Genomic DNA, 71845 nt, shown 5'->3' with positions numbered 1-71845 from the left:
AGCAATTGGCCACACCCGACCAACCTTGAACTAGCCTTCTAGCCTCCTCCATCAGCCTTGCGTCTCTCGGATATCTCTCATCCTTCACGCCTTGCCTTCAGGAGCTTCCTTCGGCCTCATCCTAGTTGTCGGATTATACCACCACACTCGACCAACCTCGAACTTGTTGGTTGCTACTCGGAAGACCTAGAGGTTTCACTGTACAAAAATTTTGTACAAAGGTCTGAACCTTTTCCTAACTACCATGTGTTCTTTTAAATTAAATTTTGGATCGCCTGCGGAACTTAACACTTTTGATCCAAAACTTAATCTATTTGTTCTTTTAGGTTTTGACTTGGATCTCCTGCGGAACTTAACACGTTTGATCCAAATCACCTAAGTTATTAATTCCATTAAATATTAATTTCCAAAATTGGTTCCCAGTACTGACGTGGCGAGGCACATGGCCTTCTTGGATATGGGAGCAACCACCACCGACTAGACAAAGCCTTTTAAAGAAAGTTAATATTTAATTTCCTAAAATAACTTTAGGTCAACGAAAAGAGTAATCAAATCACAAGGAAAAGAAAAACAAAAGAACACTATATCGAAAACAAATTCGAAACACTAGAATCGTATGCCTCTTGTATTTAGTATTATTTCCAAAAATAACTAGTATGATGCGGAAAGAAAAATTACTAGTTATACCTTTTAGAAAGACCTCTTGATCTTCTACCGTATTCCTCTTCTAACCTCGGACGTTGTGTGGGCAACGATCTTCCGAGATGAGAACCACGTTTCCACCTTCCTTCTTTCTTCTAGATTTCGGCCACAATAAACTCCTCCAAGGATGAAGAATTTCGGCCACCATCAATGCTCCAAGGGATGCTAGAGACGAAGCTTGCTTTCTCTCCTTCTTCTCCTTCCTTGATCCGGCCACAAACAAAAGCTCGACCAAGAGATGAGTTTCGGCCAACAAGAGGAGAGGAGAGAAATAGGGCCGGCCACCAAAACCAAAGAGGAGAGGAAGGAAAAGAATAGAGGTTGTTAACATGAAGGCTCCTCTACCTCCTCTTTCAATTGGTTTTGGCAAATAAGGAAACTTTAATAAAAAAACTTCCTTAATTCCTTTGTCATGAAAAAGAAAATTTAATTAATTAAAATCAAATTCCTCTTCTTAATCATCATGGCCGGCCACACAACAAATCTCCAATCAAAGGAAATTTAATTCAATCAAGAATTAAAACCTTCCTAATTTATTTCCGGAAATTTATAAAAATTTCTCCAATAATTTAATCCCTTCATGATTGGTTTATAAAAAGGAAATTTAATAAATTAAAATCTTTCTTTTAAACATGTGGATAAAAAGAAAATTATCTCTAAAAATTAAAATCTCTTTTAATCTACAAATAAGGAAAGATATCAAATCTTTTCTTAATCTTTTGTAGAAACTAATAAAAGAGAATTATTAATTTTTTAAACTTTCTTTTAAATCATGAACATGGTTAAAAAGGAAAGTTTTTACCAAAATTAAAATCAACCTTTTAATCTACAAATAAGGAAAGAGATTTCGCTCTTCTCTTAATCTTTTGTAGAATCTTATAAAAGGAAAGATTTAAATTTTTAAACTCTCTTTTAAAACATGTTATCCACATAAGAAAAATTTTAAAATAAAAATCCTTTTATTTTAATTTGGGTCGGTCACACCAAGCTTGAACCCAAGCTAGGGCCGGCCACCTTGAAGCACCCATAAACCATACCATACTTTGGCCGGCCCTAGCTTGGTCTCCAAGCTAGCTTGGCCGGCCCCTATGGGATGGGTAAGAAGGTGGGTATAGTACTCTATAATTAAGAGACTACGATAGGGACCGAGAGGAGGAATTGGTTTTGGTCTCCCGATAAAATTAAGCATCCCATGTTCGTCCCGAACACACAACTTAATTTTATCAATAATAATTCATTCCACTAGAGAACTATTATTGAACTACCGCACCAATCCCAAATTATATTTTGGGCTCCTTCTTATTATGAGTGTGTTAGTCTCCCTGTGTTTAAGATAACAAATGTCCACTAATTAAGTTATTGACAACTCACTTAATTAATATCTAGCTCCAAGAGTAGTACCACTCAACTTCATCGTCATGTCGGACTAAGTCCACCTGCAGGGTTTAACATGACAATCCTTATGAGCTCCTCTTGGGGGCATTCTCAACTAAGATCACTAGGACACAGTTTCCTTCTATAATCAACAACACACACTATAAGTGATATCATTTCCCAACTTATCGGGCTTATTGATTCATCGAACTAAATCTCACCCATTGATAAATTAAAGAAATAAATATCAAATATATGTGCTTGTTATTATATTAGGATTAAGAGCACACACTTCCATAATAACTGAGGTATTTGTTCCTTCATAAAGTCAGTATAAAAAGAACGACCTCAAATGGTCCTACTCAATACACTCTAAGTGTACTAGTGTAATTATATAGTTAAGATAAACTAATACCTAATTACACTACGACCTTCCAATGGTTTGTTCCTTTCCATCTTGGCCATGAGCTACTGTTTATAATTTATAAGGAACCGATAACATGATTTTCTGTGTGTGACACCACACACCATGTTATCTACAATATAAATTAATTGAGCAACTACATTTATCATAAATGTAGACATTTGACCAATGTGATTCTTATTTCTAGATAAATGTTTATACCAAAAGCTAGGCTTTTAGTATACATCCTAACAGAACTAGCCTTCTAGCCTCCTTCATCAGCCTTGCGTCCCTCAGATATCTTCCATCATTCATGTCTTGCCTTCAAGAGCTTCCTTCGGCCTCATCCTAGTTATTGAGTTCTCCTTGTCAAGTCACACTAGGATTTATCTTGCCAAGACCACATGCTTGGACTTAAAACCTTTGCCAAGATCACACTTGGACTTTCCAATTGCCTAGCTCCTCACCAGAACTTTCTCCTTTGCCTAACCTCCAGTTAGAACTTCCACCACTGCCTAAACTCTAGTTAGGATTTCACCACTGCCTAACCTCCAGTTAGGACTTCCAGATGCATAACCTCTAGTTAGGACTTCCAAACGCCTAACCTCTAGTTAGGACTTACCCAGTTAAATCTCCTATCATCCCTGACCTACTTGACTTGTCTTCTTATCAACCTGGTCAACCTTTTGACCATCTCCATAACCGGACGATTGCTCCAACAATCTCCTTATATTGTCAATCTCCTTATATTGTCAAACATCAAAACTCAAATTCCGACTCAAGCTTGACTTAACTCAAGCTTAATCAAACTGGTCAAACTTGATCAAAGGAAATTGTCCCAACAGAAATCAATCATGCTCTTATATGACTTTATTGGAATGAGAAGCTTATATGGAAGAGAAATTGCACTTAAATGGAAGAGGAAGCAATGAAACTTGAACTTTTCTTGAAACTTTTGCTTTACCTGAAATCTTGGCTTAGTTACAAAATGAGAGTTCACCCCCTATTTATACTAATTGCACCTCCTAACCAATGGTTAAGATTGTGCCAATAGATATTCCATCTAATGGCTATTAAAGTCAATCTAGAACTCTCTAAACTATTCCATTATAATCTACTAGTATAAATAACTCTCCAGACCATTCTAAATAATTCTACTAGTATGGTCATAGTTATTATAAATCATGGGCTTACTTATTTAATCTAATTTATTTTAACTCAATCATAATATCCCAAAATCAAGTTTAATTTTCAACATAGTGAAGGTCTCCTTTATGAGATAAAAAATATTATGAGATAGCGAGATAAAAAATAACCCATCAATTTTGAGTCTTACAAATGTTTATATTTTATATTTTATATTTTATATTTGATATTTTTATTAAATATCATTTTGTGTTTTATTTAATTTTATATTGTATATAGAGGTAAGTTAATTTATCCCTTAACTTCTTTATATGTTTGATAAATAAATAAAAATGAATTATATATGTTTGTATAATTATTTTTAAAAGGGATTTAAAATGATATTTAAAAATAGTGTAATGAGTTTTGAACTAATTATCTGAGAATTAAGATGGGAAAGGTTGTTTTAAAACTTTAAAATGAATATTTTGACCTTTCATACAGTTAATACATATAGTTTTATGTTATATAACTTTTACCATCCTATGATATCTAAATAAATTTACATGATTTATATTAAGAGTTGACTTGGAATCTTGGATTGATCATTCACACTAATCAATAGATGTGAATTTAAAATTTAGTAATTGTGGAAAAAGACTTAAACATAATAAGAATATTAAATAAAGAAAATCTGAATCTAACCTTATACAAGGGTGCCTTCATAAGTTGTCGTAGCGTGTTATGGCCTCTGATAAATATTTATTCGTGCGATGGTGTTTTATTATTATATTTCACCGGTGAGAGGACTTTTAACCTATACATTATATAATATTATTTTTACACTGAGGGCACTAGCACTAGTAATTTATTTTTTAGTTGATTTATTATACTTAGATCATTAATGATACTTATACGTGTTGATATTATATGATTTGTATGATTTGTAATATTTATCTTAATATTATACCGTTAATTAGTTATATACATCCTAATTAAATAGTAAGAATTGGAGTTTTATCGTAATTGAAGATAACAAATAATAACAATTTATAATTCTAAATTCCAACATAAAAATACTTGTAAATATAGATATTTATGTATAAATTGGGGACATAAAGAAGAATTTAAAATTATTGTAATAAGATATTGTCACATGATGCGGTGATAAAAAGATGTCCATTAAGTACGGATTAAAAGATGGAGATAGCAGTCAACGTAGAGGTCAAAGTCAAGGAGGTCAACGTCAGGGAACCAACAAGCTCACCAAAGGAAGGCCAATCGGAGCTCTATTGCAGTGGTCGATCAAGCGTGAAATGTTCGGCCGACAAAGGGTTGATTCTAGCAGAACGCCCATATATCCAAGATCATCAGGCGTCATCACGGAACAGAGGAACGTTAGGACGATCAGAGCGTTAGTCCGGTCGGGTAGAAATAATTTATTGAACAGAGTCATTGCAAGGAAGCATTAGAGGTTGACCAAGCCCGGCCAAGCGGCTCTCCTGCTCTGCCAAATAGCGAGACCCCTCTCATATCTTTTGATATCCCTTTGGGAGATAATGCTGATGACAATGTGGCATAGTCAACAGGCGGATCGTAGGACGGAAGCTTCTACTATCTTGTCAAATATTTGTATGCCCTGTTAAGGTATGGTGTTAGAGACACTTTCTTGACATGTCCTTTCATAGGATAATTTGGAGAACGTGTCCATGCCTCGAGGAGCGTGCACGTCGCCCATCGGGGCGCTATATAAAGGGAGGCCCATGCACCGGCGGAGATACGTGTTATTCACTATTCATGCTTGCGCTTACTATTTCTCTGCTTTCTTCTATTATTCTGGTGACTGACTTGAGCTTCAGAGGGCCAACGCCAGAGACTCCTTCCTTGTCCTGGCACTGACGTTTCTTGTGTTGCAGAGCGGAACATAGTCTATATCCAGTCAATACAGAAGTCACATCCTCGGCTAGCCATCTTCACAATTTTGGAACAGGATCATATTAATGTCATCTGTGGGAATGTAGCCTACATTCGATATATGAAGATGGAGGATGCTGGACGACTAACTACAGTGACTTTAACAAAAGAGGAGCTGGACATGTTGATACAAACCTGAGTAGCAAAAATAGTGGATCAACAACAGTAGTAGGCACTAGCCGAGTGTTAAGTACATGAGCCTGCAACATTAGTAGCAGGTCAGTAGGCCGGATACAAGGACTGATCAGTTCATGTGTCCGTTTGAGGATAGAATAAAAAGCCGACCGACACATATGGCGATGTGCCCAATGTGTTGATCCCCTTTTATCACGCGTTGTTCCAGACTCCCTTAGAGGAACAGTGCCAAGCGGAGAGAGGACCAGGATCCTCTTCTAACGACACGCTCGTTCGAGATGCGAGGAAAGGGAAAGCACCTAGAAATGATGATTTACCTGAGCAGATCAACCGATAGTTCTCTCAAGGGATTCTAGACGACCCCCTGCCTCGACATTACACCCTATTAACGATCGGGAAATACAATGGAATGACCGATCCAGACAACCACCTGGCGAAGTTCAATAATGTGGCAGCGCTCCATTAGTACACAGATTGAGTGAAGTGTCGGGTCTTCCTCACCACCCTTTCCTGATCAGTCAACGTTGGTTCAGACGCCTACCGATCGAATCAATTCATAGTTTTAAAGATTTTTGAGAGGCGTTCTTGGACCACTTCATCAGTAGTAGCCGCTAGCAGAAGACAAGTGTTAATTTGTTCGCGCTGAAGCAAGAGCCTAAGGAGGTACTGAGAATTTACATTAAGCAATTTAACTAGGTAGTCATAGATATTCCATCGGTCTTCCCATAGATATTGGTAAATACCTTTGCTCAGGAGCTTACCGAAGCGGAATTCTTCCGATCCCTCATCTGGAGGCCACCAAAAGACTTTGACCTCCTACTCTTGAGAGCCACCGAATACATAAATGTGGAGGAATCCTATGAGACATGGAGGAAGTAAGCACCTGCCAAGCATACTACTCCCACAAAATGGTGATCGACCACCAACCATTAACCACCGAAAGGCCCCCGATCGGGAGCAGCATAGTCACATTAGGAGCTAAGGACACATGTTGTGCAGCATGTAGCAACAAGCCGTCCGAAAGTTGCAAAAGGCAAGGCATGGACGTCATTGTTTTGCTCTTTCCATCAGTCAGCGACGCACAACATGTGCGACTGCTACGACCTGACACCAATTTCAAGTATACCGACTCCACAAGGATATCGCCGTTGGTCACCATCTCCCGATCGGCATCATAGGCGTCGATCAGTCGGGCGAAGGGATGAAGAGAGAACGGTGGCAGAATAGCGCCATCATCAGCTTCAACGGAAAAATAACAGAAGTCCAACCCGAGCTTCTGCTGAGCGAAATAGACCCTTGGCTCGAAAGGAGGAAAACCGGAGCAATGTCGTTCAAGATGAAATTGGAATAATCACCAGTGGGTCGACCGATGGTGATTCCAACCGAGCAAGAAAGTCTCACGCCCGGTGGCTGAAGATACATGTTATTGGATATAGCAACGAGAAGACCGAGGGACCTGAGATTATCTTTTGCCCCCAAGACTTTGAGGAAGTGGAGATCCCTCACGACGATGCCTTGATCATCTGGATGGTAATCGCTAACTATTGTCACGCCCCGAAGGAGTCCCTGTCCGAAGAAATTTCGGTAGCATCTCCCATGTACGGCGGACAATCTGAAACTTTCTACAAACACTATATACCTCAGCCACATGCGGTTGGAATAATAACAATAATAAAACCATCACCACGCAGTTAATATCAATTTCAGCCTCTGGCTGACACAACCACGCAGTTTATATGACAAGTAAATGGAAGAATAATACTCTGACTCGAAATCAACCATACTCCACTACACTCGTAAAGCTCAAATCTGATTTACTCACCTCTTCTACCGTCCAGGCATGTAGTAAAACATATCGAAATAAAATCCATCAACACATAAAATTCACACCAGATCCATAGTATCAAAAATCCATAGTATCAAAAACAGAATAAGTCTGAACATAGACTAAATAAGAAGAAAACCAAAATATTTCTAAGCCCTCGTGGTCAGCAGGGGACTAGCAACTGGAACTCTCTCCTGACAGTATCAACCTGAAAAATAACAACAATGGAGGCGGGGTGAGTCCATCACTCAGCAGGTACAACTGATATACAAAGTAAGGAAATAACACCTAGCACTAATCATGCGTACAGTCTCCTGATGTAATAAAGGTAAATGCACACTGAAGTAAACAGGAGAATACTGTACTAACCAGGACCGGGGTATAAGGACAAACAGTCCGAGTGATATGGAAATCCTGTATGCATGTCAAACATAGGTATCCAAACAATATGCAACATATAAATGCAGCAAACACAAACACAAGCAATAAATGCATCATGCATATGATGCCAATGATGCGTCCTGGCCACCCCTGACGCCAGTCGATCATCTCACACAATAGTGAGACCAAGTGGGTAGGGCTGTGACAACCGTGCACTCTGTCGTCACTACTCCTGATGAGTGACCGAGTGGACGGGATGCTGTCGGAGTACACCTATCCTCCTACCCCAAATCATAAATGGGGGAGTGCAATGCTCTCATCTCCCGGTACACGATGACGGAGAGGAATCCCTGTCGGATAACACGTTGTGTCACACTACCCATGAGCGGACCAACGGTGCCTAACAGAGTCCCTACTACAACACACGCTGCCTGAATCGACCACTAACCCATGAGTGGTGGTGTGTGCAGATCCATGTAACTGGCGATGTACTCAACAATAATGGAGCGGACTATCGCACAGCATGCAATCATGCAAATGCTGCATGACACTAACCACAAAATATCCTGAGCTAAATCATGTATATATAAAAATGCATCATAGGTCAACGAATCAAATCAAAGGTACACAAAAGGTATAAAACCTAGGTCCTGAACAGGGTGAAGCATGGTATATCACTACCCCTATAAGCATGTATCAACAGGTAAGGAATACATGAGATGCAAAACAATCAATCAATCAAGCATGTATCAAGTTTTGGGTAGTGATTAACCGAAACAGAATGAGAAACATAATTAATGCAATTTGTTAAATTCACTACTATGTATATCAAATGACATAAGTCAAAAGCACCCGCCTCCAATAGAAAAGGTCCAATCCGAAATAGATCCCTCGTCGAGACACCGTCTCGAATCAAAGTCCTGTACCAATCAATATATATATTTTTATTTAGCTAAAATTCATAAGAATTTAAATATCTAAATAAAATCCACGAGACTAAATTAGGGAAAACCCTAATCCACATAACCATTTGCCTACCTAAATTAAATCTAACAATTGACTAGGGTTAATTGTCTTAACCCTAATCGTTCCATTAGATTAATTTTAAACCAACCCAATCTACAACAAGGATCCATGACCCTACACCATACCTAATTCATCAACAACATGAAACAATTACCCTAATTCAAATCTACACATGATCATGTAATCAAATCCCTATACAATACCTCAATTCCTAGCTATCATTGATGCTGGAAGGAGTTGCTGCAGGAATAGGAACGCTGCTGGAAACCAAGATCACCTTCACAGAACAACAATCTGTTGAATTCCAGTATACTGTTCGGCTCAAGATAGGATCAAATAGTGGAGAACACAATATCAAGCAACAACCTAACTAACATCCTGATCTTACCTCAACTGGAATAGTTGCTGCTGAAACCTAGCAAACCACCAAACAATCAAAACCGTGGCACTTTCCTGATACCATCATTGTTGTTTTGTTCGAATCCGGTAGCAAGAGGGAACCTAGGGCAAAGGAAGGAGTCGCGGCGGCGCTGGGAATCTCCACGGCAAAGGGACAATGGCACAGTGAGGTCCTTCGGTGATGTCGGCTCTAGCAGCACAGAGGGCAAAAGGGAGAGCGTCGGCGCTGTGCCGAGACGCGGCAGAGAGGGCTCGCGGGAAGGAGCGGCGGTGGTGGCTCACGGCTCGCTAGGGCACAAGAGAAGAGAAGTATCGGGAGGCAGAGGAGGCGTCGGCTTCTCCGCTTAAGCACGAGGGAGGGAGGAAAAACCGCCACGGCCGGCGGTTAGGGCTCCGACGGTTAGGGCTCGGAGGAGTCGGGCGCGCGGCGAGGGCTCGGGCACGCGGGTGAGAGCACAGCACGAGTAAGGAGAGAAAATAAAGAAAAAGAAAAAGAAAAGAAAAAGGAAAAGAAAATAAAACTTTTCCTCATTAAAACATGATAACCTAAACAGGCTTTTCCGGGCCCCGTTTTTATCCCCGTTAACTCATCTGTACGAGCTCCGGAAAATTTCCGAAAAATATCCAAAAATTCTGAAAAATTTCCTTATTAATATTCGCCTATTTCTGGTATTTTACAACTATACCATTCACCAAACTTTTGTTGATATAGGCAGCTCGATGAATATAATCTTCAAGAAGGCGTTTGATCAACTACAAATTGAATGGAGTGAACTGCAGCCTATGATGACCCCGCTCTATGGGTTTACAAGCAACAAAGTATTACCGATCGGCCAGGCTCAGCTGGTCATATCGCTTGGAGAGGAGCTGCTCAAGAGGATAAGGACCATAAACTTCATTGTGGTGGATGCGTCGTCCGCATACAATGTCATATTGGATCGACTGGCCCTTAATGAGTTCCAAGCGGTAGCGTCCACTTTCTGCTAGAAGATCAAGTTTCTAGTGGACAACGAGGTGGCGAAGTTAAAGGCTACCGGTTGGCCGCTCGACGGTGCTACGTTGAGATGATCAAATCCGAAGTAAGGGCCGCACGGAAGATCCTGCCCTTGGAAGTAAATGTCATCATGGAAGAACCTCTTGCGCTGATCTCTGAGGAAAAGGAGGAGGTTCAGATCCATCTGAATCGGTCGGAAGCCACTACATTTGTCGTCGCCAACCTGATAGAGAGCAAGAAGGCAGAGTTGTCACCTGCCTTAGGCGAAACCATGATGTGTTCGCCTGGTTGACACACGAGTTCCCGGGCATCTCGCCAAGCGTAGCTCAACACAAGCTTCACATCCGACCGGACACTCGACCGGTGAACCAGCGAAAAAGGGACTTCAGCTCAGAGCAGAATCAGATTATCCTAGCGGAGATAGAGAAGTTACTGAGAAAGATTGCCGAAGAAGATGAGGAGGAGAAGAAGCTTCACATAATGTGCTCGAGACGGAAAACGCGAGGACAGATGAAGGCGACGGCGAGTAAATCACGACTTATAAATCCTAGCGAGTGATTGCTCCAAGCCATTCGATCAAGGGTTACAAAAAATGAGGATGAGATCTAGCCGTGGAATTTGAAAAGACGTGTATCACATCAGCGGCAAATATCCGCCTATCACGTCGAGCGTGCGGCGGTAGAGCGTGGGGAACGTGGCAACCAGCAATTGGAAGCATTAATAGGGCTTAATTAAAAGACATGAGGGTGTGCTCAGTCATAATGATCAAAGATTTACATAGTCTTCTAGAAATTTAGATGACGTCAATCGCTAGCAAAGGGAGCTCAGTTGAGAAAGTGAAGAAGAAATGGAAAATTCGCTAAGTGTTGTCATCAACCATTCTGATCGGCACAGATATCTGACTATGTGATAATCGAGCGGTCGATCCACCCACAGGCTTATGAAGTAGGATTCGAGTGGTAGCTACACACCCAGGTCAGCAAAATGAAGCAAAACAGCGAAGATTATGTAATTTAATCAGGAGCTCAAGAACAGAAAAGGTTTGATTGGGCGTGAAGGTCACAAAGATGCTACTTGTCCAGTCGGTTGGACTTGCAGCCTCCTTCGACTAAACTTGAGGAAAAGGCTTGTGATGCGGTGATAAAGCGGGGACCACCAAGTGCGGGTCAAATGACGGAGATAGCCGCCAACGTGGATGTCAAAGTCAAGGAGGTCAATGTTAGGGAACCAACGAGCTCACCAAAAGGGGGTTGATCAGAGCTCTACTGCAGTGGTCGATCAAGCGTGAAACGGCTGACCAGCAAAGGGCCGGTCCTAGCAGAACGCCTGTATATCCAAGATCATCAAGCGCTCATCATGGAGCAAAGAAACGTTGGGACGACCGAAGCGTTAGTCCAGTCAGGTAGAAACAATCTACCGAACCGAGTCATTACAGGAAAACATTAGAGGTCGACTGGCTGGGGATCCATGGCCGAGCGAGTCCCTCGCTCGGTCAAATAGCGAGACCCCTCTCATATCTTTTGAAATCCTTTTGGGAGATAATGCCACTGACAACGAGACATGGTCAACAGGCGAATCATACGACGAAAACTTTTACTGTCTTGTCAGAGATTTGCATGCCCTGTTAAAGTATGGTATCAGAGATACTTTCTTGACAAGTCCTTTTATGAGACAATTTGAAGAATGTGTCCATGCCTCGAATAGCGTGCGCGTCCCAAGTTGGGGCACTATATAAAGGGAAGTCCATGCATCGACGGTGATATGCGTTATTCACTATTCACACTTGCGCTTATTGTTCCTCCACTTTATTCACTATTCACCTTGGTCCGATATTGATGTTTTTTATGTTGAGCGGAGCGAAGTCTAGATGTAGTTAACACTAAAACCACTTTCCCAATTAATCATCTCCATGATTTTAGGACAGGATCAATATTGTAATCTACTTTTTTTACCCTGTTCTCTTAAATATGATTACTTATCTTTTTTTGATTATCTACTTAGCAATTTGTGACTATTGTCTGCTTTCTTTGATCTCAATTTTTGTAACCATAGACTCTTTTAATATTATAGTTGCAGTTTTTACATAAGTTATTCACAAAGATCTCGACTTACTAATTATTAATTTAGCTTGATTTTTCTTTCATTGTATTTCTATTATGTTTCATCTGTTATTTTATATGTACAACTTTCGTTGTATAAAAAAATATATATAAATAAATGAATTTGATAAATTTATCAGTTATCATATTTATATGATTTTTAGGTCTCTTTTATTATATTATCACTGAATATATTACATCTAATGCAAGAATTATCCTACGGGAGTGACGGTCTAATTCTCTATTCATGTTTAAATGTTCTACAAAGTTATTAACAATCTATAGTATACTTTTGCGCTACCCAAAAATTATCTCCATACTATTAAGCATGATTGTGTAAATTATGTCAAACATTTCACCGAGGAGGAGCGCACCAAAATTTTTTGCATTATTTTTTACAATTTCCATGGAAACTCAAATTCAAGCAATGAACAAGCCCAAGGATCTTCTTAGGGTAAGTAACCTTCAGGAGGAATTTTTTGATTTTCTTTGTAGGAATTCATGATTGTGTAAACTACTTGTTTAATTAGCTTACGTCTTGTCTTCCCTAAAAAACCTATTTAAACCTAACATTTATATATAGCTACTTTTCTCACAGAAATAAGGAATATAAAGGAATGAAATAAACTTTACTCACAGAACCAATAAAAAGCCAGCTATTACTCTCAATGCTTCTACACTTTACCTCATTATCTCAACAATATTTTTTGTATAATTAACTATCCTGATATGCATCACCTTTTAGAGTACTTCCTCCTGTCTTACGGATGCATATCCTTCGTTAGAACGCTGCTGCATGTGCCATGAGAGGATATGTTGATTTGCGGTGAGACATGTATAGCTTTCAACAGCCTCTGCCTCTTTAGAAGTTCTCACAAGATGATGCACTTTGTGTTCCACATCTGAAGACTGAAGCTGGATCTATGCCGTCCAAAAACATAATGGTTTGAACTCAATACTTATTGCATCAAGTAGGAACTGTAGTAGTAAGTAGATTCCACATGAGATGCAAAAGTTTTGCTCGAAGTCTCTGATACCAGTTTGAGTTTTAATGAGATATGGAAGTATTCACTGTATATGCCATGTCCAAGAAATTCAATGATTATTTATCATTGTGAGCTGTAAGTGATAGTGATCTTATTTTAAATGGGACATGATCTTGTCTGAGACTTTCGAAGATGATGGGTTGGATATGGTGATGATTAATTGATTAATAGAAGATCTTTTTCTCTTCACAGAAGCTTCTTTACCAATTCTGCGCATAGTCCCAAGAAATCAAAGGGAGTCCCTGGTGAAAGCCCTTCGACGCTCAAGTCAGTTACCGTCCAAACAAGTGGATGAAGAACAATTAGAATGTATGCGTGAGAGTAGAGTTACAGATGTTAGTAAGTATACCTTCGTCACAAAGAAAAAACTCCCTTTTTATATATCACCTTACATAACCTCCATAATCATGAGGTGACAAAAATATATCAAAATTTGTTAAGCAGTTCATCATAATCGTTTGAGGAATCGTTTTATTTTACCCATATGTATACCCCCTTTGTCGTTTATAGCTTCTGTTATTACCGAGGTTGTCGAAGAAATATACTGTTATTATTAATCTGCTAATGGGAGACATGATGGTCCCTGGAGAAGTTTCCAGAAGAATATTCTCTGACACAAAGTTGTTATTATGACAAGTTATCAGGATATTGTTTGGTAAGCATAATTCAACCAATCATTAAGTCTACCACCCTGTTGAGATGATGTTGTCAACTGAATACAATCCGGCCGGTCCTTAAATCAGTCGCCTTATTAGGATGATGCTATTGGCTGAATATAATCTGGTCAGTTCTTAAGTCGACCGTCCTGTTAAGATGATATTGTTGGCTGAATATAATCTGATCGGTCTTTAAGTCGGTCGCCCTATTAAGATGATATTGTTGGTTGAATATAATATGGCCAGTCTTTAAGTCAGTCGACCTATTAAGATGATATTGTTGGTTGAATATAATCTGACCAGTCTTTAAGCCAGTCGCTTTTATTGAGTTGTTCAGTTGCATTCTGTATATTCCACTACTATACATCATATTAAGCTGCTCAACCACGTTCTTGCACAACATTAAGATACTCGTTAGAGAATAGTAGAGTGCATCATGCTCCCGAAAAATCCCTTTAATAATAATATATGTTATGCTAGAATTCCATTCAGGCGATAATAATATGTGTCATATGCTCGTTCGCCCCTTTATTTGACCGAGTGTATGATAAGTTATCTAGAGAAGGTTTGCTCCGTTTTGAGAGACTTGATCAATATATCAGGCTAGGCTGTATTTGTCCTGCCCGAGTTTTTATACGGCCGGAACATATAAGTCTGTCTAACTTTATAACTGGATGAGTTTACCTACCTACTATCCCCCAGTAATTGGTTTGATGTGGAGTGATTCAATCGTTCCGGTCGACCCTTAAGGTCGGCCGACCTCGCTCATGGTCGCCTTAAAATCTGGCCGACCTTGAGACGCCAAATTCTCTGATTCGCTCGGCTTAAGGATTGACCGTCTCTCCTTGGCCGGATTAAAACTCAGTCTGGTTAAACCTAAGAACCTTAACACTAGACGACTAATCCAGACTAGATGAGGGGATATTACTCTTTTTCCAATAAGACTACCACATCATCTTGACTTTGATCGCTCCATCATCTTGACTTCTACTATCATGTTTTTTTTCGAGTCCACTCATCATAACTTGTATTAGGATAGATCGACTTGATTTGTTATTATTATTATTATTATTATTGATCTATGTCGGCAGAAGTTTTTATATTGAAATTGTACAGGAGTCCCTAGCTCTAACGGGTTCTAGTTTAGTCAACTATGGGGCTTTTTATAAGCCTATTTGATTCTTCAATGTTGAATCTTCAACTAAGTGTGGATGATTATTTATGGAATAATTTCAATGTCATGTCCCCTCTCTGTTGATAGGGAGATGTGCTTTGGTCTATCGTGGTCCTCAAGTGTATGAGCTGAAAGTCTGGTCAAATTAAGCACACTCACAGGAAGGCCTCTTTGCTTATCGCAAACGTCGTCCCCAAGTTTCCAATTATCTCTTCATTTATTATATTTCTGTCATGAAAGAAAGAATCATTGATCTTTCCTTGATTTCTTTTCTTGTCAATTAAGAGAGAATGGAGAAGTACCATGAACATGAGGTGGTTATCGTCGGCGCCGGCATCGCCGGGCTGGCGACGGCGGTGGCCCTGAAGATTGTAGGATTGCCGAGTTTGGTGCTTGAGCGATCACCCGAGCTCCGAGCCGCCGGTGCCGCCTTGACTTTGTTCCCCAACGCTTGGCGCGCTCTCGAAGCCCTCCGTGTTGCTCACAAGCTCATTCCCCTCTACCCCGCCGTCAACACGTATCGATACTTTCTTTCTCCCCATCATTCCTCAATTTTGATTAATTTTCTAATGGATTCCTGTTTGCGTTTTTAGAGCACGAGTTACAGATCTTTCAAGTGGATCGACTAAAGTGGTACCCTTTAACAAGACAGAGAGGTAATTCATATATATAAATCATGATTTTTTGAGATCGTTAAAGTATCATTTCATAACATTTTTTGCTGTTTCTTGCGACAGAGGTGACACAGGAACAAGGTCAGTACACAGGAAGGCCCTGTTACAGGCACTGGCCGAGGAACTGCCACCGGACAACATAAGGTTCTCTTCCAGGATAGTCTCCATCGACCAAGAACAGGGTTCGTCGCCGACCACTACCGTGCACTTGGACGACGGTTCCGTTATCAAAGCCAAAGTGCTCATTGGATGCGATGGCGTTCACTCGGTCGTGGCGCGGTGGTTGGGCCTCTCGCCGGCTGTTGACTCCGGTCGCTCCGCCATTCGGGGACTCGCGGTGTTCCCCGAGGGCCACGGGCTCAAGAATGAAGTCTTGCAGTTCCTCGGTGATGGAAAAAGAGGAGGGGTGGTTCCTCTTAACAACAAGGAGCTTTACTGGTTCATCACCCGCGCCTCCGATGACACAGGCAAGTCTCTGTTTTCTCTAGTTTTATTTCCCAATTTTCCGCAATTAGTCTCCGGTTTCAAAGTTGATAGCGTCTTTACATTGCTAATTAAATGCAGATAAAGAGATGGCCAGAGCAACGCCGGAGCTCATCATGGAAGAAGTGCAACGGCACTTGACCGAAGACTTCCCGCCGGAGTTGCGATGTGCCCTTGAACACGCGGACGCGAGCACCGTGAGCTGGGCGCCGCTGCTGCTCCGGGTCCCGTGGGACCTCCTCCTGCAGCGGACACAGAAGGGGTGTGTGACGGTCGCAGGCGATGCTATGCATCCCATGACACCCGAGATCGGGCAGGGTGGGTGCGCCGCGCTGGAGGACGCCGTCGTGCTGGGGCGGTGCCTCGCGCGGGCGCCGTTGCTGGAGGCTGGATTGGAGAACTACGCCCGGGAGCGTCGATGGCGAGTCGCTGGAATCGTGGCGGCGGCGTATCTGTCCGGGTGGGTGCAGCAAGGCGGCTCCAACGGATTGTGGCGGCCGGTGGCCAAGTGGTTTAGGCAAACGGTATACTATCAGTACGTTCATCCAAGGATCGTGGCGGCCATCCGAGGCTATGACTGCGGGGATCTGCCGCCGGCGGAATAGTTAAGTGCTAGCCCCTACTTGATCGAGACTTACTTTGAGTCATTTGGTCACTAGACTTAAGTATTGCATGCATACTAGATGAAGAATGCCAATTTTACATATCTATTAATGAAACAAACATGATTGATTTTGATATTGCATTCTATATCTAACGGTCCTGTCCGACAATTTCACCACAATGGCGTAGTGGTAGCAATCCACCCAACTAGCGCAAAGGGTGATGATATTAAAGCCTTCTCGTGGATTTCTTCTCCTATTGTGGTAATTCTTCCGAAGAGTAACAAGCTAAATCAACATGGTGTTTTAATAAAAAGAGACAAAGCAAATAAGAGAGGTAAAGTGACAGAGAGAGCCCCCTTGGCGGAGCTTGTACATGGCCTTTTATAAGTGTGAGATATCCTAGAGATCATGGAGAAGTCGGGAGGAAATCATGAGAGAAGTGGGCAAGAGATCATGGGCGAGTGGGGATCATGACCCTCATCTACCTCGGCATATAGTAGGTCGACAGATCGGGAAGTCAGGAGATTGACGGCTCAACTGATCGAGTCGACTTGGAAGATCAGACTACTCAGAAAGTTCAGAGGGACTTCTACTGATTGAGCTCAGCATGTCAGATCACTCAGGAAGTCAAGAGGTCAACTCAATAAGTCAGTGAGTCTGATTGGTTCGGTAAGTCAGTGAGTCCGATCGATTAGTCACGCGGAGTCTATGTTAATCAAGTTCAATTCTGACCACGTAACCTGACCTCTTTATTAACTGGTCCTGCACATGAGCACTATCGTCACCTTGCACCGCATCACTAATTGTAATGAGAAATATAACATGATGGCTATGCTAAACCTAAATATTAGCAATTATATAACGTGTCTTTAGTACTTATGTTGACGTAGATTGTGTCTTTAGTACTTATGTTGACGTAGATTGTGCTTTATTTATTCTTCCAAGAGGAACAATGTTAGGAAGCATGCGAGTTAGATGAGAGGTGAATAGCTTTGATTTCTTCTCGTCGTTGTCGTCATTTGAATGCGCATGCAGTGGATATCTTGATTCAAACTCGACTTCATATATACTTGCAATATACCTTGATTTTACTTGGTATCTATCTATTTGAGGTGACTAATCCAAAGATCTACTCCTCATTCATAGCTTCCATTAAGAACTTCCTCCTCGGAAACCTTCCGGAGGCGGAGAAATCTCTTACAAGGTTGAGACACAAGCAAATGAAAGTAAATTAAACAAACTTTATATATGAGATCTTTACTTTGGATGTTTACTTGTTGCTTTGGTTAACCTCTTGATAGTTGGCAATGAAGTAACACTTTATCTGTAACTCCTCAAGAATCGGCATCGAGAATCCTCCTTGAAATCCTCTTTATAAGGCTATAATTTGGGTTGATTTTTTCCTACCAAACAATTGATAGACTTCACTAATTGATTGTCATTGAATCCAACCGTTTAAACCTACAAAATGACTATTTTTGACTCACCAATCGATTGGTTGATTCCAATTGATAATGCCAATCGATTCTATAATATTTTGTTTGCTACTATGGTGTACCAATTGATTGCTTTAATCAATTGGTAAGCAATAAAAGTATAGATATCTTAACGAGCTTAGTTTTGCATCAAAAATCATGCCCTCCTTTTAATATCTGAGTATTAAGTTATGGTCTTCGGAAGTTTGCTATGTCAGAACTTCCTCATTGCCTAGTAATACGGTCATAAAGATGTCCCCCTAAAAAAAAGTAGGTCAAAGTAGGGAGGACCAACTGATGTGGAGGTCAAAGTCAAGCGGTCAAAGTCACATGGTCAAATGGACCTTGAACTACTAACTAGGATGTGTAGTCGAACGGGCCTCACATCGTCAGTCAAACATGAAGGGCCAATCGGATCTCTGAAGTGGTCGTCCTTCGCAACTTACAGACGAGGTTTGAAGCTAAGTACTAATTTACTCGGCCCAGCGCCCTATCTAATCGGACCTAAGGGTAGATCGGGCATATTACGTCTTCTCGGCAAAATTAAGGTCGAGTGATGAACGAGTTGTTGACTGCATTCTGTAAGGCCGAGTTGGCGATCTCTTGGCTGAGTGATGATCGGTCAACCTATAGCAGAACTCATATACCTGTCATGTTGTACTCTTTTAGAAATTTGTACTATAAAAGACAAAGAATATCACACCCGCAATTTATGCTCCAGAAGCTTCCAACCTATCAAATCACAGAGATTTACGCGTTCGTTTAAGGAAATGTGTCAGGAGCACTTTATGGCATGCCCTTTCTTAGAAAAGCTTTGGAAAATATACTAATACTTTGATATGCATGCATAACTCAATAGTGGCACTATAAAAGAAGTCTCCATTTATAGGCGGAGATATACGATGCTTCATATTTACACACGCTCTTTGCTATAGTTTGTTTCCACTATTTTTCTCCCGAATCGATCATTGACTTGAGCGTCGAAAGACCAACGTCGGGGACCCCTTCCCTGGCCTAGCACTAATGCTACCTATGTTGCAGGACAGCGTGGAGTCTTCATCCAGTCAACGACAGAGCCACGCCCCCAGCTCATCGCCTTCACCAATTTCGAACAAGATCACCTAGCATCCGATTAACATTGACCTGTCGGAACTTCTCATCACTAAGTGTTTAGTTATTCATGACCCACTTAAACCTTCCGTTTGCCAACCTTCTTGTTGAACTTTCGGTCACCAAGTGTTCGATCCTCCTTGACTTGACCCACTTAAACTTTTCTCTTGCCAACTTTTTCGTTGAACTTCTGATCACCAGGTGTACAGTCAATCTTTAATCCACTTGGACTTTCCTCTTATCAATCTTCCCATTGGACTTTCGATCACTAAGTGTCCAATCCTTATTAATCCACTTGGACTTTTCTCTTGCCAACCTTCTTGTTAGACTTTCAATCACCAAGTATTTAGTCAACCTTTGACCTACTTAGACTTTTCTCTTGTGCTAAGTGTTCGGTCCTCCACGACCCACTTAATCTTCTCATACGTGTCAAGTATCCGGTCCTCCATGACTCACTTGAACTTCTTTCTCATATATTAATCAAATATTAAAACTCAAGCTCGATTCAATCTGAACTTAGTCAACTTTGATCCAAGGTCAATTGCACCAACAAACACATACCCAAGAAATACAAAACAGGTTTGAACCTAGTATGCATCTTTGGAATCTACTAGTTTGTGTTGATACAGTCTGACCTGGCTGTTGTTTTGGTGTTGACACGGATTTAAGTTTGTATCAGATGTTAATTAAACTCGGTTTGATTAATGATCAAGGTTGATCAAGTGGAAGGGAAAAGTCCAAGTTGGAAACTTGGCACGCGAAGTCGGAGAGGGCTCGGTAGCTCGTTCTCTGAACCTGACGAAGTCGGAGAGGGCTCGGTAGCTCGTTCTCCGGACTAGGTCAGAGAAGGCTCGGTAGCTCATTCTTTGGACCGGACGAAGTCGGAGAGGGCTCGGTAGCTCGTTCTCCGGACTAGGTCAGAGAGGGCTCGGTAGCTCGTTCTCTGGACCGGACGAAGTCGGAGAGGGCTCGGTAGCTCGTTCTCCGGACTAGGTCAGAGAGGGCTCGGTAGCTCATTCTCTAGACCTGACGAAGTCGGAGAGGGCTCGGTAGCTCGTTCTCTGGACCTGACGAAGTCGGAGAGGGCTCGATAGTTTGTTCTCCGGATTAGGTCAGAATGATTCCATGGTACATTGGATCGGTCGGCAGACCGATCCAGTGACACATAAGACAGTGGATCGGTCGGCAGACCGATCCAGTGAAACTAAGTTTCCATGGATCACTCAGTAGCACACTGAGTGTAATCTGATCGGTCTGTAGACCGATCAGGAAACACTCAGTAGCACACTGGGTGCAATCTGATCGGTCTTCAGACCGATCAGGAGATGGTATTGCGAAGAGAAGAAGGCAGGGATCGGTCGTGGAGACCGATCCGCCTGCAGCCTGATCGGTCTCCACGACCGATCAGACAAGCTTCGGACCGATCAGGATATGTCCTGATCGGTCCGTGGATCGGTCTGGTGACCGATCCACACACACAATCAGATTTGTTTCTGCGATTCCTCCACTGCATTTGAACTGCCTGATTCTTATAACCCTCTGTGCTGTTAGCTTTTGAGTTTGCAGGATCACAGGTATCATTCCAAGCCTAATTTCAAATTAAGTCCATAAGAGGAATACGACAAATGACCTTTCTGCTGTGATTCGTGGCGCATGGTGCATTTGAGGCATCAACGACTACTGGTGTGATCTGACTGCGATCCGCTTGACTTCTGGTGATTGGTTCGAGCTCAGAAGACACCAGTGAAGACTGTGATTTCATTGGTGTGAGTTCAGAGAACCAGTAAGGAGGAAGAGGGATTGGCTGCAGTGACGATTCTGTGCAGATTGACCACGATCCGTGACAGCAGAGAACAGAGGCTTAAGAAGCAGTAAAAAGCGAGAGGAAAGAATAACAAGCAAGAAAAAAGTGAAAAGAAAGTTCTGTGTGCTAAGTTCTTGAGCTCTCGGGTGTGATACTGCGATCTGGGAGTTCTCTGTTTTCACTGATCCTCGCGTGGTTGTAAGTGTTAGTTTATTTTTCTTTGCCACCGAGCTCTGTAAGTCTTGTGCTTTAACATATATATTTCTTGAGACTTTGTGGAGAGGTTACTCCACCGAGAAGGAGGATCTTTAGCCGGAATTTATCCGGGGTGCGATCTACCGAAGATAAAGGGGTCGTCCACCTTACGGACACGCCGAGGAGTAGGGGCAAGTTATCCCCGAACCTCGTAAATCCGTGTGTTAGTGTGTTAGTGTGCTTGTTTCCTTTTGTTTTAGTTACTTAATTCCGCTGTGCTAACAAGTTTCTTTGTAGAAATTTGTGTTTAAGTTTTTTTTAAGAGGCTATTCACCCCCCTCTAGCCATCTAAGATCCTAACAAATGGTATCAGAGCCTGGTGCTCTTCATCTGGACTAACATCCTAAGGAGCAAGAAGATGGCCATGAAGGAAGGGTTCAGCACCAACAGACCACCCTTCTTCGATGGAGCAGATTTCCAGTATTGGAAGAGCCGCATGGAGTATTACCTCAAGACTGATATCTCCATGTGGTTCTCGGTCAAGGAAGGATTCACACCACCGAAGGACGAAGAAGGTAAGGAACTCGATTCATCAAGGTGGTCTACTGAACAAACTCGTAAAGGGCAAGCCGATGCCAAGGCAGTAGTCACCTTACAATGTGGGATTGCCAAGGACCAACTCGTCAAGGTAGGTCCATTCTCGAGTGCAAAAGATTTATGGAACAAACTTATCGAACTCCAAGAAGGAACTCGTGATTCTCGGATAGCCAAGAGGGACCTATTCTTGAATCAACTACAAAATCTCACCATGAAGGAAAACGAAACGGTAAGTGAACTACATGGGAGGTTCAAGGAAATCATCAATGGTCTACATTCCGTGGATGAACGCGTGGAGAATCGTGATCTAGTAAGGTACGCTCTTAAAGCCTTTCCAAGGAATGCCTTGTGGTCATCTATGGTAGATGTCTACAAGGTTTCCAAGGATCTTTCCATTGTTAAATTAGACGAATTCTTTTGTGAAATGGAACTTCATGAACTCGCTAACAAAGGTCAAAGAGAGAAAGGTATTGCCTTAGTTGCAGGACCAAAGAACAAGGATGGAAGAAGAAAGAGGGAAAAGAAGAAGGAGAAAGAGATTTCTTCATCTACATCCTCCTCCGAGTCTGATGATGAAGGCGGATTATCATCAAGCGAGATGGTCAACTTCGTGAGGAGAATTATGAGAAGAAGCCGAAGATACAAATGAAAAGGTAAACCTAATGATCAAAATATCGATAAGACTAATGTTACATGTTATGAGTGTAGCAAGAAAGGTCACTACCGGAGTGAGTGTCCAAAACTCAAGAAGGAGGAACGGGCCAAAAAGAAGGAGGAAAGAGCCAAGAAGAAGAAAGCTCTCAAGGCCACTTGGGATGAATCTTCCTCAAGCTCATCGGAGGAGGAAGAGAAGAAGGAGAAGAGTACTCGACAATTGGCACTCATGGCAAGGGAGGAGTCCGAGTCCGAGAGTGATGACTCAAGTACTTCAGCCGCGGCTTCATCATCTTCGGATGATGAAGAGGTAACCTCTTCTCACTTAGAAAAATGTTATAAGACTATTACACACTTGTCTACCTTGCTTAAAAAATCAAAAACAGAAAATAAATCATTAAAAGAAGAAGTAGAAAACTTGAGGGCCCTTAGGAAAGATGAGGTTGATGACCTACATCTAGAGGTCCTTGAGGATGAGAACAAGGCCTTGAAGGGTGAGGTTGAGAAACTCAAGAAAATGCTTGAAAAATTCTCAACTAGCTCTAAGACCCTAGACATGATTCTAAATGCCCAAAGGGCGGTCTACAACAAGGCTGGATTAGGATACCAACCTAAGGAGTCTAGCTTTATTTCTTTAGTGTCAAAAACCCAATTTCATAGATCGCATATTTCTAGGGTTCATGAGACTAGGAAGAAGGTAACAAAGGCATGGGTGCCTAAGTCTTTCATTGTAGATGCATTAGGTCCCAAGATTTGGGTACCTAAAACATCTATCTTTCGTGTCTTGTAGGCATTGGTAAAGGGGGAGCGTCTATCAACTTGGTTTGTTGATAGTGGATGCTCCAAGCACATGACCGGGGACAAGTCACTATTTTCTACCATTCAAAATAAAAATAGAGGTAATGTGTCCTTTGGTAATAATGGTAGCCTTAAGGTTATAGGGGTTGGAGACATTTATATATCCGAATATCTCCAAATCAAGAATGTCCTTCTAGTCAAGGGGATGACTTTTAATCTCCTAAGTGTTAGTCAATTGTGTGATACAGGTTACACAATTGAGTTTCATTCGAGTCAATGTCTAGTCAAAAACATTGACACACTTGACACGGTACTAGTAGGCACAAGGGTAGATAACATTTATCAAGTTTCTTTTAAAAGTGCTACTAATGCTCTTGCTAAGTGTTTCATGTCAAAAGAAGAAGAATCGTGGCTTTGGCATAGGAGGTTGGCTCATGTGAACATGAAGAATATCCGGAAGCTGGTCAACAAAGGGTTAGTGCGAGGCTTACCAAGCATCAAGTACCAAAAGACCAAATTGTGTGATGCATGTCAGAAGGGTAAGCAAACTAAAGCGTCTCATAAAGGTAAAAGCGTTGTAAGTACAACTACTGCCTTAGACTTATTACATATGGATTTGTTTGATTGCAGTAGTGTTATTTCATTAAAGGGAAGTAGATACTGTTTAGTGATTATTGATGACTTTACTAGGTATACATGGACCTTCTTTTTGAAAACTAAGGATCAAACCATAGATATTTTTATTTCCTTTTGTAGAAGAACTGAAAATAAAAAATCAACAACAATTAAAACCATTAGAAGTGATCATGGTGGGGAATTTCAAAATCATAGGTTTTTAGAATTCTGTCAAGAAAAGGGATATAGGCATGAGTTCTCTACTCCAAGGACCCCACAGCAAAATGGGGTTGTGGAGAGAAAGAACCAAGTCTTATAAGAGGTTGCACGAAGTATGCTCAATGAGTACTCACTACCGAGTTACTTATGGGCTGAAGCTGTAAATACAGCTTGCTATGTGCAAAACCGAATCCTGATACATAGGTTTTTAGGAAAGACTCCCCATGAACTTTGGTTTGGAAAACCCCCTACAATTAAACATCTTAGGGTGTTTGGTTGTAAGGTATTTATTTTGAACACCAATGACCATCTTGGAAAATTTTCGGCCAAGGCTGATGAAGGGATACTGGTCGGGTACTCGCTCACCAGCAAAGCCTATCGAGTCTACAACAATAGGACTAAATTGATTGAAGAGTCCTCTGATGTAGCTTTTGAAGAAATCCCTAACTTAAATGATCAATCAAGGGATATAGGAGAAATTCAATTTGAACTTAGAAGGCTAAGTTTGAATGATCGAAACATAGAAAGAGTCGAAGTTGACTCTGATGATAATGAGCAAAGGCAACCAAGAACTCAATCTGATCCTTTGCCTGATATTGAGTCCTTGCCTGTGCCTAGTGAGACCATTCATGAGGCACCACCAACACCAAGACAATCTAGGATAGCCACTAGTCATCCCCAAGACCAAATTGTGGGAGACATCCAACAAGGGGTTAGGACTAGGTCATTCTTTAGAAATGAGTCTAATGAAGTCGCATTGATTTCAGAGATTAAACCAAAATTAGTTGATGAGGCATTGCGCGATCCTGATTGGATCATAGCTATGCAAGATGAGTTAGGTCAATTTGAAAGGAGCCAAGTGTGGGACTTAGTTCCTAGACCTAAGAAGACCACCATTATTGGAACTAAATGGGTCTTCAAAAATAAGTTAAATCAAAAGGGAGAAGTTGTAAGAAACAAGGCAAGACTTGTAGCCAAGGGTTATAGTCAAGTCGAAGGTCTCGATTATGATGAGACTTATGCTCCCGTAGCCCGATTAGAGTCCATTCGTTTGATGCTAGCTTTTGCTGCACATAGAGGTTTCAAGCTCTATCAAATGAATGTTAAATCTGCCTTTTTAAATGGTTTTATTAAAGAAGAAGTCTATGTTGAACAATCACCGGGGTTTGTGAATACCGAAGCTCCAAACCACGTGTACAAGCTCAAGAAAGCACTTTATGGGCTTAAACAAGCACCACGAGCTTGGTACGAAAGGTTGTCAACATATTTACTAGAAAAGGGTTTTGTAAGAGGCCAAATAGACCCAACACTATTTCTACGTAGAGATGGTGAAAATATTTTTGTAGCCCAAGTGTATGTCGATGACATAATTTGTGGCTCAAATAACAAGGGCTATTTGAATGAATTTATTTCTCACATGGAAAGTGAGTTTGAGATGAGTCTAGTAGGAGAATTGACATTCTTCCTTGCACTTGAAATCAAACAAACTCGAGATGGAATTTATGTCCATCAGACGAAATACACTCAAGAGATGCTCAAAAAATTCAAAATGAGTGACTCTAAGGAAGTATCCACTCCAATGGCGACAAACACTCGTCTTGACAATGATGAGAGTGGGAAACCAGTTGATCTAACGCAATATAGAAGCATGATCGGTAGTCTTCTATATCTCACAGCTAGTCGACCGGACATACTTTTTGCTGTGGGTATGTGCGCTAGATATCAAGTTTGTGCCAAGGAATCTCATTTAACTGCAGTTAAGAGAATTCTAAGATATCTCAAGGGCACAATTAGAGTAGGACTGTGGTATCCTCGTACGGAGTCTTTTGATTTGATAGGCTATACCAATTCCGATTATGCTGGATGCAAATTGGATCGGAAAAGCACTAGTGGGGGTTGACAATTTTTAGGTTCATCATTGATTAGTTGGTCAAATCGGAAGCAACATTGTGTTGCTCTCTCCACGACCGAGGCTGAATACATTGCCATGGGAGAGAGTGTATCACAATTGTTGTGGATGATTCACACTCTAGAAGATTATGGACTTTCATATAAAGGAGTGCAAGTGTTGTGTAATAACATTAGCACAATAAACCTAATGAAAAATCCAGTCCATCATTCAAGGACCAAACACATTGAAGTGCGTCATCACTTCATTAGAGATCACGTAGCTAGGGGAGACATTGCACTCACATATGTTGAGTCAAAGTCAAACCTAGCCGATATTTTCACCAAACCCCTTCCGGAAAATGAATTTAGTTATTTAAGGAGGGAATTGGAAATGTGTTTGGCTCAATAAGTCATTCTGACCACATCATGATCAATAAGGACCATTAAAATGACAAGAGAAATTGGGAAATTAATTTGGGCAACTTGGGAACATCTCACACAAACTATAAGGTTTAACAAAATATTTTTGTTTGCTAGAAATGGGGTGAGATGCTAGGATCAACCAAATTATTCAAAATGTATCATGCATCCCTTGAATAATTAGGTTGAAGAGACATAAATTGAGTATGGGGAAGGTCATTACATAATTCATGTGTATTTGGCTCCTAGATCTTACTCATATATTCCAACCAAGGAATCTTGGTTGGACCTGTGTCTAGAAATCATCTAACTTTGTTGATGTGTTGATTGATACCCTTGATTGATATCTTCCCGATTTTGATTGAAAATAGGACAAGTTGGTGAAGCAACCTTGACATATTTTGACAAACTTGTAACTACTCATAGCAAGGATATATTTTGGACCGATAGCCTGAGTCAGATTTATTACCTTGGTTCACTATAGATCATAGTTTCAGCAAACAAACAAAACAAACTTCTCTGGTTTTGAAACCTTGAGATTCAACACATTTGTTATGAAGTGTCTGAAACTTTCGAGCCCTAAATAATTCCAAATCATTAGAGCTCATCATTAGAAAATATTCATTGGTATCACTGAATATAATCTGTGGGCTCTTCAGATCCTAGGTTCTGAACTTGGAAGTTGTTGAACCAAGTTTCAGAGTTTTCGATACGAATTTCAGAGACTGAAATCACTGACTATCAGAAACTGATCGGTCCAGGGACCGATCAAGATGATATCTGATCGGTCTCTACGACCGATCAGGAGAGTTACACCTCTCTGTTCGATATCTGATCGGTCTGCAGACCGATCAGGGGTTCTGACACGTAACACTGATTGACCTCTGATCGGTCCGGGGACCGATCAGGAGGTTCCCTGATCGGTCTCCACGACCGATTAGGAGGCTCCTACCTCTGATCCACCTCTGATCGGTCCAGGGACCGATCAGGAGGTTCCCTGATCGGTCTCCACGCCCGATCAGGACCCTCCCTGACCGATCAGGACGTTCCCTGATCGGTCAGGATTTCTCCTGATCGGGCAGCCGTCCGATCCTATGATCTGATCACCCCCCTTTAACTTCCCCCATTCTTTCATCCTCTCATTTCACGCCGAAAACCCTAGCCGAACCACTTCTTAGTCCCGACTCTTCTCTCCATCTTCTTCGAAAGCCTCGAATGGCGCCCAAGTAACTTCCTTTCTCCCCGAAATCTGTTCATTTTTGGCATTTTAGCTTATCTTCACAGTATATCTCTGTGTGTTGTCTCGGTTCTCGACTCTGTGGCTCCCGTGGACTCCCATTTGACCAGTCCATGTCCCATTTTTGACCTATTTAGGAAGAAATCAGCCGGTGAGGGTACTTCTAAGTCATCAGTTGAGAAATCCAAGTCCCAGGCACCCTCCCGACTTCAACCTTCTTCTTCTTCGAGATTCCCGAACCAACAGTTTGAACAAGCATTTCAACAGAGGACATTCAAGCTACTCCCATGTCGATCTGTGGATCGAAAGTACATGGATGAGTTTTGTCCCTTTGTATCCGAAACCCTAGCTTATTACAAACTTGACTCGTTAGTCTACCTAGAAAGGGACATCAACTGTGACCTAGTATTTGAATTCTACAACAATCTTCATCAGGCCAGTGATGGTGCTTATAGAACCAGAGTGGCTAAGAGAACTATCGATTTCTCCATCGTAGAATTCTTTGGGTATCTAGGTTGCCGAATGTGTTCAGGAGATCCTTTTCCCATTTATCCTGATTTACCAGAGTCATTACCTCCTCCACTTGATGTCTCACCTGATTCCATCTATGAGTACTTCTTCGGTCATCCTAGACCAGGTGGACTGGATGAGTTGGATGTTGATTTTCCCACCTTTGCCGCCCTACGACTATCTGCCCCTGACTATATTCTTTGTAAGATAGTCACAAACTGTCTTCTTCCAATCACATCCAAACCTCTAGCAGAGATCCGACCATACCACTGCCTGATGCTTTATGGTTTGCGTCGGCGTCTCGATTTTGATATTATGTCGAGCATCTATTCTTCGATCATCACATATAGTCAGCCTAGCAGCTCCACTATCTATATGCCTTATGGGCATATAATTACAGATTGGCTCGAGACCCTTCAGATAGATGTGTCTAAAGGTAGGATAGTGAAGATGGTTAGACAGGATTGCCGACTTGGGAAACGGGCATTTTCCAAGTCCGGTATCTTGGGACAGAATGGGGCTGTTTGGTGAAAGGATGGGAGAGGTCTGGGAGAGTTACCACGGGCCCTTCCTCGACAGGTTGCTGCTCCTCCTCCTGCTGCTGATGAGGCCGATCCTGATCTGCGCTACCAGATCGCTGAGCTAGAGAGCCGCTTCGATCAGCACGATGAGCTGTTGTCTGCTGAGCTCCATGGACTGCGTGTTCGGATCGACCAGCGCTAAAATGACTTACGCAGTCAGCAGTTGGTGACGCAGCAGCTACTTCTGGGCTGGATAGCCAACTACCCACCTCCGCAGCATTTCTCGGGTCATCCACCTTCGAGCTCCAGCATACCGCCTCAGGGTTACGTGCCTCCCGCAGATGATGATGAGGTTCCTCCTGTTGAGGATATTGATTGATACATTCTGTGTGTCACCTTGCTTGTCTGTGTTGGATACTATTTGTTGGATATCTTTGTCTGACCTGGATACTTATGCTACTCATATGTGTTTGCTATTCATTTGTCTATTTATTGCTTTTTCTTATGCTTCAGTTCATATTAATATGCTGTTCCTATGCCATGATTTGATTGTATCTTTTCTCTTTCTTACTGTCAATAATACACTTAGAGGGAACTCTAGGTGTATTAAGAAAAAGACAGTATGGGTTAAGGGGGAGCTTTTTGAGTTTTGTCACCTCATTTGCACCTTTTCGGTGTTTGACAAAGGGGGAGAGGACACCTAAGTTTAGAGATGTATGAAGGCTTGATTTTAGGGAGAAGATAACGGGAAGGATCTTGATTCCCCTAAAATTATGAAAATAAGAACATTTCTGATCTAAACTTAAATCGTGTTGTCAAACAACAAAAAGGGGGAGATTGTTGATACAGTCTGACCTGGCTGTTGTTTTGGTGTTGACACGGATTTAAGTTTGTATCAGATGTTAATTAAACTGGGTTTGATTAATGATCAAGGTTGATCAAGTGGAAGGGAAAAGTCCAAGTTGGAAACTTGGCACGCGAAGTCAGAGAGGGCTCGGTAGCTCGTTCTCCGGACTAGGTCAGAGAGGGCTCGGTAGCTCGTTCTCTGGACCTGACGAAGTCGGAGAGGGCTCGGTAGCTCGTTCTCCGGACTAGGTCAGAGAAGGCTCGGTAGCTCGTTCTCTGGACCGGACGAAGTCGGAGAGGGCTCGGTAGCTCGTTCTCCGGACTAGGTCAGAGAGGGCTCGGTAGCTCGTTCTCTGGACCTGACGAAGTCGGAGAGGGCTCGGTAGTTGATTCTCCGGATTAGGTCAGAATGATTCCATGGTACATTGGATCGGTCGGCAGACCGATCTAGTGACACATAAGACAGTGGATCGGTCGGCAGACCGATCCAGTGAAACTAAGTTTCCATGGATCACTCAGTAGCACACTGAGTGTAATCTGATCAGGAAACACTCAGTAGCACACTGGGTGCAATCTGATCGGTCTTCAGACCGATCAAGAGATGGTATTGCGAAGAGAAGAAGGCAGGGATCGGTCGTGGAGACCGATCCGCCTGCAGCCTGATCGGTCTCCACGACCGATCAGACAAGCTTCGGACCGATCAGGAATATGTCCAGATCGGTCCGTGGATCGGTCTGGTGACCGATCCACACACACAATCAGATTTGTTTCTACGATTCCTCCACTGCATTTGAACTGCCTGATTCTTATAACCCTCTGTGCTGTTAGCTTTTGAGTTTGCAGGATCACAGGTATCATTCCAAGCCTAATTTCAAATTAAGTCCATAAGAGGAATACGACAAATGGCCTTTCTGCTGTGATTCGCTGCGCATGGTGCATTTGAGGCATCAACGACTACTGGTGTGATCTGGCTGCGATCCGCTTGACTTCTGGTGATTGGTTCGAGCTCAGAAGACACCAGTGAAGACTGTGATTTCATTGGTGTGAGTTCAGAGAACCAGTAAGGAGGAAGAGGGATTGGCTGCAGCGACGATTCTGTGCAGATTGACCACGATCCGTGACAGCAGAGAACAGAGGCTTAAGAAGCAGTAAAAAGCGAGAGGAAAGAATAACAAGCAAGAAAAAAGTGAAAAGAAAGTTCTGTGTGCTAAGTTCTTGAGCTCTCGGGTGTGATACTGCGATCTGGGAGTTCTCTATTTTCACTGATCCTCGCGTGGTTGTAAGTGTTAGCTCATTTTTCTTTGCCACCGAGCTCTGTAAGTCTTGTGCTTTAACATATATATTTCTTGAGACTTTGTGGAGAGGTTACTCCACCGAGAAGGAGGATCTTTAGCCGGAATTTATCCGGGGTGCGATCTACCGAAGATCAAGGGGTCGTCCACCTTACGGACACGCCGAGGAGTAGGGGCAAGTTATCCCCGAACCTCGTAAATCCGTGTGTTAGTGTGTTAGTGTGCTTGTTTCCTTTTGTTTTAGTTACTTAATTCCGCTGTGCTAACAAGTTTTTTTCTAGAAATTTGTGTTTAAGTTTTTTTTAAGAGGCTATTCACCTCCCTCTAGCCATCTAAGATCCTAACAGTTTGTTCTTGTAAAAGAATTTGCTGAATTGTTGTTTATCAAGCAGATAATTTTGAGATGCCTCTCACAATTATTCTATGAGACTGTTGACACTTGATGTAACATTTGCTCATTGAAACCTTTGTCATTGTTTAGATATTAGAAATCTGGTCTAGTGAATTGAGATTTTAGCTTAAGGTGACATTTTTTTTCTTGCAATTCTGCTTTCTTATCATGTAGAAATATGTGCTAGCTGAGGTTTTTTTTGTTTTTGTTCAAGCAACAAACTTTCAGTTTTTTATACTCCATCTGCTTCTTAAATAGCATTATGCTATGGAGATGTGTTATTAATGTTTCTTGACATTGAACCTGCACCGAATAACCATTGCATGCTTTTCATTCCCGAAGAATGGAATGTGCTCGAACATCAAAATACTCCATTGCACGACAAGAAATCTAGAATGCATTTCAAAGAGACCCTAAACCTAGAGTTGTAAATAAGTCGAGTCATGTCTAGCTAAATTTTATGGTGTTCAAGTTTATTTAATAAGATAATCAAACAAACCGAGTCAAATCTAAAATGAACCAAGTCGTTAAATTAATTGTTCAAACTTGGTTTGGTTTCTTTTTTATGAGTTTGAGTTTGGTTTAAACTTGATTCATTTAGATATTATCAAACCTTAAATTCAAATTTGTTTTATTGTTTGAAATTTTCACATTTTAAGTTTGTTTGATTAGTTATTAAACTTGATATATAATATAAATTTATTTGTTCATTTTAAAATTTTCCTTATTTATTTAATAAGTTGATAAGAGTTTTATTGATAAATATGGTTTACGAACATTATTCATAAACGTTGTTCACGAATATTGTTCATAAATATTATCCACAAATATTGTTAACAAATATTATCCACAAACATTGTTCACAAACATTGTTCACAAACGTTATTTACGAACATTGTTCATGAATATTGTTTATGAACATTATTCACGAATGTTGTTCATGAACATTAACGAACTGAACACAAATATGTTCAAGCTTGTTCGTTTAATTAAATGAGTTGTTCAAGCTTGTTCATTTAATTGATCTTATATATATTGAACAAATATAAACAAATTCTTATTAAGTTGAACACCAAATTTATTCATGAACATTCAATTCATTTATCGTCCTATCTAAACTTGTTTGGCACACACTGATACATAAAGAGAGCCGAAATATTGATGTGGCTGCCTTAACCTTTACGGTAATTTTTCTTACGTTAACTAATTCTAGAGGTGACCGATTGATTTCCACAACTGAGATTTAATACTTAGATGTCTGAGAACATTATAACCTGGGTCATCTTTCATTTATTTATTTATTATAATAATAGTGTTTAAAATAACAGTGTTCAATTATTGGATAAAGTTTAGATGAGCAAGTTTTTTTAATAATCAAGTTTGATCAACATTGTATTAAGTATCTATCTTTAACTTGGTTTAGTGGATGACCCTCCCTTCCTGTAACGACCACCCTTCTTACTACTACTACACTCTAAGGATGATCGTTACTTAACTACTAACTCTACTTAACCGATTTGATTAAAAATCACATGGAAACCCTACCGAAAAATTTCGACAGAATCTCCCCTTTACCGGTGACCATATTCAACAATACATGCAATATATACTCAGCCACAAGCGGCTGGAACACATATCAATCAACCACGCAGTATAATAAATCCAAAATAAAGAAAACAATACCACAACTCATCACACCATAAATAATGGAAGTGACTAATTACATATGCGGAAATAAACTCAACTACAATCCCAAATTTAATATAGCATTAGAAGAAAACTAAAAGCAGAGCCTTGACAATTTTTGCCAGCTAATTCTGAATCTCTCCACAGTCCAGACATCACACACCTTCATCACCACCACCATCCTGTCGCCTCCCTTTCATACCTTAGTTTTTCCTTTATCTACAGTAGGAGGAAAGAAAACAAAACTATAAGCGAAAACGCTTAGCAAGTACTAATCTATCTCGCAAAAACTCGAAGTGCATAAAAGAAATGCAATAATACTGAAACTGAAATGCTAAAGCAAAGCTGCATGTACTCATGGTATATAGAAATAAAACTGAATACTAAACATGCTCACTAACTGACAGGAAAGTAATGAAACAACTACTGTAAGCTTAGAATTAAAGAACTAAACTTTTATTGATTCTAAGCATAAACTTGTTTCATTTTCTTATATCCTTATACTAGAAATTAATCTTTTAATTTCTCTTTCACTTTCTTCTTCTTGTTCTTCTTACTTTTCTTATACTAGAAATTAATCTTTTAATTTCTCTTTTACTTTCTTCTTCTTGTTCTTCTTTTCTTTCTTCTTTTCTTTGGGCCCAGGCTTAGTACCGTCTTTATTTTTGCGCGCTCTCTAATAGTGACTGAGGTAGCGAGCCTCTAGTCCTATGAGGTAAAGACCTTGGTCTTACCAGGGCCAAGACCTTGGAATTGGTCACCTGGATTTGTTTAACGATAACCTTGGAAGTCGGGTACTAGCCTCATACTTTAGTTTACTTGTTATCTCTTTTTAACTAGACATTGGTCTCTTTCTTTTTACTGAGTTTTCTCATAATCCTTTATTAGAGTTTATTGAATCCTTTAGATATACCTAACAAGTGTAGGATTATAATTAACTAAGCATGCTATATAAAAACAATACAAGAGAAACAAATCTAAACTCTCTCTAAGCATGTTATAAAACAAAGCAACAGAAAAGCAAATCTGAACTCTCTAAACATGCTGTAAAACAAAGGAAAAGAAAGCACATCTGAACTTACTAATCATGCTCTAGAATAGAGCAAAAGAGAGCTAGTTTGAACTTTTAAAACATGCTGTGATAAGAGCAAAGAAAGCTAATCCAATCTTACTAATCATACTATAAAATAGAGTAAAAGGAAGCTAATTCAAACTTGCTAATCATGCTATAAAATAGAGCAAAAGAAAGCTAATTCAAACTTGCTAATCATGCTGTAAAATAGAGCAAAGAAAGCTAATTCAAACTTGCTAATCATGCTCTAAAATAGAGCAAAAGAGAGCTAATTCAAACTTGCTAATCATGCTATAAAATAGAGCAAAAGAGAGCTAATTTGGACTTTCTAAACATGCTGTAAAATAGAGCTAAGAAAGCAACTTTGAGCTTACTAATCATGCTATTCTAATACTGCATACATAGAAGCTAACTAATCTCTTTAATCACGCTTCATCAGAAAATACTAAACGGTAATGAAAGGTACTCAAACTAAATTCTGCATTTGCTAAGAACATGCTTATTCATAACCAGCAAATTAACACCAACAAAACTAATACTTGCTGAAATTAAAACCCTAATACTTGCTGAAATTAAAACCCTTATAATGCTTGTTTCAATGATATAAACGAAATATCAATCTGCACATGTACAGAACTAAATTCAGGACATGCATGCTATAACAGGACACAACCAGCTAGCCAATAAATCCCTTAAGCATGTTATAACCGAACTTAAGCAGGCAACTTCTTTTTTCTACACAGCTTAATCCGAAACAGAAACAAGAAGGTTGAATCCCTAGCTACCCTATTCTGTAAAGCATGATCCGGAAACCATAGGAAGAAAATCCGAACAGAATAAACAACCTACAATTCATACCGAAATCAACAGGTCTTAGCAAGCACTCTGTACAACTCAAACCAACCTTAGCAATTCGGCTAGATTAACAGAGCATAGAAATAAAAGCCCTAGCTTATAAATCCACTCGGCACAGTAAAATCCGCAACAAAGGGAAACAGAAACCCTAAATTCAGAGCAAGGAAGAAAATCGAAGCTCGGAGCAACTCCTACCACAGGTGAGTAGTACTTAGCGACGATTCTTGGACTTACAACCGAAGGAGAGGAAGGAGAAGGCTCTTAGGGTTTTCGGAGGGCTCGGGTTTGCAAATTTTCCGGCTTCTTCTTGTGCCCGCGAGCTCTTCTCTATCGGGATGACCACCCACGGGTGAGGGCTGGCCGGAAGAAAGCTTCACCGGCGCCGGAGACCCAAAACCCAGCTTCTTCTTCGTTTCCGCCGAGAGAGAAGGCGCCGTCGCGAGGGAGAAGGAGAGGGATTTTTGAGAGAAAATGTTTTGGTTTTTCCGAAAATCCAAAACCTAATTCCCTTTCTTATATTCGGGTTTAATCAAAACTATGCTATAAACTTAATTCTCTCCATATAAAGTTAACAAAACCATGTAGCTCAGCTGGTTGGGCTGGTTTTGCTTGGGCCAGTCCGACCCGAGGTCGTGGGTTCGAACCTCGCCTTCAACAATTTTTGTCAAAATTTCTTTATTTTTGAAAACATACTAAACGACCTCCAAAAATTACATAAAAATACTCTAAAAATTCCTAAAAATCTCTAGAATATTTTAAAATTATTTCCAAATATTTTTATGGACTTTTAAAACTCGAAATAGGGAAAATGGGTCGTTATAATCCCCCATACCTTATAAAAAGTTTGTCCTCGAACTTAGAATAGTTCTGGATACTTCTGTCTCATACTGTCCTCCCGCTCCCAAGTGACTTCCTCGTGCTTCTGGTTCTGCCAGATGACCTTCACTAGTGGTACTTCTTTATTTCTTAGTCTCTTAACTACTCTGTCCACTATCTGTGTAGGTCTGCTCTCATAACTAAGATCCTCTTGGATCTGCACTGACTGAGGCTGAATCACTTGGCTCGGGTCATGGAGACACTTCTTTAGTATGGAGACATGAAATACATTATGTATTGCTGGCATGTCTTGTGGTAAGTCTAGCCTGTAAGCTACTTTCCCAATCTTCTCTATGATCAGGTAAGGTCCTACATAGCGAGGACTTAATTTACCCTTCTTGCCAAATCTCATCACTCCCTTCAAAGGAGCGACCTTGAGGAAAACTGAATCTCCTACTTGGGATTCCAATGGCCTACGACGTGTGTCCGCATAACTCTTCTGTCTGCTCTGGTAGTCTCAATTCTCTGTTTGATTTTCTGGATCACCTGAGTGGTCTCGTCTATCAGCTCTGACTGAATGCCCAGCTCTACTTCCATCTCTTTTCTCTCTCCTGCTTCTTGCCAGCATATGGGTGATCTGCATTTCCTGCCATATAGTGCCTCATAAGGTGTCATCTTGATGGTGGCCTGATAGCTATTGTTGTAGGCGAATTCAGCTAAGCACAAATACTTGCACCAACTTCCTTTGAAATTCAACGCATAAGCTCTGAGCATATCTTCTAAAATCTGATTCACTCGCTCTGTCTGTCCATCAGTCTGTGGATGGAAAGCTGTGCTGAACTTGAGTTTAGTGCCTAGTGCATTCTGAACGCACTCCCAAAAGTGTGAGGTGAAGCGCCCATCTCTATCAGCAATGATAGATTTAGGAACTCCATGAAGTCTGACTACCTCTTTAACATATAGCTGGGCTAACTGCTCTATAGAGTGGGACACCTTGATGGCTAGGAAGTGAGCAGACTTGGTCAATCGGTCTACTATTACCCATATTGCGTCATATCCATTGGTGGTTCTTGGAAGACCTGTTATGAAGTCCATGGATATATCTTCTCATTTCCATTCTGGTATTGGGAGAGGCTGAAGAACTCCTCCTGGTCTCTGGCGCTCTGCTTTGACTCTCTGACATGTCAAACAGGTACTGACATATTTAGCAACGTCTCTCTTGAGTCCTGATCACCAGAACCTCTGTTTCACATCTTGGTACATCTTGGAAGAACCAGGATGTATGGAGTATGGTGTGTTGTGAGCTTCTTCTAAGATCTTCTTCCTCAGTTCTTCATCATTGGGCACGCAAATGTGACTCCCCTGATAAAGAATCCCGCTATCTGTTACTCGAAACTCTGATTTGTCTTCTTTCTGTAACCCTTGCTTGATTTTCTGGATGTCTGGATCTTCACTTTGCTTTCTCTGTATCTCCTCAAGGAATGTGGACTCTAAGGTCAATGCAGAGAGTTTCCCTTCAATAATTTCAAGTCCAAAATCCGACAACTCCTTCTGCAGTGGCAGGGCTAATGATGACCAAGACATCAGGGATGCACGGGATTTCCTGCTGAGTGCATCTGCCACTTTGTTAGCTGGCCTGGGTGGTAGAGGATTTCACAGTCGTAATCTTTGACCAACTCCAGTCACCTGCGCTGTCTCATGTTTAAGTCCTTCTGAGTGAAGAAGTACTTAAGATTCTGATGATCTGTGAAGATTCTACACTGAACTCCATACAAATAATGTCGCCAGAGTTTAAGTGCAAAAACCACAGCTGCCAGCTCAAGATCATGAGTAGGGTAGTTCTTCTCCTAATCTTTGAGTTGTCTGGAAGCATAAGCTATGATTTTTCCTTCTTGCATGAGTACAGCTCCTAAGCCCATCTTGGAAGCATCACTGTAGATGTCGAAACTCTTGTCGCTCTGTGGAACAGTCAGAATGGGAGCACTGATCAATCTCTTCTTTAGCTCTTGGAAACTCTGCTCACATTTATCTGACCATTCGAATCTCTTGTTCTTTCTGGTGAGGGTTGTTAGTGGAGAGGCTTTCCTGGAAAAGTCCTCCACGAACTTCCTGTAGTACCCAGCTAAACCAAGGAAGCTTCTGATCTCTCTGACGTTCTTGGGTCTACTCCAGTTGTTGACCGCTTCCACTTTGGCTGGATCCACTTGAATACCTTCTTTAGAAATAATGTGACCTAAAAACGCCACCTGATTTAACCAGAACTCGCACTTTGAAAATTTAGCATAAAGCTGCTTTTGCTGAAGGGTCTGCAGTACCATTCTCAAGTGCGTGTCATGCTCCTCTGGGGTCCTTGAATAGACCAGAATGTCGTCGATGAATACAATGATAAATTTGTCAAGATATTCTCTGAACACTCTGTTCATTAAGTCCATGAAGACCGCAGGTGCATTAGTCACTCCAAAAGGCATGACCACAAACTCGTAGTGTCCATATCTGGTCTTGAACGTCGTTCTGGGTATATCTCTTTCTTTCACCTTCAGCTGATGGTACCCAGAGCGCAGGTCTATCTTTGAGAACACTGTTGCTCCTCTTAACTGATCAAATAAGTCATCGATCCTAGAAAGGGGGTACTTGTCCTTAACTGCTACTTTGCTCAGCGTTCTGAAATCTATGCACATTAGCACGGATCCGTCTTTCTTCTTAACAAACAACTCTGGAGCTCCCGGGGTGAATGACTAGAGCGAATGAAGCCTTTGTCAAGTAACTCCTGTAGTTGTTCTTGTAACTCCTTCAGCTCTGCTGGAGACATGCGATACAGAGCTTTTGAAATTGGACCGGTTCCAGGAACCAATTCAATCTCAAATCCACTCATTTATTGGGAGGTAGTCCAGGTAGATCTGTTGGGAATGCCTCGGGATATTCACAGACCACCCGAACCCCCCTCTTTCTTACCTTCTTTTTGTTCTTCTGCACTTACTTGACTGGGGCTCCGAGCTCCCTACTGTCTTGTCTTCTATCTTGGTTGGCTTGAACTCTATAAACTCCTCATAGTGCTTGTTGGTGATAGAACTCTTCATAGAACTCTAACTGAAAATCTGCTCAGCTCATCTGATCGGCTGCTCTCTTGGTCTTTATCCTCTCCCACTACATACGAGCACCTCTAGACAGGCAGAAAGAGGCGCACTTGACCTTCTCGACTTCTGGCCAGTCAAGAAGCTCCATAGTGCTCTCTAATGTTTTAAACCAAGCCTGGGCATCCCAGGGCTCAGTCGTGCCTGAGAAGCTCTCTGGTTTCAGCTTCAGCCACTGTATAAGATAAGCTTCTGGTCTCTGGGGTGCTGTTACAGCTCCCTGGGTAGCTGGTGGAGTCTCAATTACCACTGGAGCCTCTGCAGTGATAGCTGGAGGAGGGGAAGGAGCTGGCTTCTGATTGGCCATTAGATTGACAATCACTTGCTACTGTTCTGCTACTTGTCTCTGGAGTTAGGCAACAACTTCAGAGAGATTGGGCTCAGTTGATCTAAGCTCTTCGTTCTCCTGATCTTGGTTCTCAGTACGGACGGTACGGGGACATCCTTTTTCTTAACAACTAATTATGCAAAGAAAAAGACTTGGTATCCTCTCTCTAACCCTTCTAATCATACATAAATATGAATATAGAAAAGGGAAACAAAAACTTCTATCTTACTAGAGCGCATATAAGCAAATACTATATACCGCAGTTAATAATAAGGAAAGCAATAGAAGAAAGAATTTAAATACTTTCTTACTTGAAGACGGCAAGGATGATGCTGATGTGTGTGTGATGCTGGAGAATGAGAACTGCTCTGATACCAACTGTAACTACCACCCTTCTTACTACTACTACTCTCTAAGGATGACCGTTACTTAACTACTAACTCTACTTAACCGGTATGATTAAAAATCACATGGAAACCCTACCGAAAAATTTCGACAGAATCTCCCCTATACCGGTGACCATATTCAACAATACATGCAATATATACTCAGCCACAAGCGGCTGGAACACATATCAATCAACCACGCAGTATAATAAATCCAAAATAAAGAAAACAATACCACAACTCATCACACCATAAATAATGGATGTGACTAATTACATATGCGGAAATAAACTCAACTACAATCCCAAATTTAATATAACATTAGAAGAAAACTAAAAGCAGAGTCTTGACAATTTTTGCCAGCTAATTCTAGATCTCTCCACATTCCAGACATCACAAACCTTCATCACCACCACCATCCTGTCGCCTCCCTTTCATACCTTAGCTTTTCCTTTATCTGCAGTAGGAGGAAAGAAAACAAAACTATAAGTGAAAACGTTTAGTAAGTACTAATCTATCTCACAAAAACTCGAAGTGCATAAAAGAAATACAATAATACTGAAATTGAAATGCTAAAGCAAAGCTGCATGTACTCATGGTATACAGAAATAAAACTGAATACTAAACATGCTCACTAACTGACAGGAAAGTAAAGAAACAGCTACTGTAAGCTTAGAATTAAAGAACTAAACTTTTATTGATTCTAAGCATAAACTTGTTTCATTTTCTTATATCCTTATACTAGAAATTAATCTTTTAATTTCTCTTTCACTTTCTTCTTCTTGTTCTTCTTACTTTTCTTATACTAGAAATTAATCTTTTAATTTCTCTTTCACTTTCGTCTTCTTGTTCTTCTAACTTTTCTTATACTAGAAATTAATCTTTTAATTTCTCTTTTACTTTCTTCTTCTTGTTCTTCTTTTCTTTCTTCTTTTCTTTGGGTCCAGGCTTAGTACCATCTTTATTTTTGCGCGCTCTCTAATAGTGACTGAGGTAGCGAGCCTCTAGTCCTATGAGGTAAAGACCTTGGTCTTACCACGGCCAAGATCTTGGAATTGGTCACCTAGATTTGTTTAACGACAACCTTGGAAGTCGGGTACTAGCCTCTTACTTTAGTTTACTTGTTATCTCTTTTTAACTAGACCTTGGTCTCTTTCTTTTTACTCAGTTTTCTCATAATCCTTTATTAGAGTTTATTAGAATCCTTTAGATATAAATAACAAGTGTAGGATTACAATTAACTAAGCATGCTATATAAAAACAATACAAGGGAAACAAATCTAAACTCTCTCTAAGCATGTTATAAAACAAAGCAACAGAAAAGCAAATCTGAACTCTCTAAACATGATGTAAAACAAAGGAAAAGAAAGCACATCTGAACTTACTAATCATGCTCTAGAATAGAGCAAAAGAGAGCTAGTTTGAACTTTTAAAACATGCTGTGATAAGAGCAAAGAAAGCTAATCTAATCTTACTAATCATACTATAAAATAGAGCAAAAGGAAGCTAATTCAAACTTGCTAATCATGCTATAAAATAGAGCAAAAGAAAGCTAATTCAAACTTACTAATCATGCTGTAAAATAGAGCAAAGAAAGCTAATTCAAACTTGCTAATCATGCTCTAAAATAGAGCAAAAGAGAGCTAATTCAAACTTGCTAATCATGCTATAAAATAGAGCAAAAGAGAGCTAATTTGGACTTTCTAAACATGCTGTAAAATAGAGCTAAGAAAGCAACTTTGAGCTTACTAATCATGCTATTCTAATACTGCATACATAGAAGCTAACTAATCTCTTTAATCACGCTTCATCAGAAAATACTAAACGGTAATGAAAGGTACTCAAACTAAATTCTGCATTTGCTAAGAACATGCTTATTCATAACCAGCAAATTAACACCAACAAAACTAATACTTGCTGAAATTAAAACCCTAATACTTGCTGAAATTAAAACCCTTATAACGCTTGTTTCAATGATATAAATGAAATATCAATCTGCACATGTACAGGACTAAATTCAGGACATGCATGCTATAACAGGACACAACCAGCTAGCCAATAAATCCCTTAAGCATGTTATAACCGAACTTAAGCAGGCAACTTCTTTTTTCTACACAGCTTAATCCGAAACAGAAACAAGAAGGCTGAATCCCTAGTTACCCTATTCTGTAAAGCATGATCCGGAAACCATAGGAAGAAAATCCGAACAGAAGAAACAACCTACAATTCATACCGAAATCAGCAGGTCTTAGCAAGCACTTTGTACAACTCAAACCAACCTTAGCAATTTGGCTAGATTAACAAAGCATAGAAATAAAAGCCCTAGCTTATAAATCCACTCGGCACAGCAAAATCCGCAACAAAGGGAAACGGAAACCCTAAATTCGGAGCAAGGAAGAAAATCGAAGCTCAGAGCAACTCCTACCATAGGTGAGTAGTACTTACCGACGATTCTTGGACTTACAACCGAAGGAGAGGAAGGAGAAGGCTCTTAGGGTTTTTGGAGGGCTCGGGTTTGCAAATTTTCCGGCTTCTTCTTGTGCCCGCGAGCTCTTCTCTATCGGGATGACCACCCACGGGTAGGGGCTGGCCGGAAGAAAGCTTCGCCGGCGCCGGAGACCCAAAACCCAGCTTCTTCTTCGTTTCCACCGAGAGAGAAGGCGCCGTCGCGAGGGAGAAGGAGAGGGATTTTTGAGAGAAAATGTTTTGGTTTTTCCGAAAATCCAAAACCTAATTCCCTTTCTTATATTCGGGTTTAATCAAAACTATGCTATAAACTTAATTCTCTCCATATAAGGTTAACAAAACCATGTAGCTCAGCTGGTTGGGTCGGTTTTGCTTGGGCTAGTCCGACCTGAGGTCTTGGGTTCGAATCTCGCCTTCAACGATTTTTGTCAAAATTTCTTTATTTTTGAAAACATACTAAACGACCTCCAAAAATTGCATAAAAATACTCTAAAAATTCTTTAAAATCTCTAGAATATTTTAAAAGTATTTCCAAATATTTTTATGGACTTTTAAAACTCGAAATAGGAAAAATTGGGTCGTTATACTTCCTACAATAAATATCTCCTTCCTCTTTTTCCTTTTAAAGTATCTTTATTGTTAGGTTTACTGGTGTTGGTTAGTCCTAGGAAAATGTACCGATTTCACTGTACAAAAATTTTTGTACAAATGTCGAACCTTTCCTTAAATAACCTATTGTGTTCTTTAGAAGTTAAATTAGGAATCGCAGACGGAACTTAACATCATTGATTCCAAATTTAACTTATCTGTTCTTAATGGTTTAGATTTAATTTGAATCGCAAGCGGAACTTAACACTATTGATTCAAATACACCTATGATATTAATTTCATTAAATATTAATTCCCAAAATTGGCTTTCAGAACTGCATGGCGAGGCACATGACCTTCTTGGATATGGGAGCAACCACCACCGCCTAGACAAAGCTTTTTAAGGAAAGCTAATATTTAATTTCCTTAAATAACTCTAGGTTAACCAAAAATAACAATCGAATCACAAATTCGAAAAAGAAGAAACACAAACTCGAAAAACTAGATCTAATTGTCTCTTGTATTTAGAATTCTTACAAAGAAAATAACTAGTATGATGCGGAAGAAAATTACTAGTTATACCTTCTCTTTATAAGTTAATGACCTCGAGATCTTCTGTCGTATTCCTCGCCTCGCCTTGGACGTCGTGTGGGCGACGATCCTCCAAGATGAACACCGCCCAAAAGCTTCTTCCTCTTCTTCTAAAATCCAGCAACCACCACCACCAAGGAGAAGAGAGCAAAAGGGAAAAGAGAAGGGAGAGGGCCGACCACACCAAGAGAGTCTCCAAGTAAGAGAATAAGAGTTGTGTCCCATGAGGCCTCCTCACCCCTTCTTTTATATTACTTGCCCAAGATAAATAAGGAAAAACTTTTAACAACAAATAAAATCATCCTCTAGTTTTTCCTTTTTCCTTTTTATTTTTCCTTTTCTTTCCTCTTGATTGAATCAATCATCAACATTAATTTTGTGATGATTTTTTTTATTTTAATTATGGTCGGGCCCTTGCTTGGGCACCAAGCAAGGTGGTCGGCCACCTCATCAAGAGAAAAAAAGGAAAAATAAATTTTTAATAAAATTTTATAAGTTATTATAAAATTTTATAAGCTATTATAAAATTTTACAAGCTCTCTCCTAATTTCCTAAAGTGGAAGTTAAAAAAGGAATGTTTTAAAAAATTAAAACCATGTTTTAAAATTTAAAATTTCTCTTATAAAATTTCTTTTTTTTAACATGATATAGAAAATTTAAATTTTAAAACTTATCTTCCTTTTTTTCTTAAACCATGAGCATGGTTAAAAAAGGAAAGTTTCAAAACTTTTAAAACTCTCTATTAAAACATGTGGCCTAATTCAAATAAGGAAAGTTTTTAAAATTAAAATTTCTCTTTTAAAACTTATAGTTTTCTACAAAGAGAAGATTTTAAAATTTCAAAACACCCCTCCTATTTGAATTAATCTTGGCCGGCCCCTACATGCTTGGTCACCAAGCAATAGGGTCGACCCCTATAAAGAAGATGTGGTCGGCCCTTGCTTGGTCACCAAGCATTGGGTCGGCCCCCTTCTTGGACACCAAGATGGACCTTTCTTTGGATGAACTTGAGGCTTTAATGAGGCTACGACAGAGACCTAGAGGAGAAATTGATTTTGGCCTTTCGATGAGCTTGGGTATCCCGTGTTCGCCCCGAATTCACAACTCAAGTTCATCGATAATAACTCATTCCACTAGAGAGTTATTATCGCACTACCGCACCAATCCCAAATTACATTATGGGTTCCTTCTTATCATGAGTGTGTTAGTCTCCCTGTGTTTAAGATAACAAATGTCCACTAATTAGTAAGTTACTGACAACTCACTTAATTAATATCTGGCTCCAAGAGTAGTACCACTCAACTTCATTGTCATGTTGGATTAAGTTCACCTGCAGGGTTTAACATGACAATCCTTATGAGCTCATCTTGGGGACATTTTCAACCTAGATAACTAGGACACAGATTCCTTCTATAATCAACAACACACACTATAAGTAATATTATTTTCCAACTTATCAGACATATTGATTTATCGAGCTAAATCTCACCCTTTGATAAGTCAAAGAAACAAATATTAAATATATATGTTTATTATTATATTAGGATTAAGAGCACACACTTCTATAATAACTAAGGTTTAGTTCTTTTATTAAGTCAGTACAAAAAGAACTTACATAAATGATCCTACTCAATACACTTAGAGTGCACTAGTGTAATTTATTAATCAAGATAAACTAATACTTAATTACACTACGACTATTCCGATGGTTTGTTCCTTTACATCTTAGTCGTGAGCAACTGTTTATAATTTATAAAGAACCGTCAACATGATCTTCTGTGTGTGACACCACACACCATGTTGTCTACTATATAAATTAATTGAACAATTACATTTAACAAATAAATATAGATATTGACCAATGTGATTCTTTTATTTTAAAAATAAATATTTATAAAAGTTAGGCTTTTAGTATACACTCCAACAACTGGGCTCTTGGATTAAAAATCTAGAGTAATTCCTTTATTTAATTTATTACATGGTAATTTTCTTTTTTTAAAAAAAAAACAAACATTGAATCTAACAATTAGCTTATTATTTTATAATAGTTATTATCTAGCACTCTAGATATATAGAGGAGGCAAATAAGAGATGATCAATCCATTTAACTAAGTCATCTTAAATTGAGCCGTTTGTTGATAATTTTATACCCACTGTTATTTTAATTCATAACTAACTTTGTATCACACTAAGTAATTAATCATAATGCATCACCGTTTAGCTCATCACACTCCATAACCTACTTCATTTAACTTGCCATCTCCTCTTAATCTTGAGTTCTTGACGCCTTAGACCAACATTAAGTATAGTTTAATTAGGGAGAAAATGATATTTGAATCGAGTGACGTGGTTGATGCTTGTCCTTTGATTAATTCATTGAGTATATTGTTTAACTAATCACACAATATCAATGTATTATGCATGCACTTGAAAAACAGGGTAATATCGTGACACACATTTATCTCGTATAAAAATAGAGTTCAAAGCCGTCCAACCAACTGTTAACATCATCCTATATCTCACTCCTTTTCTATAACCGCACCCATTTGTTTGTTTCAGACAAACAATTCAGAAGAAAAAGAATTACGCCATGAATTTTGAGACTTTTGTTAGCAATTAATTTTAACGGCAATCATAGTTAATTAAAATTATTTGGATGAATAGACAGTTTGACTAATACATTAATAATATTGAAAAAACAACTTAGAATTTAAGTCCAAAGGCATGCTACTCCAATAATCTTGTCATATCTATATATATTTAAGGGTAAACATATAATATGATGGGACCCATAAAAAATAAAAGGGTGGATCATAAATTTATGAGTATATTCTTAAGATTTATTCTTATACATATCATTACTATTATATATATATATATATAGTCTATAAAAATTTTTCATAGATATATTAAAAAATATTTATAGTGAACGGTCATCAAACTAATATTTTTTTAGATGATTCGTTTATTAAGGGAAAACATTATCTCTTCTATCAAATAGGAATAAAGTAGTTGGTAAATAAAGATAAGCTTGTACCACAAGAGGATGAGGATAGGAGAAGGGTAGGTCACCAATTTGATAGATGCCTTGTGACCCTTTTTTTAATCTTTCCCAACAACACACACTCACAACAAAGGTGAGGCCTTCTAGAATCTTTAACAGGTGGAGAGAATTATATATATATATATATATATATATATATATATATATATATATATATATATATATATATATATTCAATCTATGTGTTTTTTTTCATATTGGCACTTTGTCTCATTGCTACATAGTGAAAAGCATTGAGTTATAAAAGAGTTAAACAAAATCACAGGGTTAATAAACAAATGAATTGAATAATAAAAAAGGAGAACAAAAAACAGTAATCTCACACGAGAAAGTAGCCCTACCTAACTTATCCAACCCCCTACTTCTTAATTGCTCACTCAGTCATTCATGTCGCTAAAACAAATAAAATAAGTAGTCAACCAACACAAATGAATCAGGTCAACGTCCATTTCATCTTCCTTTGCTCTGGTATAAATCCTCTCCCACCTCTCTCTCCTCCTTGTTCCAGTTCATCCTTTTTTTCTTCTCCCCTTTCTTCACTTTTGTTCTCCAATCTATTTCTCAAAAAAAAAAAAAAAATCCCTTTTTGAATTTAGTTGATGTGTCCATGGGAGTGAATCATGGGTAGGTCTCCATGTTGTGAAAAGGCTCACACCAACAAGGGAGCTTGGAGCAAAGAAGAAGACCAAAAGCTCATCTCCTACATCAAAGCCCATGGTGAAGGTTGCTGGAGATCACTCCCCAAAGCTGCAGGTTGATTATTTAATCAATTCCATTTCGTTCTATATACTTACATGCGATATTTGTATACCTATATATTTTTGAAGAAAAAGAAAGTGTGGTATGTATTTGATAGGTTTGCTTCGTTGTGGGAAGAGTTGTAGGCTCAGGTGGATAAACTACCTTCGTCCCAATCTCAAGCGTGGTAATTTCACAGAGGAGGAAGACGAGCTCATTATCAGGCTGCATGGCCTGCTTGGAAATAAGTATATATTTTTATGATAAAAAATTGAAGACAAATTAATTAGCATGGGTGATGATGATTGTTTAATTTGTATCAATTGGTTAATTTAGGTGGTCTTTGATCGCCGGAAGATTACCAGGAAGAACAGACAACGAGATTAAGAATTACTGGAACACACACATCAAACGGAAGCTCCTTAGCCAAGGTGTTGATCCTTATAACCATGGCCCTATCCATCATGCCATGGCCTTGGAAACCCATCGAGCAGTTGCAATCCAAAGTCAGAGCAAAGGAATCGCCGAGCCCAACTTTGGTGAAGACAATAGCGACGGAGGATGTAGCGAAAGAGGAGATAACCTTGAGCTCGACCTCAATCTCTCTATAAGCCTGCCTCACTACTCCCCAAAGTGTTCCGATTCACATGCTAATTTAGAAGCAAACAAACGGTCCATTTGCTTGTGTTGCCATCTTAGTTTCAGGCAAAGTGGCCAGCCCTGTAGCTGCCTAAATTCCGACGACAGTAATCCACTTGTATTGAGACTTTGGGACTCATAATGCAACCACGAGATGACTTGAAGCCTTTAATTATCTTGTGATTGAAGTCTAATTAAATGTGTCTTTAGATGACAAAGCGAGAAAAGGATGCATGTCAAATTAAGGTGGTATGAAATGTGTGTGATCTTATTGGGTCATTTCTAAGAAAATATGGAATTATTTGTAGCTTTTTCATTCGCTATTGAGATGTGTATCACAGCCAACCGAGGACTCATTAATTTCTTGTCAAACTATTCATTGATCATCTAAGCTGAGCTACCATAGTTTCACGTGTTCCATGTTGGATATTTTATAAAGAAAACTCAAAAAATATCTCATCTATCAAACCAAGGACTCTTTTTCTTTTAACGTTTTCGAAAAACACAAACTTAATTGCATTAGTTAATATCTCTACAGACGAGGAAAATAAAAAAAAAAGTTATAGGACAATATTGAGGTATTGCAACGATTCTAGATGGAAGGTCCACTTGAAGAAAAGAATAACAAGACTTTGGCAAAGGAAAAGGTTGCAATTGGCTTGTGGTAGTTGGTGGTTGGTAAACCAGTGACATCGCATCCCATTCAACAGCCACTCGACAAAATTAAACAAATCTCATTGGATTCAGGATTATCTGTGTGTTTTGACCACTCTGATAGCTTGCTTTATCGCAAGACTTCCACTCGGAATGGTCTTTTCTAAAGGTTTTAATTATCCCGTGAGACAATGGATCACCCACAAAAAGTGGGGGGTTTTGGATTCTAGAAAGCCAACTCCACTCGCCAACTTGGTGTTTTGGCTTCATTCATTATGTTGCAAGCTATCTCCATCAAGGCATCACACTAATAACGAATCTTTTTATTATTATTATTTTTTTCATTTGCAATGGTTGATCTAATAAGAAAACTAAGAACATGGCCTTGCGCAAAAGGTGTAATTTACTCATTTTGAACTCGATCATTTCGAAATCATCCATGTTCGCTGTTGCCAGCAGAGATCAAGATGCATAAATAATAAAGTATTGAAAGGTAGTAATTCCGCATCTTTAAATTACATTGGATTACTGTGTTGATGAGGTAAGTGAAGGTCCGCAGCAATAACCCTACAGGAAGTTTGTGAAAAATAAAGCATATACTAAAATAAAGTTTTCTGTTTAGCACACATAAGACAGCTCCTTATAACCTGATGCCTGAGAGCCTGATTCTCTAAAAATGCTGCTGTTGTTACATTATTTCAGGATTCTAACAAAAGACAATAATCGCCATAAGTAAGCTAGAGAGAGTTATGATAAAGCTATTTACTCGCTCAAAATGAAAAATGAAGACCAACAGCAGTTTGCCCGCATGGGATACATTGGCAAATAATCACCAAAGTGGGTGGTGGCTATTGGTTCTCTTTATTTGGGATCTGTTTTCAGAAGTGCAGACAGTGGAGCACAATGTGTCGAATCATAGTTGCAGTTCTCACAACATATTTGCAACAATCTGATGACTTTCATACACCTGAAACAAAATTTTCAAGTCAAAATCATTTAGCTTTGGCTAACCATAGTTATAATATAATCTAACCACATATTCAAACACGGAAGTTTAACTCGATCACAAACATTCGAGTAAATATAGGAAATCTAAAACGAAGTTGAAAGTACAATTGCATGTTAAATAAAATAGAAGACCCAAGCTTTGTCAATGAAAAATCCATAGATAATAAGTAAAAAAAAAATATCGAATTGCATCACATCAGCAATTTTAACATTCAAGCAAAAATTGCTCAATTATGATTACAAATATTCTCCAAATAGAAAATAGACAATAACTGAGCATGGCCAAGCAAGATCAAGACGTATAAGCAACATGTTAGTAAGATCCATGACTCCCTATTATGAAAGTATATGCCACAGATTATGTGACTAATACATCACTGTGAGACTCATCAAAACAAGAAAGCTATAGATTTGAATTGGAACAGGACATATCGAATCAGCAATTTAGCGAAAACATTATGGTATCTTAATCCAAATGCTGTTAGCTGCATTCTTATTTCTTTCTTAAGATGTGATAGACAAAAAGATAGTGCAATGGGATGAGAATTATAAAATGAATCACTACGTTTCCAGTCTCCAAAAGCTTTAAAAGTAAGCTTCTACAAGACATGGGTACACTCAACATTTATTATCAGATTACAATTTGCATCCAAACTCATTAACACAAACAAGTAATCTAGCAGAAGTCTACACACTAATAAACCTAGTAGTTTCTGTGATCAAATGGAAAACCAGAATACATTCATTTTTGCCCATCATCCATAAAGCATAACTAATTTATAGTTCTTCGGCCGATAAACTTGGCAACTACTAATTTTGTCAATGAAAACTAGCACAAAACACGCCCTAACCCAACAGCACGTCTTTGAATGAACAATAGATGCATAATTTAGGAAAATCAAACGAGCTTTTTGGAGGAAAAAAAAAACCGCAAGTTGTCCGTCGTATGCACGTCGAGGGTACCAAAATCTATTCGACTTAATTCATATGGGATCGATGAAGGGGTTAAAGAGAAGAAGGAAGGAAGAAATCGATCTGTCACCTCTTGGAGTCGAAGTTGTTCTTGGAGAGACAGGATTGGATGTTGCAAGCCTCCTTCTTGCAAGGTTCTTCGATCTTCTTCTGTCGCCCCCACCACCATCCCATCCCCCTTCTCGGCCTCTCTCTCTCTCTCTTCTTACTCTCGATGGAAATTCAAGTGGCCCAAATAGTAGACTTTCAGCCCATTTTCGATGGCAAATTCTCCCGTTACTGCAAAGGTGGAACCGCCACCCTAGCGACCCCCTGGGCCTGGCCCCCCCAAGATTCCAGAGGGAGTAAATCACGGTTAATGCTGGGCAAGAGAGGTGACTGAGGGTCGCAGGAATTTTTGGCACAACAGACCAGGATTTTAATCCCGTAACTGGCGACCTTTGACCCCAGAACCGCAAGAATCAGGCACCTCTCCAGCTGATCCAAATTCTCCCGTTACTGCAATATAAGTGCAAGGGCTGATAATGGTACTTACAATTTTCTGATATTAAAATCAATTAAATATGATGATCGATTGTGATCCAACAACAGATCCATTGTAAATACGAGGAAACTTGAATTTAAAAGCTGGCTTTATTTGCTTTATTCTTTATAAAAATCCACTTTAGTTGGATGAGCACACGCGAATGTTCCATTAGAGTAATAAATAAAGATGAATTTTATACGGAAATGACTCACTGCCAATAGCACAAATTAAATTTTATAAAACATTTGATGTAATGAAGCCATAGATTACAAAAGAAGAATGACCAGAGAAAATGCAATCCACCTCGTTCATATACACCATAGAGCAAACAACTTGAACAAAACCAAACTGAGAATAAAATCCCCTTTATTTCACTAAGCACGACGAAATGAATGGCTTGTCACTGATCAGCGAGTTCCACGAGTGTTGGGTGCATTGGGTGATGAAGATGATTTGGCCTTTGCAAAGTCGACCAAGTCTTTGAAGAGAGCGTCCTCTGACTTGGTTTGTCTGGCTGCAGGTGCCACATCCTGGCTTCTGAAGCTTTGTTGGTTATGATGTTGATCCAAACTTGAAGTATCGTGACTAAAAGATGAGTTCTGATATTGCATTAGAGGTGCACTGTAAGGAGATATGGCATCTCCACTAGATGAACCATGCTTCTGAAGCTCAAAAATCTGCTCTCTTTGGCTGTAATCCAGCACCTGGGGTGGCAGTGAACCAAGAGTCTGGGATTCCCAAGAAGCCTTCGGCAGTTCAACAGTGGATCTCTCTGCTTGAATAGGCTCATCGTATCTGGGCAAGTTAGAAGACTCCAGAAATGGAGCTGGATCAGAAGATTTGGATGGAGGTGGGGAAAGAGTGTGTTGCAGTGTGCTAACAGGAGCATCAAATGATTGTTCTGATCTGTAGGCATCACCACTCAGATAGTCTACCTTGCTTAACTCTGTGCCAATTGGCCTTGAAGGAGGAGGTGGGGGGAGAAGAGGGCTTGGTGATTTGGCACTAGAAACTTTTCTACCATTCCCAGTAGCACTGTCCCTTGAAGTCCTGGAGCAATGGAAAAGATGACATAAGCTGATTAAGTATGCATATTGCATCCATTTAAAGAAAATTTTGCTAAATTGCAGCTTAAAACTTGAAATTCTGAGACAACCTAATTTAACTTGGAATGAAGATAAATTCTCAGAATTGTCAATATAATAAGCTACATCAATTTCAGTACCAAGAAGCTAAAAATTAGCTACAAATATGTATGGAGTAAATGTTTAAACTTCAACTCACAGATCCAACCAAGTATACGAAAATAAATGTACCCAGTGAAAAAAGATAGTAATATCATTGCCAAGCAAACGTCCAATGATCCACCAAGTTCATGAATCACATCATTCTAAGTGCAACATATATCAACAACAAGCTAAACTATTTCATTTCTTTGGTATAATTGCACAAATTAACTTAAAAATATTTTTGACTGTTGGATGTAGTATTGAGTTTTTCCAGTTGATTAAGAAAGGATGTGTTTTATTTACAAATAGAAAAAACTTCCTTTCTTATTTTGCATTTTCTCTAGGATGCAGATGGATAATCTGTCCTCAAACAGGAGAAATATCTAGTTTTTGTTAAACCAAGAAACATTGGCCCAAAACATCACAGCTGATATACCCATAAGATCCAGAGACAAAAGCATACAATAGTTTGCATTCTTTTAACCCATAGCAACCAAGAGCATGAGAATGAAACTTGTTTACGACTTGGCCATCCTTTATGCTAACCAAGATTGAAAGACAGCAGTACATGTGTCATCAGATTCACACATCATTACACAAGCTTTAAGCTTATAGTCTGTGAAACATTAATTAGAATTACTAATTGAATCAGCAACCAAATGCATTAATGGTTATGGGACGGAGGGTAACCCCATCCAAATGAATAGTCACTTTGGATTACTAGGCATCTTGACCTGCTAGCAAAAATCCAGCATGAGAATCCTTGGTTTCACTTTCAGGAGGCGATTTAACTTGAACAAGATAACAAGTAACTCAATGGACTACGGATACTCCAACAGATGAAAACGCAAATCAGTAGCTAAAAAAAACATATTTTTATGATAATCTGTAACTTGCCAAGGTGAAGCAGTCGCAAGGAATAAAGAGTGTGCATGTGTAAATGGAAAATAGAAACAAAATGTACCACAAAAGATGTCAACACATTAATTCTTGCATTATATGTATGGTTTAAAATATCTTCAGCTTTTAGCAAAAAAAGCTTAGAATTTGCCTTAACAATTGGAATATTGTAACTTTAATTTAGCTGGGAATAGTTCAAAGGACACATCGCGGAGATGGAACAAAAGAGTTGAAAACTCAAAGGTAATGTTGGTTTTAATAAGAGTTCACATGAGACAATAGCATAAAATTTAATTTGCTGAAACCACACAAAAATATCACCTAGACAATAGTTTTAGAATATAATATAGATAATTCTGAGTTCATGTAAAACTAGATGCAGAAAGATGGCACGAGAGGAACAAAGAACCGTCTTAAATGATACCTGAGGGACAACTGAGAGAAATCATCCTCCGATTCATCATCCTCATGATTTACATTAATAATAGGCAAAGATGCAGCAACTGAAGGTACACCACTGCGAGTAGTTCCCTTGATGATACCATCATGTCGTTCAAGTACACGCTCAAGTTCGTCGTTAAGTGCTAGACCTTGACAAAGGAGTTCTTCATCCCTGCTCCATTTAAAATATTACAATAACATCATTGATTCAAAGAAGTCAACATTAATCCATACTGTTTTCACTTTTCTAGACATACCCAGTACTATTCACAAGAACCATGGCTCGCTTTTTATATGACTTGCATTGCTCAACAAGGTCAACAACAACTTCTTGCTTTATGTCCTGGCATGCAAAAGTATTTAATTCGTAAGGATGTATTATTTGTGATGCCTGACTTCTTTCTAAAAAGTCCCATGCAACAAGAATACGATATCCTGTGGCAATAAAAATCATATTCATAATACATGATCAATATTATTGCCCATGACCGAGTAAAACCACAAGTCTAAACTTTCTTATTTCCTTAACAGAAAAATAGGAAAGTGCACGAAGACATAACTTAACTTTGATTTCTAAAAGAGATAAAGTGAAACGTGTACCTCTTGGTTCTTAGGATCCAATGCATTGAGCACTTCAGATAAAACATCTGCTATTCCTCGAGCATTCTGAATGTCTTGCAAACTGCATCAAGATAATAGGTTGCCTCTAAATTGTAAACTTCACCAAAATTAAAGATTATAGATATGATGAAGGTTGAAGTAGTGGTCCTCGTAACCTTTTATCATGAGGCTAACTGATAAACAAATTATGTTTTATGCTCAAAATATAGAGAACATGATCAATACAGTAAGAGTAAATCTTAGCTGGTTGTTTTTTCCATGATTATGTTTTACTTGCTTATGCGGGATTTCTTACAATTTTATTCAACAAGTTATGTCCTGATAAACAAATTATGCTTTATCCTCCCAACTGTTGCGGATAAGTAATGCAGAAAAAAGTAAGAAAAAAATATATTGCCACATTCATTACACCTCCACAAGTCACCCACCAAACTCAGGATAACTTGTAATTCCTATTGGGTTAACAAAAATGGACAAAAAACATATTCTCCACGGAATAATTTCACTGCACAAACAACCAATTTATGTGGTTGCCATCATCTTGTTCCATCCCCTGCTCCCTTTCCTCCTTCAAGCCTCTCTTTACAGGTTTTTTCATGGTTGTTAATGTGTATTGAATTGGATTCAATAGAAAGAAAAATATTTTCTTCTAGTTTCTTTTTGCCCTTGTTATTTTCATTATTATCTTTTATCGTGGAATAACATGTCTTGCTCCTATTTTTCATGATTTTTAAAATATATCTAGATAATCAAGCACATGTTTCTCTAGGTTTAAACCAAATTAATATAATTGGCATGCTGCTTATCTTGATTCTTTGTAAACTCACCATCTCTAAAGCTTCATCCTAACAGTTCAATTTCTATAACAGTTAGGACTATCCTCATTCCAGAATATTTTCATTACTTCTAGCTATAAGAATTTGATATCATATATATGCATTTTCTGGAAAAACTAGATGCTACCATTTCTATGAAAAGATTCTTCTTAGTAGTTAGGTATGATGCATGAATAAAATAGTCGTTGACTAAAGAGAAGTTTTACACTATCATATCTAAACAAAATAAGCTTAACCTCTTCAGATAGAGCATCTTGGAGTATCATGTAAACTAAATACAAATTAATTCAGAAAGAGCACTAGAAATTCATATCTAGTGAGTACACACAGAATTCAACTAATTTTCCAAGAGTTCCACTAGTAAGAGCACTTTTGCCTTGGCCTTCTTTATCATTTTCAATTCATATCTTCCCAGAGTTCTCTTATAAAAAACAAAAAAGAAATGCATTTGATTTCCTACCTAGAAACAACTGCCCAATGTAACCTACTTCCAACAAAACGACATTCCTCAATATCATTGATGGTACTATATTTATGAGACCTAGTCCACAAGGTGATCCAGTAGAGCTTTGAGTAACTCATTTGTCAGAGTGATGGATCTATGGATCAGACATTTGGACCACATAGCTATCTTGGATCATTTAATTATTAAAGACAAATTATGTATACATGATAAAAAAAACAATTACAAATCTGAAAATGAAATAAAAACAATCCTCGCCAAATAAATTCAACTAGCCAAGTCAACCTGGGTTATCTTAATTTTGCCATGTGAAATAACCAGACTCGTTGGGGACATTTACTAGGATTTCCAGTTGCCTCAGTTGTGTAGTCTGGGTCTGAGAATTGTTTGCATGAACAGTTGATTTTGACTTTAGCACTACAATAGAAAGTACATAGTGGAGTTCAGTAGTAGAAATCATGATTTTTACACTTACACAATGTATAAATGTTCACGCTAGCTCCTAACAGTCTTAGAAGTAAATGATAAAAGAGAGAAAGAATTAAGTTAATCTAGTAAAACATAACATTAATTACATCCATGTAGAAGAGTTAAGACAGCTGAAACAGAAAACTTGTAGATAATTGAAAATGGTAAGCCAAAAACCTGAGAGCAGAAATTTCAGACTGAAGTGAAGCTTCTAAAGCAGCATTTTCATATACTGATGTAGCTGGTTGATGGGCTATAGGGTGTGTCGGAGGAGGGGTGAACAATGGCACAGCATTTTCTGTCCGGGGTGGAAATTCAACTCCAGCTGCCTAGATAAACAAAATGAAGGATTATTTGAAAAACTTGCTATGCTAGAAAACCACAACTGATCACAATAAATGAATACAGTACAGTCACACAAGCAAAATATGCTAGAAACTGAAACCAACATAAACCAACCATACATGACAAAAAATGTTAGCAGATAAGACTTGATGACAAAAAGAAAAGAACAATTATGTGTCTCATTCCAAGCTAAAAAGATACAAGAGAAACAAACACCCTTAATGCAGAAAATCTTATCAGATACAAAATACAAGACAAAAAATGAAAGGACTATGTAATCAACAGTGTTAGAAATTTCTATAAGAACAATTTTCCCTAATTCAAAGCACGTGATCTGAACCTATTTCAATGGTGAAAAAGAATTTATAAATTATAATACGTAAACAAGGGAATGAATTTCTATTGCCCCATTGATAAAAATACATTACTAATAGAAATTACATAGTTGTCTTATGGATAAATTTTTTAGAACTAAAAAACAAGTGATTATATTTGTTTTTAGTATATTAATAACATCAATATAAATTCTAAGAATATATTCAGTTGTTACGAAAATTAAAAGCAAAATGGCAATAAGGAATCATTGAACTTTCACATGAAAATGAATTTCAAAATTTCAGCAAACCAAATAGATATTAAAGGCCAAAGATGGAATTATCCCACATCCAGGGAATGATTTGTCACATTAGCTAGGCCAATAAAGCAAATAACCAGGTGCCAAATGGGGGTGGGGGTGGAAACATACCCTAAGTTCTTGGTATGCAGCATGATATTGAGGATATCTTCCTCCTGCCCCTCCAAAAGCATCCTGCCAGGTATCTATCAAGACTAATATCTTCTCTCTTACATTTAAGGCTGGCTGCAAACAGAAATTCAAACTAGAATTAGCATCATGGAGCAAAAGTGTAACGTCGAAAGAACTGATAACAAATCTGGTATGCTGAGTGATACTTACTTTTTTCTTTACAATTTTAACCATTTCATGCAAAATATCCCGCTCAACAATTTGTTGGTGAACAGTGTCTCCACAATTTTTACTTAGAGTTTCCAGCACCTAGTTGCCATTTTAAATGTTATAGCCACAAACTTGAGTATTACCAGCTCTTACACAGATATGTGTAATTTTCCATGAAATAAATAGCTAATCCAAAATTTAATTTCAGAGAACATACTCGGTCTCAAGTTCAGTAAGTACTTAATGTGAAATATTTTTTTCTTTACATGGAGCTACATAATCCATGGATGAATTAGAGGCTTGCAATGTCATACTATCATTACATAGACTTGTTGGAGCAATCAAACTCAAATGCAAAGATGATAGTAGTTCTTCCATAATTTTGAATTACATATAAGGGCAGTCCGGTACACGAAGTTCCCACTAGTGCAAGGTCTGAGGAAGGGTCAGACCACATTGGGTCTATTGTATGCAACCTTACTTTGCATTTTGCAAGAAACTGTTTCTGCGACTCGAATGCGTGGCCGCAAGCTCACATGGTAGCAACTTCACTGCGCCAAGGCTCCCCTTCATAATTTTGAATTACATATACTGCACAAATATGACTGACACAGCGCCTGATTTTATTCTATAGATATAAAGCTCTAGAAACAGGTAACATGGGGAAATTTTATATTTAGATTACAAAATAACAGCAATGAACTGCATAAACTCAAGCACCAACAGTTGAAGATGAATCTTTTCAAGATATGACAAATTTTAGCTGAAATAGAACATGTACTCACCGAAAGTGTCAGAAGTTGAACATTTGGGCTTTTGCTTCCAAGATTTTTCTTAAGTACCTTCAATGCATCCTTTGTTTGTCTACTCCTCAAAACAGAGATTTATGGAAGAGTTTTTCAGCAATGAACTTTTTCTTTCATTGGAACCAAACAACACAAAAAGAGAACTACAGCAATGAAGCACATGGAAATTAAAATGACAGTTTTTCCAGGAGCAAAAGTAATGTAACGAAGTTAGAATAGAGTAGAGTAAAGAAATTGTTCTAAATGTAATATATCCGGTATCATGTAAAGCAAGCTTGAAAATCTGCTTCATGGTTGTCTCTATTGTCATTTACTATCTAGAGTCACACATATTGGTTATGATTCAAGGTACCCTTATGTGAGGATAAATATTTGGAAGAAAAGATTAATTGAATCATTAAGAGTTACTTATAGAAGTATATTGGTAGAAACTAGAATTTTCTAAAGTATATAAACTGGTACAAAACGACTGTAGAAGAGAGTATACAAGAAGTAATTATTCATTGAATGCTTAAGCTGCAGTAAACATCCTAATTTCAAAGAAAAATGCTCACGTATATGTAAAATATCTATTTGTTTCATTCAAAAAGCAAATCTCCACAAGTTTCTGATAAATCTAACATTTGCATCTGACAGAAGTTTATACCTTTCTCAGAAACAAACAAATTGAACCAAGTTGGAGCTATTACAAACACAACAAAGGAGGCAATAGCAAACCGAAACCCTACCCAGGATCCATATTGAGAATGTCGCACAACTCTAAATTGATCGCCCAATCCGGGCCGATCAACATGTCGCTCGTCGCTCGCTCCGCACAGGCCGCAGCCATAGTCATCGCAACCGTACCTGCAACAGTCCTCCACCCATGCCCCAAAGATCAAATCAGTAATACCCCTCAATACAAAAATAAAAAAAGAAAGACAATACAAATCCTTCCAAGAACCCTAAAAAAACAAATTTTGAATTCAACCCAATAAACCAGATCAAATAAAACTCAATAACGCAGTAACCGGATCCCAATTTTCCTAATACACCAGGTGCCAAAGCATATCGATGGCGGAGGCAAAAGTCTCACCTTTGGGCCGTAGAGAGAGACAAGGGGAAGCTTTTCCTTGCTATCTGAGGAATTCTTATATGGAAGAAATTAAGAAGAGAAAGAGAGGTGGATTTAGCTCGTCATGGACGCCGACATTAATATAATATTATGAGGGGAGGGGAACAAGAAAACGAAGTCGCGAGATTGAATAGAAGGAAAAAACAAATAGTGAGCACGGACTTTCACCTCTTTCCGCGTGTTCTCTCAACTAGACCGTCTTGTTATAATTTTGTAAATATGCAGATATATTCTTTTTAATTAGGAAATTTCAGTGTATTCGTCTTCTTCGGAGTTTATACAGGAACAAAGGTCTGTAATTGTAGCGAGTTTACTTCGATGTTTTGAAAATCAAATCGAAAATACTACCAACCAGCCGGAAAAATAATAAAACAATTTATTTTTTTATATATGTAAAATCTTGTATAGGCATTTGATTGCTTTTATTAAATAATAATGAAAGTTTATTAATGAAATTATCAACTTAAAAGACAGCGTTACATTTATATTTTTAAATATATAAATATTAGTTTAAGATAAAATACATGATAACTTGTGTTTCTAAATATTTAATTTGTGATGAATTATAAAAAATTACACAGATACAATACTTTTAGGTGTTTAATAAAATTACTTGAGCAGTGTCAAACTGATTATCATTTTTTTTACTAAAAACATTTGGTCTTTATCTTCATACTAATTTTCTGAATTTTTTATAATATCTTGTATTTAAAACTTATCAACAAATAGTTATTTTCATAAATAACTTTTTGCATTAAAATTTCCATCAATTTGATTGAGAATCCATGTTTCTTGATTTAGATCTGCTTGCCTCCATCCTTGCAAAGAAACCCTAAAGTGGTGTCCTCCAGGTGCTCGTATTATTTAAGGCTCATAGGGATCATTAGTCCCAACATTGAGAATACAAATTTAACTATAACATCAGTAGATAACCTGGTGAAAAAAAAACAATTGGGATGCAAAATTAATAAACAAAATTAAAATGAAGTATTTTCATACTATTCAGACTCCATTTGCTGATTATTTTTAGCTACATGATGGATAACATACTAGCGTATTGAATTCAAAAAGAAATACAAAGACGATTGCGGATAGATTACAAGAGACAAAACGATGAATGATCGCTAATTATACCACTTGACTCGCTTGTGAATCTGCATGAGATTCATTTGCCAATGAAGAGGCGACCAAACAGACTGGAGAATCAAAGAACCATGAAGCATACCTTATTTGTAATACATCGTCCTTCTTACAATAATACATTTTTGGTGAAAATTCCTGTGAACAAGTGCTGCAGATGCCAGTCTAGAAAAAACTGAGGTTGGAGAAATATAGTAGCAGAAGTGATAATACTTATTTTAAGCATCAGCTTGTGAATTACCTTTTCAAGAAGAGAGCTATAGAACATTTGTGCACCAGAAGCAAACAATGATCCACCGCGTCTGACTGGTCAACTCTTGCAAACACACAACGAAAAAATCAAAAATATCGGAATGAAATATGGTCATCATCAATAATGCTTCCAACTGTCCGTCCAATCTTAAGAAGCAGCAGTTACAATTTCAAGACAAATGTTGTGCATATATATCAAAGGGGATTAACCAGTGGGATGGAGGTTAAATACATCACACCTTGAGGCACATTATAGTTGATGCTGCAAAAAAATGCCTTGACATAATGGTTGTTTTGGCAGCTAAAGGAGACACTACCCTTTGTCAAGTGCCTGCTAAACAAGATTTCAATGGCTGTCTCGCACTAAAAAGATCGCACTGTCCTAGAATTACTGTGTTGTTTTTGTGTCCTTTAGCCAAATCAGGTAGAAAGACATACGTGACCTAGTGATGACTTGTAATCATTCTCTATCCAAATAGGGTAGAAAGACCCAGATCACCTTGTTGTAGCTCCTTCCGCTGCTCTGCAAGTGGATCTGGGCTCTTCATTATTCTTCTTTGACGTCTGAAAATTAAAATGAAGCTCATGGATAGGTCACATATTGAAGAAAGTAGGGAAGCAGTTGTTTGGTTTATTTTTGCTGAACAACTTTACACACCGATCTTGAGCATGTTGAGCAGGAAAAGTAGGCATAAATTCTTTTGACTTTGGTAAAGGAACCTCCTGGAACCAGGGATGATTTAGAGCAGATTCTGCAGTTATTCGCTGCATTTATAAGTAGACAAGTTAATATTGCAAAATGAATAGTAATAACATTCAGTATTAGAATTGCCATGATGTCATGTTTTTTAGGGATATACCTTATCAGGGTTGTATGTCAAAAGTCTGTTTAATAAATCAAAACCAGCTTCAGAGAGGGTTGGACCACCAATAAAAGATGTGGGAGGAAACTTTTCACGCAGTTTATTATACCTGAAAAAAGAAATAATTTGGTGAATTAACTAAAATAATAAAAAACAATTCACCTAATTGAGAGCCACCAAAGCAAGCCATCAAACTTAGGCATAATCAACCATAGCTCTAGGCCTTGGGAAGAATGGTGTCAAAATGACCTAAACAAAGGCACAGATTTTCAAGATTCATGCAATAGTGAAACAAATACAGGATTAGAGACTCAATACTTACGGTTGCTTGACAAAGTTTACTTTAACACCAGGTAATTTAGCAAATCCAGGCCATATGCTTTCAGTAGGGGTACCAAGTGTCCTGAACATCTGTAATAAAGACTATATTAAAGGAGATAAACATAAAGTTAACTGTAGAAGATTGTTTTGAAGATAAACCTTGTCAAGTTGATCGCGCTCAGATTTCCCACAGAATAGTGGATCCTTTGATAGAAGCTCTGCCATTATGCACCCTAAAGACCACATGTCAATTGCAGTAGAATATTCTTTAGCTCCCAGTAGAAGTTCAGGCGCCCTATCACAACAAACGGTTAAGGGCATCAGGATTCAGAAATACACTGATTAAAAGCAATGGTGTTGTCTGATTACACAGACAGAGAATACTATCACACACACACACACACACACACAAAAAAAAAAAAAGAACCAGATGATCAAGGTATAAACAAAAGGAGCAGAGTATAAAGATCAAGTGCAACATACCTGTACCATAATGTAACGACCAAGGGAGTGTAAGGTTTCAATGGACTTCCATACTGGCGAGACAAACCAAAGTCGCATATCTTTAACTCTCCACGATTGTTCAAAAGAATATTTGATGTCTTCAAATCCCTGAAGGATAACTCATACATTAAATGACAAATAGAAAGAAATATTCTTCATCATTTGTCCCAACTATTTTGGGCTTAGCTACATGGATTTTATCTCCATCCTCCCATTGAACTTTATGCAAAGAGTATATCACTAGTAATTGAGAGGAATATATCTACAACATTATAAAGGTAGAAATTAGAATACCTATGTAGCACCCAGTTGTCATGAAGATACTTGACACCTGAAAACAGCTGCAACATCAAGCATTTTACCTCACTCTGACTAAAGGGTTGTTTCATAGTTTCCATCAATGCTTTCAAATCATGTTCCATATACTCCATAACCATAAAAATCTTGTCAACACTGTTACCTACTACAACTTCCTTAACGTCCACAATTGAAGGATGATGAAAAGACAACAAAATGTTTATCTCCCGAAGCGAGGTAAGAGGAAAACCCTCCTTTTCCTTTGCCATTTTAACTTTTTTCAATGCCACAATCTCCCCCGTCTTTTTATCCTTTGCTCTATAGACAACCCCATAGGTACCTTCATCTATTTTATTCAGTTTCTCAAACTCATCAACACTTCTACAACCTTGCAGCATGTTTATAGATCTTTTTGGTGGTTGTGCTGGTTCTGGTGTCTTGGACCTACCATCTTCTTCCTCGGAGTTGGTATCAGAAAGCTGATCACTTGTACTAGACTCAACACCATCAATGTTCAGATGATTGTTCCTATACAATTCAGCATCTATATCATCATATTCATCCTCTCTTGAATAAGATTTAGAAAAATCCACTCTAGAATTTTCTGAAATGATAACCTCACCTGGCTCAGGACTATCCACTTTCATATGCAAATGCTGCCCTGATGAACCAGAAGATAATGGGGTACTCTTTTTCATTTTGGGCACCACGACCGTGTTCAAACTTTCATCCCCGTCATTGACAGCACTATTCCCGTCTGCCCATCTGGAGATCGAAATACTCCAAGCAGGAGCAGGTTCATCTTCAAAATCATCCAACGACTTTGCCTCCTGATTATTACTTGCTAAGAGTGCTGGAGGTGAATCAACAGAGATATCTGCATCTGAAGGTGACGCATGACTACCAGATGGTCGAACTGAATCAATACAATGCTGTGGAATGAAGCCCAGGGGCCGTGGAGGCGGTGGAGGCAGTGTATGATTCTCAATCTTGGAGCTCTTACTGCTGGAATTGGCAACAGTTAATCGCTTACCATCATTCCTATCCCAAATGATAGGAGAGAATTTTCTCTTCCTGCTATCCATGGATGAGTTCCCATTCTCATGAATATTAATTTCATTCTCCCTTATCTTTGAAATAGGTGCTTCAATATCATCTGATCCGCTGCCACTGGACAACTCCCCAGTCTCTCGATCCACGTCTTTACCAGAGAGGTGGTTTATTTTCTGACTACTCTTGCTTCCCCCACTGAAGTTGCTCGAAAGAGGAGGGCGATAGGAATCATTAATCACTTCCCTACTCTTGAGGTTTCTTTGCGCAACTCCAATCTTATCACGCAAATCACGGTACGGGTGATCCCGGTCCTTATCGAGACCACCGTCACGTAGTCGATCGCGGTAATAATCCTTCCTCCCAGAGGGCTTCACATCCGCGTCGCGATCCCTGAACTCGTGATCACGGTACCTACTATGTCGACCAGCTGCCATAAGCAAGGAGCCAAGAAAACCCTAAAAAACCGGGTGTGGGCCGCGAAACCCTAGATCCAGAAAAGCGGCGAAAGCAAAGAGAAACCTTCCTAAATGCAGAAACAGAAACCTCTAATAGATCTCACAAACTCAAGATGTAACTAGATTCCGCTCAATACTCGGCAAGCTAGCAAACAACCAGAAAATTCAATGAATCTAAAGGCCCACAAGCGCCGACTGAGAAGGAACCGGGCACCAGAAGTAGTAGATAGGAGGGAGCGCCGGGGAAACAGACCTGAGCGGGTGAAGCGAGGATTCCCAGGGTCTATGCTGAGGGCGATGATGCCAAGTGAAAGAGCAGAAAGCTTGAGGCGATGCGCTTCGCAGAAGTCGCAAGGGAAGGTTGAGGCGGTGCTTTGTTTTTTTTATTGCCGAAGAGGAACACTAGTTTGCTTAGCGAATCGGATCTGGTTTCCAACTTGGCCATGAATATCTTACGGCTGTATACCTTCAAAAATCCGATAAGGCGTGACGAGTTAGTTAAAAGCATCCACATTGGGACGTGGATGCTCTGAATTTACGGATGAGAGGATTATCTATTTTATGGATTGATCTATTTTAATAGATCTTATCATTTAAATCCATCATAATCTATTAATTATAAATAATAGATCATCTTTTGATCTGTAATTTACGTGCTAGAACATTCCGCCTGCCTTTGGTGGTATTGAGGAATCTTCAATTTTTTTTAAATTATTAAAATAATTTATTTTTTTAATATTTATAAAAAAACAAATGAAATTGTTGGACAACACTTAACAAATTAATCATTAGACAATGGCTAATTTATTAGCCGCTTTTCACAATAAAATTTTAATTTTTTTATTTAAAAAAATTTATAAATACATAATCAATATTTTATTTTTTTTATACATCCCGTAATTTTCTTCACTGTCTGCTTCTTCTTCCTTCCTTTTATTCTCTATTTATATTTGAGATGGATAAAACTTTTAATACTTCTTTTGTAAATCTATTGAATTTTTTAAATGCGGAAAAAATATATATTTTCTCAAAATACTCGCATTCCTCCAAATATACAATATCTTCATTTTTTCTCTCACACACAATACCCTTCAAATTTCAAAATATTTTATATGCTTCATAATATTCTCCAAATTTCCCAAATTCTCAAAGTTCTCAAATTATTTTTTATGAATCCAAGTAACGTCACTCTAGCTCCATCAATGTATATATCCACTCCAAGATGGGTCAATGACAATTAATTTTGGATACCTTCTCTATCTGACATATTTTCTCAATCTCAATCATCAATCATGCTTTCGAATAAATTAAGAAAAGCTACTACTAATGTATCTATCAATGACAAAGAATTTCTAATATCATCATCCGTTCCAGCAACTCAGTGGTCATCACACTTATAACAAGAAGAACGTGAAGTTAAACTGAAAAAAGATGATTCAAAATAAGGATCTTTTAATCCGAAATTTACGGATGAGAGGACTATCTATTTTATGAATTGATCTATTTTAATAGATCTTATCATTTAAATCCATCATAATCTATTAATTATAAGTAATAGATCATCTTTTGATCTGTAATTTACGTGCCAGAACATTCCGCCTGCCTTTGGTGGTATTGAGGAATCTTCAATTTTTTTTAATTATTAAAATAATTTATTTTTTTAATATTTATAAAAAAACAAATGAAATTGTTGGACAACACTTAACAAATTAATCATTAGACAATGGCTAATTTATTAGCCGCTTTTCACAATAAAATTTTAATTTTTTTATTTAAAAAAATTTATAAATACATAATCAATATTTTATTTTTTTTATACATCCTGTAATTTTCTTCACTGTCTGCTTCTTCTTCCTTCCTTTTATTCTCTATTTATATTTGAGATGGATAAAACTTTTAATACTTCTTTTGTAAATCTATTGAATTTTTTAAATGCGGAAAAAAAAAATATTTTGTCAAAATACTCGCATTCCTCCAAATATACAATATCTTCATTTTTTCTCTCACACACAATACCCTTCAAATTTCAAAATATTTTATATGCTTCATAATATTCTCCAAATTTCCCAAATTCTCAAAGTTCTCAAATTATTTTTTATGAATCCAAGTAACGTCACTCTAGCTCCATCAATGTATATATCCACTCCAAGATGGGTCAATGACAGTTAATTTTGGATACCTTCTCTATCTGACATATTTTCTCAATCTCAATCATCAATCATGCTTTCGAATAAATTAAGAAAAGCTACTACTAATGTATCTATCAATGACAAAGAATTTCTAATATCATTATCCGTTCCAGCAACTCAGTGGTCATCACACTTATAACAAGAAGAACGTGAAGTTAAACTGAAAAAAGATGATTCGAAAAGAAGATTTTAGTTTCTCGATAAAGACGTAGTCCTTGCAAAGTTAAGGGCAACTATCAACACCGATGCAGTTATTGGTAATGACCAAAAGGATCAAACTTTTTAAAAATGTATAGCTGATTACTACAACAAGCATCAACCCACTGAAACTTTGACAATAAGCTATTAGCGGTTATAATCACATTACTATAAGTTTGTACTGATGGTAAATGAATTTTCTACAAACTTATAATAATTTTTTATATGCATCATCAAAGTAGTTGGAATAACGAGCATGTGTTATAGAATGCACTAAACATGTGGAAAGTCAACAATAATAATAAGGATTTAAAGTATATGTATGCATGGAGGGTTCTCAGAGAGTATGAGAAATATGGTCCATATGCTCAACAATTAGTTGCTCATTACTCTAGTAAGAAGACAAAGACATCTGAATCAAGTGGAACACTTCAACATCAAATTCAAATACGAGTGTTGATGTACATAACTTTAAAATCCGTAATCGTCCAATAGGGCAAAAGACAGCGAAGAGAAAGAGCAAATTCAAAGTTAGAGAGGGGGGCATAATGGAATAACACATCGATAAAGAACGGTAAGATATTAAAAATATTAAATGTAAAAAATGATTTTATGGGAAGTTGAGATCTTTTATAAAGATTATGAAATTTTTATGAAGGAAACTAATGAGATGACGCCTAGATAACTTCATAAATATAAGAAAATGGTTGGAAAAAAATAAAAAAAAATGTGGTTAGTGTAGATGTGTTTAAATTTATTTTTATATATTATTATAATTTGTGTTTTTATAATAATCTTTATGGATCATAATATTTATATAATTTTTTTAATTATTAATGTTATTCTATGTTACTAATTTATGAATTTAAACTTTATAAAAATTTAATTATATATCAAATAAATACGAAAGAGATAATATATATATATATATATATATATAATGGATAAATGTAAAATCCATGAAGAAATTATTAAGAGGTATTTTTATAGTAAAAAAAAAAGATTCTTTACTTTTTGACATGATATAGATATGATAACGAAGGAGCTCTCCAAAAATATTCATCACCATGCCCAATGTGTTCAATAAAGGAAAGAGAGGTCAGTGTATAATAAAAGCAAAATATAATATAATAATCTTGATGTAATTTGAAATAAATTTGTCTCTATGTATGATTTAGCTAGCTTGAATTTATGTCATGAAACAGCTTTGCTCCATGTCCCAAAATCAAATTGCAGTAGTATTATACCTTAGGATATGACTTAACGTATGTATCAGATATTGAACATTATAATAAGCGTTTGTTCCAGCTTCAAACCAGCAACTATATATCTCAAAATCACATCTTTTTACCAGCTTTGAGATCAAATTCATCAGTGAATTGTGGCTTTCATTTCAATTTCTTGTACTACGGAGCAAAAGGATAATATTATTCACCTTAAATGGCCCAGTACCACCGCAGGAATATTTTGTCCTACATCAATAGCCCTTATACGAGGAAAATCACACCCAACGAAGTTTTTTTTTTCTATAATTCAATTTCATTTATAAAAAAAATTAAAAAATAATAATCTCAATTAGTCTCATTGATTATATCTATAGTGATCGGCCTGATCTCATGGAAGTTTCGTACCAGTCACCAGGATAAATTGGGAAGCCACTACAAGAAAATCCTCATTAAACAACACTCAAACGACAACGATTTTATACCAAATCGTTATTTTTTTGCCTTTTAACAACGGTTTTAATAAAAATCGTTGTCTTTTAGCAATTTTTTTTGGCCTACGACAATGATTTTTAAAAATCGTTGTCTATTTATGCTTTTTTGGGGCTACGACAACGATTTTTTAAAATCGTTGTCTATGTGCACTTTTTTTGGGGTTACGACAATGGTTTTTAAAAATCGTTGTCTATTAAGTGTTGTTGAATACCATTAACTTTTCCCTCGTCGTTTTTTCCCTTCGCCATTTTTTGCAGCCGAGTTTTTCTTTTCCTCACCCCGAAATTTTTTGTCGCCGCATCTCCCTTCTCCTTTGCCTTCTCAAACCCTAAGCATTTCCATCCACGACCTTTTCACATTTTTCTTTCTTTATCTCTTCACGCTGCCGAACCCCCTCTATGCCGGCGATCCCCTCTTTGCGAACTCTTCTCCGCCTAACCGCTCCTTTGAACTCCTTTCCGCAGAACCCTTTTAAGTTGAATCCTTCTTTCGCTGAACATCTCCATCGAACCACCCACCTTCATTCCCTCTTCATAGCAGGCTGACCCAGTGCTCTTCATTTCCTTTTCGTAACAGTCTGACTAGAAGAGGGAATAAGCAGCCCCTTCTACAACCATGCTCACCTTCTCAGATCCAAGCAAGCAGCCCCTTCTCTTAGTTTATCAAATCATTGGAAGCCATGGAAGAATAGGATGCTAATCTATGGTTTTGGTATTGCAAATGCAAGTGGATGCATCTATCCTGCAACTTCTAGGTAACCATTTTTTCGTGAGAAAATCTTATAGAGGTTAAAATTTTATACCTTTAAATTGTCATGTTGATTCAAGAAGTTCATAACTACTGTGGTAAAAGGGCATATGAAGATGTTGATGAAACTCAAGATGATGAGGTATGCATTGGATTACTCTTTTCCAGTTAGATAAAATTTCTATATAAAGTGCATTTGTTTTTTTTCTCAATAAGAGTCTTGGTCAGTCAAGAGTGTAAGCATGGTTGCTTGAGATAAATTTTTGTATCTCTTACACAAGGGAACCAACGACGCAAAGGTAACAAAAAGGGACTTGTTCTTAAATACATTATTTAATATCAAAATACAGGAAGGAGAGACTGCAAGTTAGTTACACACGAGGATCAAGGACATCCTCAACGGGCTTCATACGATCGACCACTAGATGGAGATCCGAGATCTAATAAGGTATGTCTAAATACATTTCCTCGAAATATACTATGAGCATCCATCATGGATACCTACAAAATTTCAAAAAAATTATCTAAATTAAAACTAGATAAATTATTCTGTGAATTATAGCTACACGAATAGACTAATGCTAAACCCACCAAGAAAGGTATTGCTCTTATTGCAAGATCATCTAGAACTAAACAAGAACAAGAAAATGTGTTTGACTCGGACTCAGACAATGAAGAACACCTAGTGAACCAGGTAAGAAAGATGTTTAATATATATATATATATATATATATATATTACAATTATTAAAAGTTGAATTAGTATGAAATTAAGAGGGAAATAGATTCCAATTAATTTATAGAATATACTGAATTTTTTTTAGACTTAAAATAAATCTTTTTATATTTTACGGAGGTAAAGGGGTAAAAGGATAAAGACATGTTTAGAATACCCAATTAAAATTGGGAGTTGATTGAAAAACTCTTCTAAAATTTTCCTAAAAATATATAATAATCTTTATAATATGCTTTGTTGAATCTTGTTTGAAAAATATGAAATGTTTCAAAACTAACTTTCTTCTCTTTGAAAATGTTTTTCAAAATTATTGCAAAGTTTCAAAATTTGAAACCATCACTTTGCAATTCTTTTAAGTAGTTGGTTTTTCAAAACCTTATTTTCTTTCAAAATTACTTGATATATTTGTTTGAGGCTTACTTTGAAAAACTTCAGTCAAATGTTTTGAAAAATATTTTTAGAATGTTTTGAAAATATTACTTAGACATTTCTCTCTAAACTTTCTTTTGAAAATCTTACTTAGAAAATTTTGAATTTTTGAAATCATTTTGAAAACCAGCATTACCATATTTTGAAAAGTTATTAATTTTAAAATATTCAAAAATTTTACTTGCAAAATTTCTCAAAATATTTATTCCTCTCTCAATTTGAACTTCTGTCTTGTTTCAAAGTTATTTAAAGTAATTACTATTCAAAATCCCTTATATTGCCATAATTCTTTGAAACTTGCTTGAAGATCTCAACTTGCAATATTTTCTTACTTATTTTTTATGCATTATGTCTTTATTTTTTTTTATGTATGACAAACGGGGAGGATAGTGGGTTAAGTTAAAAAATTAAACTCACTTTAAACATTTTATGCTTTATTGTATTTTTTTCTAACTTTAACTCAGGTTGTCATTACATTAAAAATGGGGAGATTATTGGTGTAAGTTACACTAATAGTCCGATTTTGATGTATAACAAATAGGTTAAAGTTAGATGGGTTATTTGTCTAACGCTTCTACCAAGTGCGTAGGAGTTGATTGGTTTCAAGAACCTGACACCAAGCTGAAATCTAGCTAGGTCCGCGGGACCCAATAGCTGGTGGGAAATTCAGCTAGGTCCGCGGGGCTCGATATCTAGCGCGAAGTTTGGTTGGGTCCGCGGGACCTAACAACCAGCCGAAGTCCATTTGGATCTGAGGACCTGACAACTGGCAGGAAGACTTGGTGGGTTAGATGCAAGTCGAGTGGCTACAACTGATAAGTAAAGGTAAGCAATTAGAGAGATCCAGTGAGGACGCGTTCCCCGTTGAGGGAACTATAGGCATCGGTCCAGCTTAGGTCAATTTGGCAAACCTAAGCTCAAACCTTGACTAGATCCTGATCTTAGGGAGATAGGATCTAATTACTACTCATAATCTATTATGTTGTGCTAACTCTGTTTTGTAGGGTAAAATATATTTTTTGATTACCTGGACTAACCTTTTCTTGCAGGTGGAAAGGCTGAAGAAAATGGGTCTGGCCACTCGGAAGGAGTCCGGATGCCTGGGGTCCGGGCACCCAGACTAGGCTCGCCTGGGCAGGGCGATAGGCGCCCAGGCGGCCCGGGCACTCGGACTCGGTCCAGGTGTCCAAACCTGAAAAATGATCCACAAGCTTATGTGGAGTGCGTCGATTGGCTGAGCCATGTGGTCCAAGCGCCCGGAGGGGTTCCAGGTGTTGGTGCAATATTCCCTAGGTCAAGGTTGACCTGGTTAACCAAGCCTGAGTCTTGGTTTGGGTTTCGATGTTTGACAATATATTGGGTTTAGATGATATGGACAATGCAGGTGCAGTTGTTCATTTGGGGAGATTGTTGATACAATTCCCGTTTGGTCAAAGTTGACCAGTTATGATTGTGAAGGAAAGTCAAGTAGATCAAGGTTGACTGGATACTTGACTGAAAGTCCTGGTGAGTGAAGCCAGGCAGAAGGAAGTCCTGGTGAGTGAAGCCAGGCAGAAGGAAGTCCTAGTGAGTGAAGCTAGGCAGGAGGAAAATCCTG

The 71845-nt window shown here is 38.4% G+C and overlaps 5 protein-coding genes across 14 annotated transcripts; 2 read left to right on the top strand and 3 right to left on the bottom strand.

The window, feature by feature from the left end:
• The first annotated feature begins 15420 nt into the window (after window positions 1–15420).
• Window positions 15421–17215, top strand: LOC122030485 (monooxygenase 2-like). The gene is made up of 4 exons (XM_042589705.1): window positions 15421–15830; window positions 15907–15969; window positions 16051–16454; window positions 16552–17215. The coding sequence occupies exons 1-4, from the start codon at window positions 15604–15606 to the stop codon at window positions 17073–17075; spliced, it is 1218 nt and encodes a 405-aa protein (XP_042445639.1). The 5' UTR covers window positions 15421–15603; the 3' UTR covers window positions 17076–17215.
• A 29895-nt stretch (window positions 17216–47110) lies between these two features.
• Window positions 47111–48332, top strand: LOC122028536 (myb-related protein 308-like). Its single transcript, XM_042587378.1, has 3 exons — window positions 47111–47385; window positions 47489–47618; window positions 47707–48332. The coding sequence occupies exons 1-3, from the start codon at window positions 47253–47255 to the stop codon at window positions 48149–48151; spliced, it is 708 nt and encodes a 235-aa protein (XP_042443312.1). The 5' UTR covers window positions 47111–47252; the 3' UTR covers window positions 48152–48332.
• An 803-nt stretch (window positions 48333–49135) lies between these two features.
• Window positions 49136–50865, bottom strand: LOC122029728 (cx9C motif-containing protein 4, mitochondrial). Its single transcript, XM_042588846.1, has 2 exons — window positions 50714–50865; window positions 49136–49630 (listed from the first exon to the last, which is right to left on the bottom strand). The coding sequence occupies exons 1-2, from the start codon at window positions 50815–50817 to the stop codon at window positions 49525–49527; spliced, it is 210 nt and encodes a 69-aa protein (XP_042444780.1). The 5' UTR covers window positions 50818–50865; the 3' UTR covers window positions 49136–49524.
• A 522-nt stretch (window positions 50866–51387) lies between these two features.
• LOC122029315 (TOM1-like protein 3) lies at window positions 51388–59525 on the bottom strand. 2 transcript variants are annotated; one of them, XM_042588256.1, is made up of 10 exons: window positions 59309–59525; window positions 58962–59090; window positions 58213–58291; window positions 57428–57526; window positions 57218–57331; window positions 56305–56456; window positions 54340–54421; window positions 53997–54082; window positions 53723–53911; window positions 51388–52219 (listed from the first exon to the last, which is right to left on the bottom strand). In XM_042588256.1, the coding sequence occupies exons 2-10, from the start codon at window positions 59066–59068 to the stop codon at window positions 51577–51579; spliced, it is 1551 nt and encodes a 516-aa protein (XP_042444190.1). In that variant the 5' UTR covers window positions 59069–59090; window positions 59309–59525; the 3' UTR covers window positions 51388–51576. The 2 variants fall into 2 exon arrangements, with proteins under 2 accessions (XP_042444190.1, XP_042444189.1); XM_042588255.1 differs by having other exon boundaries at window positions 58962–59079; window positions 59309–59524.
• Window positions 59526–60311: 786 nt separating this feature from the next.
• LOC122028696 (cyclin-dependent kinase G-2-like) lies at window positions 60312–64612 on the bottom strand. 9 transcript variants are annotated; one of them, XM_042587550.1, is made up of 10 exons: window positions 62722–64611; window positions 62407–62535; window positions 62083–62218; window positions 61925–62013; window positions 61600–61711; window positions 61398–61504; window positions 61178–61303; window positions 60729–61073; window positions 60573–60652; window positions 60312–60501 (listed from the first exon to the last, which is right to left on the bottom strand). In XM_042587550.1, exons 1-7 carry the CDS (start codon window positions 64209–64211, stop codon window positions 61207–61209), a joined length of 2160 nt encoding a protein of 719 aa, XP_042443484.1. In that variant the 5' UTR covers window positions 64212–64611; the 3' UTR covers window positions 60312–60501; window positions 60573–60652; window positions 60729–61073; window positions 61178–61206. The 9 variants fall into 9 exon arrangements, with proteins under 9 accessions (XP_042443484.1, XP_042443483.1, XP_042443482.1 ...); XM_042587549.1 differs by having other exon boundaries at window positions 60729–61070; XM_042587548.1 differs by having other exon boundaries at window positions 60729–61303; window positions 62722–64377; window positions 64486–64604.
• Between the last annotated feature and the right edge of the window lie 7233 nt (window positions 64613–71845).

This window comes from Zingiber officinale, chromosome 10B, assembly GCF_018446385.1.
Source record: "Zingiber officinale cultivar Zhangliang chromosome 10B, Zo_v1.1, whole genome shotgun sequence".
Classification (NCBI taxonomy): domain Eukaryota; kingdom Viridiplantae; phylum Streptophyta; class Magnoliopsida; order Zingiberales; family Zingiberaceae; genus Zingiber; species Zingiber officinale.
This window is presented reverse-complemented; position numbering and strand designations above follow the sequence as displayed.

Coding starts and splice junctions, on each gene's coding strand:
- LOC122028696 (XM_042587546.1), bottom strand. CDS start 64,211: ATGGCAGCTGGTCGACATAGTAGGTACCGTGATCACGAGTTCAGGGAT. Junction 62,219..62,406: donor GTCGTTACATTATGGTACAG/GTATGTTGCACT, acceptor TTGTTGTGATAG/GGCGCCTGAACTTCTACTGG. Junction 62,014..62,082: donor AGCGCGATCAACTTGACAAG/GTTTATCTTCAA, acceptor TCTTTATTACAG/ATGTTCAGGACACTTGGTAC.
- LOC122030485 (XM_042589705.1), top strand. CDS start 15,604: ATGGAGAAGTACCATGAACATGAGGTGGTTATCGTCGGCGCCGGCATC. Junction 15,831..15,906: donor CTCTACCCCGCCGTCAACAC/GTATCGATACTT, acceptor TTGCGTTTTTAG/AGCACGAGTTACAGATCTTT. Junction 16,455..16,551: donor CCGCGCCTCCGATGACACAG/GCAAGTCTCTGT, acceptor AATTAAATGCAG/ATAAAGAGATGGCCAGAGCA.
- LOC122028536 (XM_042587378.1), top strand. CDS start 47,253: ATGGGTAGGTCTCCATGTTGTGAAAAGGCTCACACCAACAAGGGAGCT. Junction 47,386..47,488: donor ATCACTCCCCAAAGCTGCAG/GTTGATTATTTA, acceptor TGTATTTGATAG/GTTTGCTTCGTTGTGGGAAG. Junction 47,619..47,706: donor CATGGCCTGCTTGGAAATAA/GTATATATTTTT, acceptor TGGTTAATTTAG/GTGGTCTTTGATCGCCGGAA.
- LOC122029315 (XM_042588256.1), bottom strand. CDS start 59,068: ATGACTATGGCTGCGGCCTGTGCGGAGCGAGCGACGAGCGACATGTTG. Junction 58,292..58,961: donor ATTCTCAATATGGATCCTGG/GTAGGGTTTCGG, acceptor TTTGAGGAGTAG/ACAAACAAAGGATGCATTGA. Junction 57,527..58,212: donor TTCAACTTCTGACACTTTCG/GTGAGTACATGT, acceptor AATGGCAACTAG/GTGCTGGAAACTCTAAGTAA.
- LOC122029728 (XM_042588846.1), bottom strand. CDS start 50,817: ATGGGATGGTGGTGGGGGCGACAGAAGAAGATCGAAGAACCTTGCAAG. Junction 49,631..50,713: donor AACAACTTCGACTCCAAGAG/GTGACAGATCGA, acceptor ATTTTGTTTCAG/GTGTATGAAAGTCATCAGAT.